The sequence below is a fragment of the Hevea brasiliensis genome, chromosome 12 (assembly GCF_030052815.1).
Source record: "Hevea brasiliensis isolate MT/VB/25A 57/8 chromosome 12, ASM3005281v1, whole genome shotgun sequence".
Lineage (NCBI taxonomy): Eukaryota > Viridiplantae > Streptophyta > Magnoliopsida > Malpighiales > Euphorbiaceae > Hevea > Hevea brasiliensis.
Genome location: NC_079504.1, coordinates 26,878,140 through 26,950,228, shown reverse-complemented (window position 1 = coordinate 26,950,228; position 72,089 = coordinate 26,878,140). Strand labels below are relative to the sequence as shown.

At 31.6% G+C, this 72,089-nt stretch overlaps 4 protein-coding genes, 3 non-coding genes and 1 pseudogene across 8 annotated transcripts in view; 5 read left to right on the top strand and 3 right to left on the bottom strand.

Annotated features, from left to right (window-relative positions):
• Nucleotides 1–4,549: 4,549 nt before the first annotated feature.
• On the top strand, nt 4,550–4,657 carry LOC131171595 (small nucleolar RNA R71). The gene has a single exon (XR_009142255.1). It is a non-coding gene; the product is annotated as a small nucleolar RNA R71 (small nucleolar RNA).
• Nucleotides 4,658–18,579: 13,922 nt separating this feature from the next.
• On the top strand, nt 18,580–18,686 carry LOC131171645 (small nucleolar RNA R71). Its single transcript, XR_009142303.1, has one exon. It is a non-coding gene; the product is annotated as a small nucleolar RNA R71 (small nucleolar RNA).
• Nucleotides 18,687–30,305: 11,619 nt separating this feature from the next.
• Nucleotides 30,306–30,830, top strand: LOC110644375 (uncharacterized). The gene has a single exon (XM_021797097.2). It carries the CDS (start codon nt 30,306–30,308, stop codon nt 30,828–30,830), a length of 525 nt encoding a protein of 174 aa, XP_021652789.2.
• Nucleotides 30,831–33,300: 2,470 nt separating this feature from the next.
• On the bottom strand, nt 33,301–47,134 carry LOC110644376 (phosphatidylinositol-3-phosphatase SAC1-like; annotated as a pseudogene).
• Nucleotides 47,135–59,151: 12,017 nt separating this feature from the next.
• Nucleotides 59,152–61,627, top strand: LOC110644370 (uncharacterized). 2 transcript variants are annotated; one of them, XM_021797091.2, is made up of 4 exons: nt 59,152–59,433; nt 60,897–60,956; nt 61,327–61,373; nt 61,447–61,627. In XM_021797091.2, the coding sequence occupies exons 1-4, from the start codon at nt 59,275–59,277 to the stop codon at nt 61,625–61,627; spliced, it is 447 nt and encodes a 148-aa protein (XP_021652783.2). In that variant the 5' UTR covers nt 59,152–59,274. The 2 variants fall into 2 exon arrangements, with proteins under 2 accessions (XP_021652783.2, XP_021652784.2); XM_021797092.2 differs by having other exon boundaries at nt 59,154–59,433; nt 61,455–61,607.
• TRNAR-CCU (transfer RNA arginine (anticodon CCU)) lies at nt 59,815–59,887 on the top strand. The gene has a single exon. It is a non-coding gene; the product is annotated as a tRNA-Arg (tRNA).
• A 10-nt stretch (nt 61,628–61,637) lies between the features above and the next one.
• On the bottom strand, nt 61,638–62,412 carry LOC110644371 (uncharacterized). The gene is made up of 2 exons (XM_021797094.2): nt 62,282–62,412; nt 61,638–62,006 (listed from the first exon to the last, which is right to left on the bottom strand). The coding sequence occupies exons 1-2, from the start codon at nt 62,409–62,411 to the stop codon at nt 61,813–61,815; spliced, it is 324 nt and encodes a 107-aa protein (XP_021652786.1). The 5' UTR covers nt 62,412; the 3' UTR covers nt 61,638–61,812.
• A 3,694-nt stretch (nt 62,413–66,106) lies between these two features.
• LOC110644374 (ran-binding protein M homolog) overlaps nt 66,107–72,089 on the bottom strand; it is a 13,322-nt gene continuing 7,339 nt past the window's right edge. Inside the window, exons 6-10 of the mRNA XM_021797096.2 lie at nt 71,034–71,196; nt 68,317–68,385; nt 68,136–68,195; nt 67,596–67,682; nt 66,107–66,745 (exon numbers count right to left, since the gene is read on the bottom strand). Of these exons, the coding sequence (XP_021652788.1) occupies nt 66,464–66,745; nt 67,596–67,682; nt 68,136–68,195; nt 68,317–68,385; nt 71,034–71,196 (661 nt within the window). The 3' untranslated portion in view covers nt 66,107–66,463. The remainder of the gene's footprint in view (nt 66,746–67,595; nt 67,683–68,135; nt 68,196–68,316; nt 68,386–71,033; nt 71,197–72,089) is intronic.

Genomic DNA, 72,089 nt, shown 5'->3' with positions numbered 1-72,089 from the left:
TTCAATCTTGAGTTGAACAACAAAACTAAATCACCTTCTTTGAATTCCTTTTTCCTAAGATGCTTATCAAGCCAAACTTTAGTTCTTTCTTTGTAAATATGGGCACTTTCATAAGCATCCATCCTCAGTTCTTCAAGCTCATTAAGTTGCAATAGTCTCTTTTCACCAGCTTGCTTAAGATCAAAATTCAAGGTCTGAATGGCCCAATATGCTCTATGTTCTAGCTCCACAGGTAAATGACAAGACTTACCATACACCAACCTAAAGGGAGTAGTTCCTATAGGGGTTTTGTAGGTAGTCCTATATGCCCATAAAGCATCATCTAGTTTGATAGACCAATCTTTCCGAGAATTATTCACTGTTTTCTCCAAAATATGCTTGAGCTCTCTATTAGAAATTTCAACTTGTCCTGAAGTTTGAGGGTGGTATGGGGTAGCTATCTTGTGCACTACACCATACTTCCTCATTAAGCTCTCAAATTGCTTATTACAAAAATGTGAACCCCCATCACTAATTACAGCCCTAGGAGCTCCAAATCTACTCAAGACAAATTTCTTCAAGAATTTCACTACCACTCTAGCATCATTAGTTGGAGTTGCAATAGCTTCCACCCACTTTGACACATAGTCAACTCCAACTAGAATGTATTTATTACCAAATGAAGGAGGAAATGGCCCCATAAAATCTATTCCCCAGACATCAAATAATTCTACTTCAAGAATACCATTTAGGGGCATTTGATCTCTTTTTGCCAAGTTTCCACTCCTTTGACATTTATCACATTCTAACACAAATTTCCTCACATCCTTAAAAAGATTTGGCCAAAAGAAACCAGCTTGCAAAATTTTACTAGCTGTTTTAGAGATTCCAAAATGTCCTCCATAATCAGAAGCATGGCAATGATGCATAATACTCTGTATCTCCTCTTCAGGAATACATCTTCTAATTAGACCATCACAGCATCTCCTAAAGAGTAAAGGATCATCCCGTCTATAAAACTTCACCTCATGTAAAAACTTTTTCTTTTGTTGCCATGTCATACCTAGAGGTAAAACTCCACAAGATAGATAATTCACAATGTCTGCATACCAAGGTAGTTTAGCAACAAGAGAGAAAAGTTGTTCATCCAAGAAAAACTCATCAATAGGGATTTCGTCCAATTCTTCATCATCCAATTTCAGCCTACTAAGATTATCAGCAACTACATTTTCAGCTCCCCTCTTATCTCTAATCTCCAAATCAAACTCTTGTAGCATCAGAATCCACCTAATGAGCCTAGGTTTAGCCTCCTTTTTATGGAGCAAATACCTGATGGCTGCATGATCTGAAAATATAACCACCTTTGAGTCAATAATGTAAGGTCTGAATTTTTCCAATGCAAAGACAATTGCTAAAAATTCCTTTTCAGTTGTTGCATAATTTGTTTGAGCCTCATCCAGTGTTCTACTAGCATAATAAATAGCATAAGCCTTTTTGTCCTTTCTTTGACCAAGAACAGCCCCAATTGCATAGTTGCTAGCATCACACATAATTTCAAAAGGTAGGCTCCAATCAGGTGGTTGCATGATTGGTGCAGTGATAAGGGCTTGCTTCAACCTGCAAAAGGCATCCAAACACTCTTGGTCAAATACAAATGGTGTGTCATTACTTAACAAATTAGACAAAGGTTTGGCTATTTTAGAAAAATCCTTGATAAAGCGTCTGTAGAACTCGACATGTCCTAGAAAACTTCGAATTCCTTTGACATTGGTAGGAGAAGCCATCTTCTCTATCACTTCAACCTTGGCTTTATTAACCTCTATTCCTCTGTTAGATACCAAATGTCCAAGCACTATCCCTTCCTGAACCATGAAATGACACTTTTCCCAGTTTAACACAAGGTCAGTATCTGCACATCGCTGCAAAATTTTAGAAAGGTTAGCCAAGCATATGTCTAATGAAGATCCATAAACAGAAAAATCGTCCATAAAAACCTCCATTATGTCTTCAATGAAATCTGAGAAGATTGCCATCATGCACCTTTGAAAAGTGGCTGGTGCATTACACAACCCAAATGGCATCCTCCTATAAGCAAAGGTTCCATATGGACAAGTAAAAGTGGTTTTCTCTTGATCATTTGGATGGATAGGGATTTGAAAAAAAACCTGAATATCCATCTAAATAGCAAAAGTAAGAATGCCTAGCCAGTCTTTCTAACATCTGATCAATAAAGGAAAGTGGAAAATGATCTTTTCTAGTGGCAACATTTAATTTTCTGTAATCTATGCACATTCGCCAACTAGTCACTGTTCTGGTGGGAATTAATTCATTATTTTCATTTTTGACAACTGTCATTCCACCCTTTTTTGGGACAACATGTACTGGGCTCACCCAAGTACTGTCTGAGATAGGGTATATGATCCCTGCATCAAGCAACTTCAAAATTTCCTTTTTAACAACTTCTTTCATATTTGGGTTCAACCTCCTCTGATGTTCAATAGATGGCTTACAATTTTCTTCCAAAATGATTCTATGCATGCAAAAGTGTGGGCTTATTCCCTTAATGTCATCTATGGTGTATCCTAAGACTTTCCTAAATTGTCTCAACACTCTTAACAACTTATCAGCCTCTAAGGTACTCAAGTTTGCATTTACAATTACTGGATAAGTGTTATTAGTGCCAAGAAATTCATACCTGAGCTGAGAAGGAAGTTGTTTAAGTTCTACCTTAGGTGCATCTTCTTCCCTGAATGATGGTTGCTTAAATTTGACTTTTTCCTTTTGTGTGAGTTGAAAAACTGGAGCAAAAATGAATGGTGGACTTCCCTCTAAGTGTTGAGCATATGCAGCCACATGAGGGTTGTCATAGTCTATGCATCCTCCATGAACCAAGCAATTTTCAAGTGGATCTTCTGGATATTTCTTTCTGAAATGTTCTTCAACCAGCTCATCAATAATATCAACTCTCAAGCAAGTATCAGCTTCAGAACGATGCTTCTTCATAGTGTTATTAATATTGAAAACCAATTGCTCTTCACCAACCCTAAGAGTCAATTTTTCTCCTTTCACGTTAATCAAAGCACCAACTGTAGCCAGGAAAGGCCTTCCCAAGATAATTGGAATATTAAAATCTTCCTCCATGTCCAAGATGACAAAGTCAACAGGTATATAGAACTTTCCAACCTTCAGAGGCACATTCTCCAAAATCTCTTCAAGATACTTGATTGATCTGTCAGCTAACTGAAGAGAAATATGGGTTGGCTTTAGATCTCCCATATTGAGCTTCTCATAAATTGAGAGGGGCATGAGGCTAACACTAGCCCCTAAATCACATAAGGCTTTTGTAGAACATGATTCCCCAATGTGGCATGGAATTGAAAAACTCCCTGGATCCTTGAGCTTTGGAGGAAGTTTTCTTTGGAGGATAGCACTGCATTCCTCAGTTAAGGCTACAGTCTCATGGTCTTCAAGCTTCCTCTTGTTTGAGAGAATTTCTTTCAAGAATTTTGCATAAGAGGGCATTTGTGAAAGAGCATCAACAAACGGCACATTTATGTAAAGCTTCTTCAAAACCTCTAAGAACGTCCCAAATTGCTTATCAAGCTTGGCTTTTTGAAATCTTTGTGGAAAGGGAAGTTGTGGCTTGTAGGGCTCAGGAGGTATATACTTCTCTTCCTTCTCTTCAATTTTCTCTTTACATTTTTCTGCACTCTCTTGTTTTTCACTCTCATCAGTTTCTTTCTCATTTTCTCTCTTCTCACTGTTTTCACTCTTCTCATCATTTATAACTTTCCCACTTCTTAAAGTAATAGCTTGACACTGCTCTCTTGGGTTTTCTGGTTGACTTGGAAGCTTTCCAAAAGACTTGGCACTTGAGGAAGATGCTTGTTGTACAATCTGATTTTCCAGCATTCTGTTATGTGTTTGCATTTGTTCTAGCCTTGCTTTCATCTCTCTCATCTCCTCATCATGCTTATTTTGGTTAGCAAGAATCTGTTGTAATAAAGCTTCTGTGGTGGAACTCTGTTCTTGCTGTTTTGGAGGAGGATTCATATTTTTCTGCTGAAAATTAGGCAATGGTTGCCTATTTTGCTGATATGGAACTCCTTGCTGCTGTTGTGGTTGAAAATTCTGATTTGGAACTTGACTTTGCTGATTTCCCCATGAAAAATTTGGATGATTCCTCCAAGCATATGAAGGATAATCTACTCCATAGCTCATTGTTCCTTCTGCATAAGTAACTTGTTGAGAATTCCCAGAGCATGATGATGAACTGACTAGCATACTTAAATCCTCCATTTTCTTAGCAAGGACATTAGTGAGTGCATCAAATTTGGCATTGATCATGTTGAATGGATCAAGCTCATACATTCCAGCAGCTTGCCTCTTTTGAGTTGGAGCTGGTCCTCTTGGACTACTCCAAAGATGAGTATTCTTTGCTATTTTCTCTAACAACTCATAAGCTTCATCTTCATGCTTAATGATGAATTCCTCCGCTTGAGCATCAATGATTCCTCTGATAGCAGGAGTGACATTTGTGTAAAAATTCTGGTTTATCATCCATTTAGGAATGGCATGATGTGGACATTGTCTCTCCAACTCCTTCCATCTCATCCATGACTCATAAAGAGTCTCATCTTCTCTTGGTCTAAAAGCAATCATTTGATTCCTCAACTCTTGAGTTTTTCCAGGTGGAAAGTATTGGGCAAGAAATGCATCAGTGAGCTGCTCCCAATTTGTAATTGAGTTGTGAGGTAAAGAATCAAGCCAATCCAATGCTCTATCTTTCAAAGAGAATGGAAACAATTTTAGCCTTGCTACATCATCAGACACTCCTGGTTGCTTTTGCATGTCACAGATCATAACAAACTTCTTAAGATGAGTATGAGGATTTTCTGAAGGATGACCTCCAAATTGAGAATTCTGAATCATTTGTAGTACTCCAAAATCCATCTTATAACTATTTGCATCAATTCTTGGTCTTGCTATACTCTCTCTTAAGTCATCAAAATGAGGAAATGCATGATCCATCATACTTCCCTTAGGAACATTAGCATTTACAACTTCTTCACCATGAGCTGCATTTTCATTGTTTCGATTATTTCCAGCATTACCACCACCAATTCCAACTCTTTCTTCAGCCATTTCTTGTTCAGTTTCAGCTGCTCTCAATGCTTCTTTTCTTCTTCTAGTTTCTTTCTTGTTGGCTCTACAAAACTTCTCAATTTCAGTATTAAATAATATGGATGTATCACTTGTGCTTCTAGCTCTTCTCATAAAAGATTAAGAGTACCTAAAAAAAAAACAAACAAACACAAAATGAAAAGATAACAAAGATAAAACTATAAACAACTAAAATAATCAAGAATTCAATCTTAAACAAACAACTCCCCGGCAACGGCGCCAAAAACTTGATATGGCCCAACCGCAAGTGCACGGGTCATACAAGTAATACAGTAAAGATATCGTTCCCACGAGGAGTTGAGTTAATGATTGAATTTTTGATATAAAAATTGATGAAATCGAAGTATTTTTGAAATTAAAGTAATGAATTGATGGGTAATGGAGTATGAAATCTAAATGTGCAAATTAATATTCTATTCAACAATGTATTAATTAAACTAAAATTGCATTAAATTGAAATAAGCAAGTTCAAATATGGCAATATTCAAAATGGTAAGTAATTAAATTCGATTAGAAATTAACAATGGTAAAAAGGCGATTCCGGAGTTCGGGATTTCATATTCGAGCTATTTTGGGATTTTAAATTGGTTATCCAATCTTATGAAACTTATGGGTTTTAAGGAGATTAATTCTTAAATCCTTTGAATTCCCTTTCGAGTGAGACAAAGAGTGCCTTAATCAATCTAATCCTACTTTCGTGGACTTAGAGTTAATTAAGACCCATTAAGTTCTTTAATTAATCTGTGAATCCTCTTAATCCTTAGCCTATTTCTAGGTCTAAGTTAATTAAGTCCAATTTCTTGATTATCTATCACAGGGCCTTCTCCTTTCGGTGCTTCAACCATGGATTAAAAACATCACTTAATGGGATCCTACACTAAGCATGTCATTAAGCACACAAGAAATGAATAAAACTCATTAAGACCACAAAATTTGGATTACCCAATCAAAATCCACAAAATATCTCAAATATTGCAACCCTTACTCCAAAATCAAAATAAAACTGCTCACTATCCATAATGCTTACAAGATATATTGAGTTTAAATGGAAATAAAGCTTTAATCTAAGCTAAGGAATAAGAAATTAAACACTAGAAATGTAGAAAAATGTAAGGAAAGAAAGAAATCTGCAAATCTTGGTTGAAAATGGTGTGGAAGGTCAAAGTGACTCTTCAAATTCTGCCTCTCCTCTCCTTTCCTTTTCTGCTCCTTTTTTTCCCTCCTCTAAAATGGGAAAATGAGACTATTTATAGCATTTTTCTGACATGGAGCCCTAAAATGGTATGTTCTAAGAGGAATTATCTGAGGGAATCTTCTGCCAGCTCATTAATGAACTCTTTATGGGACTGCATAAGTGGACTGCATAAGTTATGCAGTCCCTTATGCAGTTTTCGGCTGATTCTGGTTCACTTATGCGAAACTGCATGACTTGGTGCATAGGCTATGCACAATTTCGTGAAGGTGCATAAGGGAGGCGAGAATGTGCATAAGCTATGCAGTCTCCTTATGCACATTTCGGTTGGTTCTGGAACAGTGATTTTTCTCCTTATGCAGATCTGCATAGCTTATGCGGCAAGTTATGCACAATTTGATCAATGCATGTTTCAGCTTGAAAACTTCTTTTTGACATCTTTGGCTGTAGAAGTCACTCCTCAATGGCAAAATTTCTCTTCAGTCCTTCAAAAACACCATTTTTCCTACAAAACAAAGTAAAAGATACAAATTATTCCAAAATCGACAATTATGGAAAACTAACTAATTAACTAATGAAATTAGCTAAAAGTGACTAATAATCAAATAAAATGGCTATGAAATTAAACCTAAATGATTATGCAAAATGTATGCATCAGCTGGTTGCTGCTGGTTGCTATCGAAATGATGGTGCTGGAGGAGGTGATGGAGGTGGAGGAGGCATTCCCAGAAAAACCATCAGTTGCTTCATCATCTCCTTTAATTCTTTCTGCTTGTCTCTGGTTTCCATGACAAAGTCAAATAGTTGATCATGACGATCCTTGAGGGTATCAAGACCAGTGTCAAGCTTCCTATCCACAAAGTATATATCATCACTAAGCCTTTCAAGATAGGTGAATAAGGCTTTAGTGTTGAATGCAGGAGGGGCTGTGGATGAAGAAGGTTCAGCTGCAGGAGGTGTGGGCTGTGCAGAAGCTGCTGGGGTGTCCTGTGCAGGTTGAGTGGGTGGTGTAGGTTCAGAATCTTTGTGGGACCGTGTGACAGTTGGGCTTCGTTGTGCAAAGGGGGTCGGGCCACGCTGGTTGTGCATTGTCAAAATGTGGCAAACTGAATCCAGTTTTGGAGAGATCTGTGGCATCAAAGTATAAGGTGTCTACAAGTGCTGGTATTGGATGCTCTTCAGGATTAAAACCAAAATGCTTGGCTATGACAGTTATGAGCCCACCCAAGACAATGTCACCTATGGATTTGGTGGCAATATGCAACACATGCTCACAAAAGAAGTAACCAGGAGAAACCTTGACCTTGTGAAAGGCACACCATAACATGAATAATTCAGATTTCCCAACAGCACCAGAACTAGTCCCTTTGCCCAAGATAGTGCTAGCAATGAGCCTATGAATAAACCTAAGTGCAGGGTCTAGTATTTGAGAGGTTTTGGATCTGCCAGCAGAAAAAGTCTGAGGTTGGTTTGTGATAATTCTCCAAAACTGAGCAGCATTCCAGGTACCTTTGTTTGCTACCTCTACCCCTGTTTATGGTACCCTGAATAGCCCATCAATTGCAAAACCAAAAATGCTATGAAATTGGTCCAATGATAACTCTCTATTTTGCCCCAAACATCTAAATTTCATAGTTGGCTTAAAATCTACATCATGCAATTTCAGGGTGGCAGAGAATGAGGAAATAAATTCCAAAACTAAAGCTGGATAAACAATTTCTTGCTTGTGCACAAATTCCATCCAACCCATACCATCAAAATAGGCAACCACATTGTCAAATAAACCAAGTGATTGGAGAGAGTCTGCAGAAATATACCTAGTGGGTTATGCCCTCCTTTCCTTACGTCTCTTAAAGGTTGCCTTGTGATTTGCATCATGAAGGGGCCAAGGTAATTTTGATACCTGGGATGCTACTGATGTTTGCTTTTTGCTGGAAGAGGGTGATTTGGCTTGTGTGGAGGCTGAAGTTTTTGGATTTTTGGGTGGAGGTTCTGACATTGGGGTGGTGGGTGGTTCTTTACGCTTTGAGAGAGGAGGTATAGAAGCTATGGGTCGGGTGGATTTCGACCTAATTTTTCGCTTGTAAGTGGTTGTGGGAGATGGTGGAGGTGTTTCTTGTGGAGGGGAATCGGGGTTGGGAGGTCGCATGGACAATGGCGAAACTTGGAGAGGGGAGGTTGGAGGGGAATGGGGAGGCGGACTCCATTGGGTTGCCGATGGTGAGGATGAAGGAGGTGAGGGAGAAAATGAAAGATGCAGGGGTAGTTGGGGCTAGGGCGGCGGAAATAAGCGTGGAGAAGAAGGGAAAGAGATAATGCCGGAATAAATGGAAGTGAACGGACGGTCGTGAACAGAAAAGACGGGAGGTGGAGGTGGGAAAAAGGGGTGCCGAAGAAAATTTTGGATGTGATTGTGTAAAACTGCATAAGGGGAAAAATGGGTGTGCATAACTTATGCACTCTCTTATGCAGGTTTCGGTGAGCTTTAATTTTTGTAGAGTGTGGTCATGCGGAAGTGCATAAGTCATGCACCCTGCTTATGCACCTCTCAGCAGATTTTGGAATTTAGAGTTGGTGGTTATGCGGGAGTGCATAAGTCATGCACTCTCCTTATGCAGGTCTCGGCAAGTTTTGGATTTCAGAGAGTTCGGTCATGCGGAAGTGCATAAGTTATGCACCCTGCTTATGCACCTCTCGGCAGGTTTTGATTTTTGGAGAGTTCGTTCATGCGGAAATGCATAAGTTATGCACTCCCCTTATACAGATTTCGGTGGAAAGAGAAATGCAGGATTTGAAATCATGCAAATGTGCATAAGTCATGCACACACTTATGCAAGTCTCGGTAGGTATGAAATTTGACAAAAATATGGCTATGCAGAGTTGCATAAGCTATACACTACCTTATGCAGTTTGCAACAGAGGTGAAAAATGGCAAGAATTTTGGTTATGCAGGATTGCATAAGCTATGCAGTTACTTATGCACAATTCAACAAGATGGAGAGAACAATTGAAAATAATTTGCAAGTGTGAAAAATACCCTAAAATAAAGAAATATAATTCTATGAAGCATAAATCATAAGAAATTGTCACCAAAAACACATCAATATATACAAAATCCATCAAAATTACATCACACATGCTTGTAAAAGTGAATCCTGCATAAAAGGCATTTGTGACCCATGCCATTTTGACTCAAATTCTGCAAATCAACATTTAGCACATTAAAACTCAATAAAATCTGCATAAAGTTGCATTTATCCATAAATGAGAATGGACTCCCCAAGTCATGCCAAGAAAATGCAGCATGTCCACCTTGAATCTCACAACCCAAATAAGCTCAAAACTACAAAGATGACCCACTTACCACCATATTAACATGATAAGCACAAATACTTAAAAGTTACACATCCAACCTCACCAAGAACATAAGTCATCTGCTGCAGACCCTTTTTTTTTTTTTTTTGCTGCAAAATGTCATTTTTTCTCTCTGCATAAACCAGATAGCAAACCTTCCTCCATTGAAATACATCTACAAGGGACAATATTCATCAATGTCAAAAATTGAATTTGGGGAGCTTTAAGATAAAAACAAAAGCAATGTAAATAAAAGTAAATCAATAAAAAGGAAAATAAAAGAACTTGGGATGCCTCCCAAGAGGGCTAATTTATAGTCCTTAGCTGGACTTTTCATGTACTTCACTGAAAAGAGGTGAGGGATTGGAGAGCTTGTAATAGCTTGCTCCTTTTATTGGGTCTCCCGTTATGTAATGTTTCAATCTATGCCCATTGACCTTAAAATTCCTAGATTTTTCACTCCAAATTTCAATTGCTCCATAAGGGAAAACCTTAGAAACTCTATATGGACCAGTCCACCTTGATTTAAGTTTCCCAGGGAACAATTTCAATCTTGAGTTGAACAACAAAACTGAATCACCCTCTTTGAATTCCTTTTTCCTAAGATGCTTATCATGCCAAACTTTAGTTCTTTCTTTGTAAATACGGCACTTTCATAAGCATCCATCCTTAATTCTTCAAGCTCATTAAGTTGCAATAACCTTTTCTCACCAGCTTGCTTGAGATCAAAATTCAAGGTCTGAATGGCCCAATATGCTTTATGTTCTAGCTCCACAGGCAAATGACAAGACTTACCATACACCAACCTAAAGGGAGTAGTTCCTATAGGGGTTTTGTAAGCAGTCCTATATGCCCATAAAGCATCATCTAGTTTGATAGATCAATCTTTCCGAGAATTGCTCACTGTTTTCTCCAAGATATGTTTGAGTTCTCTGTTAGAAATTTCAACTTGTCCTGAAGTTTGAGGATGGTATGGGGTAGCTATCTTGTGCACTACACCATACTTCCTCATTAAGCTCTCAAATTTCTTATTACAAAAATGTGAACCACCATCACTAATTACAGCCCTAGGAGCTCCGAATCTACTCAAGACAAATTTCTTCAAGAATTTCACTACCACTCTAGCATCATTAGTTGGAGTTGCAATAGCTTCCACCCACTTTGACACATAGTCAACCCCAACTAGGATGTATCTATTACCATATGAAGGAGGGAATGGCCCCATAAAATCTATTCCCCAAACATCAAATAATTCTACTTCAAGAATATCATTTAGGGGCATTTGATCTCTTTTTGACAAATTTCCACTCATTTGACATTTATCACATTCCAACACAAATTTCCTCACATCCTTAAAAAGATTTGGCCAAAAGAAACCAGCTTGAAAAATTTTACTAGCTGTTTTAAAGATTCCAAAATATCCTCCATAATCAGAAGCATGGCAATGATGCATAATACTCTATGTCTCTTCATCAGGAATACATCTTCTTATCAAACCATCACAGCATCTCCTAAAGAGTAAAGGATCATCCCATCTATAAAATTTTACGTCATGCAAAAACTTTTTCTTTTGTTGCCATGTCATTCCTAAAGGCAAAACTCCATAAGATAGATAATTCACAAAGTCTGCATACCAAGGTAATTTAGCAACAAGAGAGAAAAGTTGTTCATCCGAGAAAAACTCATCAATAGGGATGTCATCCATTTCTTCATCATCAAATTTCAGCCTACTAAGATTATCTGCAACTACATTTTCAGCTCCCTTCTTATCTCTAATCTCTAAATTAAACTCTTGTAGCATCAGAATCCACCTAATGAGCCTAGGTTTAGCCTCCTTTTTACGGAGTAAATACCTGATGGCTGCATGATATGAAAATATAACCACCTTTGAGTCAATAATGTAAGGTCTGAACTTTTCCAATGCAAAGATCATTGCTAAGAATTCCTTTTCAGTTGTTGCATAATTTGTTTGAGCCTCATCCAGTGTTCTACTAGCATAATAAATAGCATAAGCCTTTTTGTCCTTTCTGTCACACCTTACCCCTCTGTAAGGCATAACATGATCCCGTAGAATACTTAATGAACTACCGAACTTCACCTACCGATAACTCATTAAGTACCCTACAAGGGATTTTAAAACATTTTTCTTCTTTTTGATAAGTGGTGAGCATTTCTAATAAATTTTTAAAACATGTAATTAAGTTGAAAGCTAGTTGGAAATTTTGGCCCATTTTATTTTTCCGCAAATTTTATAAAAATTTTGACAGAGTTTCCTCTGTATTTTGAGAAAACAGTTCTTCAAATACCTGTAAAAAGCACTTCTAAAAGTTTTTCTCAACCACTACTTTGGTTTCACAATCAAACTCAATCATTTCAATAAATTTCTCAAGTTCAAAATTCAATAGTCCTCAAGGTACAGTCAATCAATTTCATACATTCATATTTCTTTAAAGATAAACAATTTATGTATACATCATACAAAAATTTACATTAAGAAAATCCAAACTAAAGTTTATTACAAATTTTATACAGATTTTGTACAAGCTGCTCAAGACCCATTTTTACATGTCCATACATTTATGTGCAATATATACATCAAAAGAAATATTTACAATTAGGGTATAAATTATACCCGATGACTTTAGGCTGATAGCTCTTCACACTTCAAGAGATCTGCTGCTCCTCTAGTCTCTCAGATCTGCATGACAAAGAATAAGCCATCACGAGTACTAAGACTCTGTGGTGCACAACATACTAAAATAATCTTTATGCAAAAATAAAATCACATTTATTCAAAAATTTGACTAAACATGAGCATTAAATACAAAACATGAATTATGAGATTTTAATACAAACCACGTTCATTTCGAAGTATCAAAACACATTTCATAAAACCCACAGTTAGATCATGCCATTCGAAACAAATAGAATCTCAATAGCAAGAGGCTAAAGAGAAATCACATCACAAGGCTAGCTAGCTCAATATATATGGATATCCATTCACATCCTCTTCTACTGGCACACCTCAACACTTCTCCAGAGAAGGAATCAAAATTCGAAACTAATTACCCCCACTAGTCGTACTAGTGAGGTGTTCAAATATATGGTCATGACACTGTGGTTTCAAAACTTATCTTAACAATTTGCTAAACATTGTCATTTCAAATATACACAATAACTTTCACAGTTTAAATCAAAACATCATAAATAATGTCACAATTAAACTTTCAACAATTTCAAAGCACAAGTAGAATACATATTTCGTTCACTTTATCAATGAATTTTTAAAGCATGGAGATGTTGTGCACAAATCTCAAATGAGTCGCCTTTAGCCTCAACTCGGTTCCTCGGGTTCCTTCCCGATATTCTTTTCAACTGAAACACACAATTTTACAATGTTTCAGTACTAGAACTTAACATAAATCCAAAATAAATTTAGCTTCACTTATACCTAGCTCTAACGTGTTAAATTCGACATTCTCGAAATTTTTGTGTTTTGGGTTACTATTCACTACACTATTCATGTCAAATTGTTGACTTTCTAAGGCTTAATAGGTATGGGAATTCCAAATTCACCCACATACCACATTTTGGTCACTAAACTTGTTGGTTTTGGTCATTTTCTCAAAACTTAGGTCTTTTAGGCAAAATTGTAAATTTTCGGTTTTGGAGTCCTAAGTTGCACTGTTTCATTGGCCCTTTTACTGTTGGAATTTGGCAAAAGTTCCTCCATAGAAAAATGTTCCTTATTGTCTTAAGTGTATTCTTATTTTTGGATCACCCCAATTGGAGTTTTGTAGCTCAACTTATAGCCAAAATAAGATTACTGTTCACGTGCACTGTTCATACTGAGATTTTGGTTCTGGCAGATTTTTGGTCCAACTTTTTTCAGTAATTTGATCAAGTTAAGTTCATAATTTGGCCTAACTTTCTTCACATGAAATGTTCTACTATGTCTTAGGTTTCCATCGATTCAAGAATCGCCTAAATCCGAGTTTCCTAGAGAGAGTTATAGCCCTTCAAACATTACTGCTCAAATGGAATTCTGCAGAATCGCAGGTATAGTAACTCAACTTTGCTCAACAATTTGAATGGGTTAATGGCATAATTTGGGTTGGTGTTCTTCATGAAAGTTTTAGATTTATATCTTATCTAATTTCTGGTAAAATTTCAGGTCAATTTGACCTTCCTAGCTCGAGTTATGACCAAATGAACAGTTACTGTTCATTTGGTCAGTTTGGTGCAGTGGCAGCCTGCTCTCATTTCACTTTGGTCAATTGGTTCACTAAGTTTTAGTCATTTTTTGGCCATGGTTCCTTAATGAAAATTGTGCTATTTTATGTCTATTTTCATCTCCAATTGGTGGCATATCAGTTGGGCTTGTAAAATTCCCGTTTTGGTCCTTCAAAGTAGGTTTGGTCATGCTGCCAGCAGCATGACCATTGGACCAACGAATTTGGTTTTCATTTTCACAATTTCCACACATCTCTTTTAGTCATTATTGACCATTTTTCATCTCACAATAGACCAAAATCATCATTTAAACATTTCTCCAAAATTTGGTTCACAACCCTAGCATTCAAACCCTAACTCATACATTTCATGCAATTAACTACATCTAATGGTTTTAATGCTAATCATTCAACTAAGTATGGTTCCTAAACTCATTCAAACCCATTAAATTTATGCAATTCATACTCCCTTAGGCTGGCTGAAAATTCACTAATAGTCCTTCCCCCATATTTTCACTTCATTTAATGAATTCTAAGCTCATTTTAAGTAATAAGCATGAACTTAAAATAAAAATTGAAGGTTAGAATACTAACCTTAGGTGAAGCCTTTGATCTTCACTTTTTGTTCCAACTTCACACTTTTTCTTTCCTCTATTCTTCCTTTCTATACTCTTCAAGATGCAAGAATGAAGTTTTTAGGTGGGAGTTATGTTGATTGGGTAAAGAAAATTAAGCTTAATGTAAGCTTAAGGAAAGATTTTTTCATGGGAGCTTATGGAGGAGATGGGGCGGCAAACAAGGGAGAAGAAGAAGACTTTTCTTTTTTTTTTTTTTTCTTTAATCTTATCCTCTTTTGAAGACCAAAAATCCCAATTTAATAAAATAAGTTAATTAATCTTTTATGACATCATTCATGATGTCATCACCTTTGACTTTTCTAACTTCTTTCTTTTTTTTTCTATTTATTTTTTTCTATTAGTTCTTTAATTTAATTCTCGATTCTGAAATTTTCTTTTCTCCATTTTTATTTGACAGTTAGGTCAGGAGTCAGCTCTCGGGGTCAATTGACCAAATTGCCCCTCGCCGGTTCATTCCGGTTTGTAAATAATCCAATATTTCTTCCGGCTCCCTGACCTAATTATTTGACTGGCTTAACAGTTCTTTTTTGTGATTTTCTCTTTTCCACTGTGTTCATAAGGGTCTTAAGGACCGCAGCGTCACTTTTTACGGTTCGAAATTTGAGTTTAAAATGACTTCGCAGTCGTTCCCGAGGAGGTCACTCATCGCTGTGACTCTCGGCTCGTTTAACTTCTTATGTTCTGTTTTTCTTATTTATAGTTAACTAATTAAACATTACTAATTATTTGTGTTTATGGCTTCTCAAGTTGTCTTAAGTGTGGCTCTAATCTCTTTAATTGTCCAGACCGACACCGGTCACCGGAACAGTGAAATCTACCAGGCTATGCAAACGGGGGTGTTACACTTTCTTTGACTAAGAACAGCTCCAATTGCATAGTTGCTAGCATCACACATGATTTCAAAAGGTAGGCTCCAATCGGGTGGTTGCATGATTGGTGCAGTGATAAGAGCTTGCTTCAACCTGCAAAAGGCATCCAAACACTCTTGGTCAAATACAAATGGTATGTCATGACTTAACAAATTAGACAAAGGTTTAGCTATTTTAGAAAAATCCTTGATAAAGCGTCTGTAGAACCCGGCATGTCCTAGAAAACTTCGAATTCCTTTGACATTGGTAAGAGGAGCCATCTTCTCTATAACTTCAACTTTGGCTTTATCAACCTCTATTCCTCTGTTAGACACCAAATGTCCAAGCACTATCCCTTCCTGAACCATGAAATGACACTTTTCCCAGTTTAACATAAGGTCAGTATCTGCACATCGCTGCAAAACTTTAGAAAGGTTAGCCAAGCATATGTCAAATGAAGATCCATAAACAGAAAAATCATCCATAAAAACCTCCATTATGTCTTCAATGAAATCTGAGAAGATTGCCATCATGCACCTTTGAAAAGTGGCTGGTGCATTACACAACCCAAATGGCATCCTCCTATAAGCAAAGGTTCCATATGGACAAGTGAAAGTGGTTTTCTCTTGATCATTTGGATGGATAGGGATTTGAAAAAAACCTGAGTATCCATCTAGATAGCAAAAATAAGAATGCCTAGCCAGTCTTTCTAACATTTGATCAATGAAGGGAAGTGGAAAATGATCTTTTCTAGTGGCAACATTTAGTTTTCTGTAATCTATGCACATTCGCCAACTAGTCACTGTTCTGGTGGGAATTAATTCATTATTTTCATTTTTGACCACTGTCATTCCACCCTTTTTTCGGACAACATGTACTGGGCTCACCCAAGTACTGTCTGAGATAGGGTATATGATCCCTGCATCAAGCAACTTCAAAATTTCCTTTTTAACAACTTCTTTCATATTTGGGTTCAACCTCCTCTGATGTTCAATAGATGGCTTACAATTTTCTTCCAAAATAATTCTATGCATGCAAAAGTGTGGGCTTATTCCCTTAATGTCATCTATGGTGTATCCTAAAACTTTCCTAAATTGCCTCAACACTCTTAACAACTTATCAGCCTCTAAGGTACTCAAGTTTGCATTTACAATTACTGGATAAGTGTTATTAGTGCCAAGAAATTCATACCTGAGCTGAGAAGGAAGTTGCTTAAGTTCTACCTTAGGTGAATCTTCTTCCTTGAATGATGGTTGCTTAGATTCAACTATTTCCTTTTGTGTAAGTTGAAAAACTGGAGCAGAAATGAATGGTGGACTTCCCTCTAGATGTTGAGCATATGTAGCCTCATGAGGGTTGTCACAGTCTATGCCTCCTCCATGAACCAAACAATTTTCAAGTGGATCTTCTGGATATCTCTTTCTGAAGTGTTCTTCAACTAGCTCATCAATGATATCAACTCTCAAGCAAGTATCAGCTTCAGAATGATGCTTCTTCATAGTGTTATTAATATTGAAAACCAATTGATCTTCACCAACTCTAAGAGTCAATTTTTCTCCCTTAACATCAATCAATGCTCCTGCTGTAGCTAGAAAGGGTCTTCCCAAGATAATTGGAATATTAGAATCCTCTTCCATGTCCAAGATGACAAAGTCAACAGGTATATAGAACTTCCCAACCTTCATAGGCACATTTTCCAAAATCCCTTCAGGATACTTAATTGATCTGTCAGCTAGCTGAAGAGAAATGTGGGTTGGCTTAAGATCCCCCATATTGAGCTTCTCATAAATAGAAAGGGGCATAAGGCTAACACTAGCCCCTAAATCACATAAAGCTTTTGTAGAACATGATTCCCCAATGTGGCATGGAATTGAAAAACTCCCTGAATCCTTGAGCTTTGGAGGAAGTTTCCTTTGGAGGATAGCACTGCATTCTTCTGTCAAAGCTACAGTTTCATGGTCTTCAAGTTTCCTCTTGTTTGAGAGAATTTCTTTTAAGAATTTTGCATAATAAGGCATTTGTGAAAGAGCATCAATAAAAGGCACATTTATGTATAGCTTCTTCAAAACCTCTAAGAACTTCCCAAATTGCTTATCAAGCTTGGCTTTTTGAAATCTTTGTGGAAAGGGAAGTTATGGCTTGTAAGGTTCTAGAGGTATGTATTTCTCTTCCTTTTCTTCGATTTTCTCTTTACATTTTTCTGCACTCTCTTGTTTTTCACTCTCATCAATTTCTTTCTCATTTTCTCTCTTCTCACTATTTTCACTATTCTCATTTTTTTCACTCTTCTCATTATTTACAACTTTCCCACTTCTTAAAGTAATAGCTTGACACTGCTCTCTTGGGTTTTCTGGTTGACTTGGAAGTTTTCCAAAAGACTTGGTACTTGAGGAAGATGCTTGTTGTGTAATCTGATTTTCTAGCATTCTGTTATGTGTTTGCATCTGTTCTAGCCTTGCTTTCATCTCTCTCATCTCCTCATCATGCTTATTTTGGTTAGCAAGAATCTGTTTCAATAAGGCTTCTGTGGTGGGATTTTGTTCTTGCTGTTTTGGTGGAGGATTCATATTTTTCTGCTGAAAATTAGGCAATGGTTGCCTATTTTGCTGATATGGAATTCCTTGTTGCTGTTGTGGTTGAAAATTCTGATTTTGAACTTGACTTTGTTGATTTCCCCATGAAAAGTTAGGATGATTCCTCCAAGTTGGATTATAAGTTTGAGAGTAAAGATTCCCCATTTGCTTGTTTCCATAATTACCAACATATACTGCTTGCTCTCCATAGTCTACTCCACAGCTGGTAGTTCCTTCTGCATAAGCAATTTGTTGTGAACTTCCAGATGATGATGATGAACTAACCAACATACTTAAATCTTCCATCTTATTAGCCAAAACATTTGTAAGTGCATCAAACTTTTCATTAATCATGTTGAACGGATCAAGGTCATACATTCCAGCAGCTTGCCTCTTTTGAGTTGGAGCTGGTCCTCTTGGACTACTCCAAAGATGAGTATTCTTTGCAATTTTCTCCAATAACTCATAAGCTTCATCGTCATGCTTTATAATAAACTCTCCTCCTGTTTGAGTATCAATAATCCCTCTAATTGCAGGAGTGACATTGGTGTAAAAATTCTGATTTATCATCCATTTTGGAATCGCATGATGTGAGCATTGTCTCTCTAATTCCTTCCATCTCATCCATGACTCATAAAGAGTTTCATCTTCTCTTGGTCTAAAAGCTGTCATTTGATTCCTCAATTCTTGAGTTTTTCCAGGTGGAAAATATTGTGCAAGAAATGCATCAGTGAGTTGCTCCCAATTTGTAATGGAGTTGTGAGGTAAAGAATCAAGCCAATCCAATGCTCTATCTTTCAAAGAGAATGGGAATAGCTTCAATCTTGCTGCATCAATTGACACTCCAGGTTGTTTTCGCATATCACAAATCATAGCAAACTTCTTCAGATGTGTGTGTGGATTTTCAGAAGGATGTCCTCCAAATTGAGAATTCTGAATCGTTTGAAGAACTCCAAAATCCATCTTGTAGCTATTTGCATCAATTCTTGGTCTTACTATACTTTCTCTTAAATCATCAAAACGAGGAAAAGCATGATCCATCATACTTCCCCTAGGCACATTAGCATTTACAATCTCTTCACCTTGGGCTACATTTTCATTGTTTCGATCATTTCTAGCATTACCGCCACCAATTCTGATTCTTTCATCAGCCATGTCTGCTTCTAATTCAGTTTCTCTCAATGCTTCTTTTCTTTTTCTGGTTTCTTTCTTGTTAGCTTTACAAAATTTCTCAATTTCAGGATTGAACAATAAGGATGTATCACTTGTGCTTCTAGCTCTTCTCATAAAAAATTAAAAGTACCTGAAAAAGAACAAACAAACACAAAATGAAAAGATAACAAAGATAAAACTATAAACAACTAAAATAATCAAGAATTCAATCTTAAACAAACAACTCCCCAGCAACGGCGCCAAAAACTTGATGTGGCCCTACCGCAAGTGCACGGGTTATATAAGTAATATAGAAAAGATATCGTTCCCACGAGGAGTTGTGTTAATGATTGAATTTTTGATATAAAAAGTTGACTAAATTGAACTATTTTTGAAATTAAAGCAATAAATTGATGGGTATTGGAGTATGAAATCTATATATGCAAAATTAATAATCTATTCAACTATGTAATGGTTTAACTAAATTTGCATCAAATTAAAACAAGGAAATTCAAATGTGGCAATTTTTAAAATGGCAAGCAATTAAATTCGATTAAAAATTAACAATGATAAAAAGGCGATTCCGGAGTTCGGATTTCATATTCGAGCTATTTTGGGATTTTTAAATTGGTTATCTAATTTTGTGGAACTTACAGGTTTTAAGGAGATTAATTCTTAAATCCTTTGAATACCCTTTCGAGTGAGTCCTACTTTCGTAGAGTTAGAGTTAATTAAGACCCATTAGGTTCTTTAATTAATCTGTGAGTCTTCTTAATCCTTAGTCTATTTCTAGATCTAAGTTAATTAAGTCCAGTTTCTTGATTATCTATCACAAGGCCTTTTCCTTTCGGTGCCTCAACCATGAATTAAGAACATTACTTAATGGGATCCTACACTAAGCATGTCATTAAGCACACATGAAATGAATAAAACTCATTAAGACCACAAAATATGGATTACCCAATCAAAATCCACAAAATATCTCAAATATTACAACCCTTACTCCAGAATCAAAGTAAAACTACTCACTACCCATAATGCTTACAAGATATTCTAAGTTTAAATGGAAATAAAGCTTTAATCAAAGCTAAGAAACAAGAAGTTCAACACTAGAAATGTAGGAAAAATGTAAGAAAAGAAAGAAATCTCCAAATCTGGTTGGAAATGGTGTGGAAATTGATTGTGTCTCTTCAGCTGCTGCCTTTCCTCTCCCTTTTCTTCCTTTCCTTTTTGTCTTTCTTCTTTCTAAAATGGGAAATGGGGCTATTTATAGCATTTTCTGACATGGAGCCCTAAAATGGTGTGTTTTAGGAGGGATTTTCTGAGGGAATCTTCTGCCAACTCTTTAATGAAATCTTTGTGGGACTGCATAAGTGGACTACATAAGTCATGCAGTCCCTTATGCAGTTTTCGCCTGTTTCTGGTTCACTTATGCGAAACTGCATGACTTGGCGCATAGGTTATGCACAATTCCGTCAGATTGCATAAGGGAGGTGTGAATCTGCATAAGCTATGCACTCTCCTTATGCACAATTCGGCAGGTGTTGGAATAGTGTTTCTTCTCCTTATGCAGATCTGCATAGCTTATGCGGCAAGTTATGCGCAATTTGGTCAATGCATATTTCAACTTGAAAACTTGTTTTTGACATCTTTGGCTGTAGAAGTCACTCCTCAATGGCAAAATTTCTTTTTAGACCTTCAAAAACACCATTTTTCCTACAAAACAAAGTAAAAACTACAAGTTAATCCAAAATTGATAATTATGAAAAACTAACTAAATAACTAACGAAATTAGCTAAAAGTGACTAATAATCAAATAAAATGGCTATGAAATTAAACCTAAATGATTATGCAAAATGTATGCATCACTATGCTCTTATGTCCCTTTGAATTGTAGTGTTTTTCCTTTTGTTTTGCTGCTCCTATGTTCTTTTGTTGGCTTTGTCTGCATTTTATCAGCTTTTTGTGTTGTTCCTTGTGTTATGATGCTAGTTGGCGTTCCTCTTGCTGCTCCTATTTGGGGTCTTGTTGTAGCTTCGTTGGTGTCCTTAGTTGGGCGTTAGCTGCTTACAGTTGGGTTTGTTTAATTGCTCATATCCTAGGTTTTGTTTAATTGCTTGGTTTCCTGTTACTTTGTGTAAACAATTGACATGACAAGACACTATTCTGCTTGTCTATCTACTCATATAGTGATTTTATAATTTAAATTTTAGAAGGTATAACACTTGTTTCAATATATTGAATGGATTAATAACATTTGAATTAGTTTACTAGAACAGATGTATATCTAATATTAACTTTTCTATTAGAATAATTTTACATTTAAGTTTAATCAACTCCATTAAATTCATCTATAGCCGAACATTCCTTGACAGGAACTATCCAAATCCTTATCTCTTTTGTTTTGTGATTTGGGTTCAACTGCCAGTAGGTTCCTTGGTTTAAGTATTTCTTGAGGTTGCATTGGCTACTTCTTGACTTTGTTGTGTCATTAATCATTGAATTTTATTGTCAAGGCTATGAGGCATTGCTTTCATACTATTGCTGCTAAATTCTTGTAATTTTGTTGAATTTCTAGTTGTTCAGCCTGTTCTAAGGTAATTTTCACCTGCAGATTGTATTGGCCAACTCTCTTTAGGATCTAGCTCTTCGTTCTCATCTATTTGCAAGCTTCACTCTTTATTTGTCTCCATATTATATATATATATATATATATATATATATATATATATATATATATATATATTCCTTCAGATATTGTATTCTTGCAATTTTGGATCTGTTTGGACTTGCACTGATTTTTGGTGCTTTACTTCTTGGTTTTGTTGTTTCTAGTTTTGTATTGATGTTGGTGTTCTACTCTTGGTTTAGTTGCAGCTTGCATTTCAAAGTTTTTGGTCCCCCCTTAGTATATCTGATCGCATTAACAACTTCACTTAAATATTGTTTTGGATACAAATCTTACAATAAACTCTCCTTATATATCCTTGTGACTGCATCTTCATATCATATATAATGAGTTTCATTTATAATTACAAGTTGCAAACGTACTAAAGTCATGGGTTAGCTTTTGGAGAATGATTTGTATTGCAGGTCCATCTCACTATAAATATAACATATATAGTTGTATATTGAATTTTTTTTTTTTTCTTTCCTCTTATTACTCAAGAACTAATGGGTCAATAACAATACTTTGAGATTTATTAATCACTATTCATTCTATATTTCTATCAGCTTTTCTAGAGATTAAAAATCCTGCACTTCTTTGCAATGAAATTCTGCAATTTTTTTAATTGAATTTCTACACTTACCAATTTTTATTTTAAATTTTCTGCAAAAGTTTTGTAATGAAATTTTGGAATTTTTTTAATTAAATTTTTGCACTTTTAAAATTAAATACTGCACTTTTGTATTAAATTTCTGCAATTTTTTTTATAGAAGTTCTACACTTAAACGTTGAAATATGAACTCAAATTATTTTTCTTACCATTTTATTTTTCTGTTACTATTATTCTAATTGTTTTAAATTATTTAACTATTTAATTATTAAATTTATGTTAATTATTATTTTTTGAATAAATTGATTTTAAAATAATTTTATTTTGTTTTTTCAGCGAATATCTTATACAAGATAAGTTTTACTTTATGCACCAACATAAAGATCTAACTCTCATTTTATTATAAAAGAAAGTATAATTACTTCAAATTCTTAATCTATTTTAGTAATATAAACCTAAAGATTTTTTTTTAAATCAATTTTTGAAGGATAGTCTTTAATTGTCATACATACATATACACATATATATATATATATATATATATATATATATATATATATATATATATGAACTAATAGAAAATAAGAAGCGCATGCATGTGCTTGTGTTGGTAAAAAAATTTTAATTTGGAAATAAAATATTTAAATAAAAATCCTGTAATACTGTAGTATTTATGTATTAATTATTTGGCTTTCTATTTTTTTTAAGAAAATAAAATATTATTGGCAAACAGGTCTGATGTGTATTATTCAATTATAATTGAATGGATTAAATCTAATCATTTCAATAAAGAACAATTCAATTTTTGGTTTAATTAGTAATATATAAATTATAATTTTATTACTAATAATTAACCTACAGTTATTCTTTCATTATATCATATTTACTATTTTTTATAAATAAAATATTATAAATATATATTTTTATAAATAATTTATCAATTTACAATATACATTTTATATCTACATCTATATAATATATAAATATGTGAAGGGCGAAACATTCGGTTTGCCTAAATTACCCTTCATTGTTTATAGCATTTACAATTATATTTTTTTATTATTTAATTTAATTTTAGATTTTATATAAATTTAAAATTCTCAAGACTTAAAATTTAATTGTCTACATAATTTTAGATTTATATAAATTTAAAATTCTTAATCTTACTTGTATTTAAATATTATAAATAAATTTATTATTGATTTGTAAAAAAATATTTAATTCATATATATATATATATATATATAATTTTTAAATAATATATAATTACGTAAAAAGCCTATAAAATAAATTATATATAGGAGAAAAAACATATAAGTAGATAAATATATATTATTTAAAAATTAATATTTAACATAATATTTCAGATTTGAGTTTAATTGTAAAATTAATATAATTAATAGGATGATTATAATTTTATAGTATTTATTTATTTTTATTTTAAAATGGTTAATGGTTGTTACACATAATATATATATATATATATATAATGATTTTAATGATTTTTTTTAATTTTTTAATACAATAATCTTATTCTAACTCAGCAAATAGTGAATATGTATAAAAAGAATTAGAAATCATATTTTAAATATAGAATTATTATTTCAATTTAGTAAAATTTATATTTAAATACAAACACTTTATTGAAATTTAATGTTTACTTCTAGAAAAATAATTATAAAAAAATTAATTTAAAAATATGTTATAAGTTAGTTAGACAAAATGTTTTATTATAAATCGAATAATTATCTATACATTTTTTACTATAATTATTTTAATTTAAAATAATAATATACTAAAGTCAATGTTTTTTATTCTATTAGCATCGATTTTTTATTTTTATATAAAAAAATTATTTATTAATGTTAGGATGGCAAGGATATCTTTTTCTTCTGTTTAAGTAAATTCAAATTGATTGTGTGTAGACCTGTTTTATGTTTTCCTATTTTGTCTGTATTACTTGTATAAGCCCTCATTGTATACATATTCATTAATAGACAGTTATCAAACAATTCTTTCTATTGTGAACCTTAACATGGTAACAGGGCCTATTTTCATCTGTGCTTCTCCAGCCACTCAATCCACCCTCACCTCACCCATTCTTCATCTCCAACCTTAGCTTATCATGCCTTCTCCATTAAAATCACCAATAAAAACTACCTTGCTTGGAAAACACAGTTTACTCCATTATTAAACTATCAAAAACTTTGTGGATTTATAGATGGTTTGTTTGTCTGTTGTCCCACCCAAAACCATTACCAGCTCTACTACTTTTGAACCTATTTCCAATCTTGATTATGATTCTCGGTTTCAAAAAGATCAAATGTTGCTTTCATGGCTTCTCTGTTCTCTAAGTGAAGATGTCTTTCCTTATGTTATTGGCTTTTCGTTTTCCTTTGAAGTCTGGCAAACTTTGGTAACTTTTGTATCTGTTTCTCAAAATAGACAATTCCAAATTCACATTGAGCTTCAAGAGTTGAAAAAGAATGACCTTTCTATCTTTGAATATCTTCATCGGGATAAATCTTTGGCGGAAGAATTATAGAGTGCCACACGATCTCTCTCTTCTGCTGAATTTAATGCTATCATCTACAAGAATATTTATCATGAATATCACCCAATTATTACAGCACTCAATCTGCGACCTGAACCTGTATCTTTCTATAAACTCTATGGCCAATTTGTAGCACATTATTTATAAATAATTTATTAGTGTTAATGTATTTGTCAATCTTATTTTTAAAATTTTTCTCCATATCATAATAAAATACGGAACTATGTAAAATACTATATATCAAATAAAAATCAATAATATTGATACTTATTGATATGGTTGTGCACCATTAATTTTATCAAACAAAATTAAAAAAAAAAATTTAATTGAAAATAACTAGAAATAAAAAAATTCTCAACATTATATACAGTTATACCAAATTGAATTTATTTTACTATAATATGTATAAACTCTTAAATAATGTTGCAAAAAATTTAAAATTTTCACACTAATTATATATGTTTTATAATAATTCTATAATGCAAAAAGTTAATTAATTAGTCTTAATAAACTCAACACTTCATTGTTAAAGAAATCTAACTCGAAAATATATCAACCAATAAAACTTACAATTACAAAATGATATTATAATAATAAATTTTTTATAATAAATTTCACATTTACAATTTCTTATTTTCATTTATATACTTTCATTTTCATTAACTTAGTTAATCTAAAAATGGTAAATGCACACACAACATATATGTCATGAAAAATGAAAAATTATTATATTACCATAATAATAATAATTAATATATTATAATAACAGTAGTATATCATTTAAAAAATAATAAAAAATTATAATAAAATATTAAATTACAGGTACATACAACAAGTAAAAAAAACATATAGCGCACATTTAAAAAAAAATAGTAATATATAAATATGCAAAGGTAGAGGGAACATTTGCTTTACCTAAAATACCCGTCATTATAACATTTATTTAATTTAATTTTAAAATTTATATATATTTAAAATTCATAGGACTTCTAAATTCATTGGATTGCCAAAATTATCTATGATTGAATTTGATAATGGCAAATTAACCTCTATTTTGATTGGCTAAAAAATAATACAATAATTATTATAATTTTAAAAAATTAAATTTAATTGGTTAGATTGGTTTTCTATTTAAATTTAAATTTTATTTTTTAAAAAAACTAAAATTTAATTGTCTATATAATTTAGACTTTATGTAAATCTAAATTTCTTAATTCTACTTATATTTAAATTCTACTTGATTAAATTTTTATTGTAATATAATTTAAAATAAAATTTTATAAAACAATAATTATAATTGCAAAATCAAGTTTTTTTTCCCAAAATCATTACTTCACGTTCTTTTCTTAAAAAAAAAAAGAAAAAAGGAAAAAAACCGGTTGCTTTTTTTAATAATTAACTAAATAAACTGAAATTCACTACTTTTTTGTAACATTTATATTTTATAAAAACTTTTGAATTTCCAACTGAAATTCAAAGTGTTTAACTTTATTTTTTATGGCATTTTTCCTTTAAGGCCATTCTTTAAATTAATTAATTAATTAAAGAATTTGTAATTTAATTTTTAAGATAAATTATATATATATATATATATATATATATATATATATAAAAGGATGGGAGAATAAAGGGATTGACCAAAAAGGATATGGTTGTGATAATGACAATTTGATTTATTTTGATTGATTAAAAATTAAGATAAAAATTTATTATTATTTAAAAAATTCTTTAATTTAATTATTAGAATAATTTCTTATTTAAATTTAAATGTTTGACTTTCTATTTCATTTTTATTAAAAACTAAATAAATTAATTTATATTATAAATATTTTCTTAGTATAGTTACGAGATTAATAGTTACATTTTTTTTATTTAAAGTACTAAGTTATTCCTCGCCATTCCTTCTTATTTAATTCATCCGACTCAATCAAAAATTAATGGTAACATACAAATTTTAATTTTATTATATTAATTATACATTAAAAAGGAAAAAATAATTTTTAATAATACATTAAATTAAATATTTGAGCGTCAAGTTTTTATAAATTTTAAGATTTGTACACTTTTTTATAAAGAAAAAGGTTGACTAATTTGAATAGAGAAAATATTATTCATATTAATCACTTCCTAATAAAATACTTAAACTAACTAAATGTAAATTATTTGAAAATTTTACTATTAATTATTGTGATTTCAAAAAATTTTTAAGAAAAATTATTAAATTTGTAAAAAAAAATCAATAATTATTTGACTAATTTGAATAGAGAAAATGTTATTCAAATTAATCACTTTCTAATAAAATAATTAACGCAATCATTTGAAAATTTTACTATTAATATGAATTTCAGCTTTCATTTTTTAAAGGGGCTATATCCTAGATTTTGATATATGTTTGTGTAGATTGTAATTAATAATCCAAATATATATATATATATATATATATATATAATTTAGACATTTATATAAATATATGGGATTAAAAATTATATACAACATATAGTATATATAAAAGCAGGGAGGGGGGGGGGGGGGAGGGGGGGGAGGGGGTGGTTGGGGGAAGGAGAATAATGGTGTTGACAACAAAAATATCCATGATTAAATCTGATAATGATAAATTGCAATCTATTTTAATTGGCTAAAAAGTAGAATAAGAATTTTTTATTATTGTAAAATATTTAATTTGATTAGTTAGATTAATTTTCTATTTAAATTAAAAAAAAAGTAAAAGTAAATCAATTTTCATTAAGAGTAAAATACAATTATAATAATTTATTGTAACAGTGAATGATTAAATTTAATTAGCTATTAAAATCAATATATTATAACAATATTATATTATATACAAAAAAGTAAGAAAATTATATATAAAAAAATTAAATTATGAAGACGTATAACGAGAGTAAACAATGTGAAATGCACATTGAAAAAAAGATTAATAATAATAAATGCTCCAAAATTTTTTTGATTTGGAAAATTATTTACTGAGGCGACTTAAATATATTTTCTTTCTCACCATTTCAGACATTTTTTTGGCTTTAAAAAATAAATTAAAAAATCTTCACATATAATAATCCTTAATAAAAAAAATGGATCGACATATAAGAGAAAAATGAATATTTTTTTATTTTATTTTAAAATTAAAATTTAAAATATTACAATTTTGAAAATAACCTAACAAGTATTATATTTAAACAGATTTAAATAAAAAAATATACTTCTAATTGAAAATATTTAATGTATAAAATTAAATGCTTCAATATAAAAAGGGATACATTAGTAAAGAAAAGAGTAAAAAAGAAAAATGAGAGTCCTAAGATAAAGTGTTGGATATCGATGTATATTTAGTGCCTAATAGTGTTTAATAGTAATTCTGTTTGTAATTTGAACTAAAAATCATTGAAGATGATTTTGATCTAAGTTTACCTGATAATGGAAGAAGTTAGAAAATATCAAAATATTTTCTTTCTCTTTAAAAGTTTTGGATTTTTCACTAACTGTAATTGTTATTGTTAAGAAAGTGAATAATTATGTATTGTGGAAACATTTGCAGACAATAGCAAGTGGATCAGGGACAAAAGAGGACTACTTGAAGAGAAAAAGGATTTTAGAGGAACAAGAAAATGAGATGTGCCTCTCATTTCCTAATGCAAAAATGAAAGAAGAAGTTGAGAAATTTTTAAAAGAATTTTATGAAAACCTAGACGGTGCCTTTACCATTAGGTCACATGAACCATATGGAAGAAGTTGAGTAGTTTTTTAATGTTTAATTTGATTAAATTGTACTTAAACAATTACTTTTAAGATGCTCAAGTGTACGTCTCGCTCAATTCATTTGTTACGATTATTCTTCACTTACAATAATAATAATAATAATAATAATAATAATACCATTTAGAATATATCAAGTATTTATTTTTTATTGTATGAGGCTAACGATTTTAATTTGTTAATCGCCTTAAGTTTTAAACTTTTTATAATAATAATAATAATAATAATAATAAGACATATAGCATATTTTGCATTTGTTAAAAAAAAGACATTATTATGTATTTAGTATGAAATCCAACAGGACGATATTGTTGCCATAAATTTAAATGAAAATGGCATTAAATGCAACAAATTTTTTTATTAGGAAAATTAATTAGCAAATCAAATATATTTTCTTTAACACCATTTAGACAGTTTTAAGATTTTAGAAATGAATTACAAAATCTTCCCATATAACACTTTAATTTGTGTTTTTTTTTTAGTGAAAATGGTTAAACATATTAGCAAAAAAAATATTAAAAGGAATCCATCCAGATATGATAATAAATTAGCTAAATAGTGTTTGGCTGGTTAATATTTCATATAGGCCTATTTACTAAATAAATTCAAACCTTTATATTAATAGCTAATTATATCCAAAATTTTTAATTTTGAATAATTTAATCATAAATTTTAAAATTGAAAAAATTTATTTGAAACTCATAATCTAATTTGGGATTTTAACTTTTGCCACGTAATATGTTAAGTGGCTTGACAAATCACAGTTTTTAATTTTTTTTTTTGTTTTATTCATCTCCCCCTCCCCCCTCTCCCCCTCCTCATATTCTCTTTCTCTCTCTCTATTATGAGCAATCAAGCTCACAATGTGTTTATCCCTTACTCTTTATTCTAAGCAATCAAACTCACAATGTGTTTATTGTTCTACAATTATAATGAGCAAAGCAACCAACGTAAATTTTTTGATTTATTGGACCAATAAACCTTATAATTAAGTACCCTAAAAAGGCTAAAACCACTCTACACAGTAATAATATACTTAGAGAATCTAAAGATTTAAATTTTATTAATTGCCTTAAGTTTTAAATTTACGTATCTTTCTTGCAGATTTCATAATAAATACATAATGTCTCTTTCTTATTTTTTTTAATAAATGCAAAATATGCCATTATGTATTTATTATGAAATCTGCAAGAAAGATACGTACCATCAAGATTAAATATAGAAAAAGGATATGTTTTGTTATTTTTCCTTTTTTTTAAGCTTGTTGCCATAAATTTAAATAAAAAAGGAAAATCAAATATATTTTCTTTCATACCATTTTTGACAATTTTCGGATTTTAACAATACATTACAAAATCTTCACAAATGACCCTTTAATTTTTTTTTTTTAAATGAAAATGGTTAAACAACCCAGAAAAATTAATAAAAAGAATCCATCCAGATAAGGGATGCTAAATTAGCTAATTGCTATTCGTTTTGTTGCCATTCCATACATTATAAATTAAGCACAGAGTTCTATGAAATAGTGAAGCTGCTAAAAGTTGAAGAAAAGAATGGGGTTTTCGAAAACACATTTGCTTGTAGCCTTTGTTTTTCTGTTCTTCTCCATTGTAACCAGTGCAAGAGTTTCTCGTTCTGGCCCAAGTCCTGGACTATCTCCAGACCCTCCTGTGCATAAAACCATAGAAAATTTCATTGCTGATAATCTGAAACCTCCTTCAGGCCCAAGTCATGGAAAATCCCCTGGTGAGCCTCCGTTAAAAACTGGCACAAGAAAATACCACATTAATAACAAACCTCCTTCGGGTCCAAATCCTAGAGGATCTCCTGGTGAACCTCCGTTAAAAACTGGCACAAGAAAATACCACATTAATAACAAACCTCCTTCGGGTCCAAATCCTAGAGGATCTCCTGGTGAACCTCCTCATCCTATGGTTAGGACTTCTCCAAGTTTTCCTTTTGAAAATGTAAAATCTGCCCTTTCATCTGTTCATCGCTTTTTGTGGGAGCCAAATAGGCTTGTTCCAAGTGGTCCAAATGAAGAACAATCCCCAGATGCACCTCCTCATATAGGGTAAGATCCTACCTTGTTAGTATACAAATATGAAAATGGATGAGCACACCTATACATAGCTGTCCCTTTTATCCAGTTAGGAAATAAAGAGAAATTTCAAGCTTTATTTGCCCTGTAAGTTTGGTGTTCCTACTCATCTCTATTTCAAGATATATCAAATAAATGGATCTTATGTTCTTCATGCCTTTTTTTCTTCCCTTGAAGGTTATTTATAATAATAAAAAAAATATAATAATAAAAGGTTAAAGCAATGTTACAAAGGGAGCTGATTAAACAGTTGCATTTTGAGCAGTGTGGACACAACCTGATAAACAAAAATGAAATGTTACAATTGATGATTTGTATAAGCGTTTGATCCAATAAATTTATATAATCACTTGCTTAGCATGTTAATAAAATTCATGGGTATTTTTAGAATTAAAACATTAGTAATCCTTCATTCATTAAAATAACAAATTTTACAAAATCCCACAAAATATTATTACTAAACAGATTTAATTAGGAATGCATAATATTCGATTATAATTTGATCCATGAAACCTGATTATTTTGATATATAGGATAATTTAATTTTTAATTCAATTTGATTAATTTTTTATTAATTAATATATAAAATATAATTTTATTACTAATAACTAATTTATAGTTATTCTTTTATGAAAAAATATGCCATATTTATTATTTTTATAATAAAGAAAAATAAGGTGAATCCACGTGTAACAGAAAAATAAATATTTTTCATTCATTTGATTCTAAAATCAAAAATATAAAACTTTACAATTTTGAAAATAGATATAATAAGCATTATATCTTTTAATTGGAAATATGATCTTGAGTTACATCACTGAATCTCTTAATTATTTTATTATATGTAAATTAATTTCAAAAAAACTCCGTCCTGATATGATAATAAATTAATTAGCTAGTTGGTATTTGGCAAATTAACTAATAAAGTTATCATATAAATTATATAATTGGCTCCGTTTGTTTCGTTGAGAAATTTTTTAAAAAATATTTTTCATAAAAATACTTTTTATTATTTGATTGAGATATTAAATTAATATTATATATTTATACATCATGTATAAATATTTTCATATTTTAATAAAATTATTAAAATTTAAAAAATAAAAAATAAAAAAAAGTTATTTTCTTCAAAAATAATTTAATATTAAAAAAATATTTTCTATTAACTTTTTTTAAGTGTTTCAAACGCTAGAAATTATAGAAGAAAAATATTTAGTGTGACACAAATTGAGTTAAACCTTAATTTATTAAAAATGAAATTAATAGAAAATGAGAAATGCATGCATGTGCTTGTGTTGCCAAAAAATTTAGAGTTGGAAATAAATATTTAAATAAACAAACAATAATAAAGAAATATTTATGCATTTACTTGGCTTTCCAATTTTTTTATAAGAAATAATATTATTAGTGAAAAGGATTTAATTAACATGTGCTAATAATCGAATTGATGAAATTAAGTATTTATTTCAGTCAAGATTAATTCGGGTTTTATTCAATTTGACTAATATTTAAAAAAAAAAAATTCAATTACTAATATAGTTGTTCCTAATTTAATAATTGAATTAATCAAATTTTTATCAATTAGTATATAATTATAATTTTAGTAATAACATATCATTTGTAAATAAAAAATACTATAAATAATTTTTTATTGATATTCTATTAATTAATAATATAAATTATATATTATAATTATATTTTTAATTCAGTGACTATATATATATATATATACACCTCAATGCCAGATACGTCCCATTAAATTTAAATCTTAAAAAAAAAAAGATTTTTTTTTGCTGATATAGTTTCCATAAATTTAATTCCTACCATGGTAGTACACAAATATGATGATGAGTACATCCATAGTTGTCCTTTTCATCCAGTTAGGAAATGGGAAAAAAAATTAAATAAAGTTGTAAACCAAATAAACTTTTATATTTTTTTTAATAAAGTTAAATAAGCTCACAAAATATCTCTTTCTAATTTTAAATATTAAAAATTATTTATTAATTTTAATTAAATTAAAATTAAAATTTTTGTTTAATATTAAAATTATTATTTTTAATATTTTATTATTTAAAAAATTAGAAAAAAAATTATTATAAAAAAAACAATATTTTAATAATGCATTGCACTAGATTTACAATTCATGAAGTGTTTAATCCAATAAATTTTTGTATTAGAGATTTTCAAATTCTTCAGCTTGAGGGATTTGAGTAGACAGTAGACTGGAAAATAGATCCACATACACCAACTAGAGTAGGCAATATTAATACTTACAATAACACTCATCTTGATGACCTCATCCAACAACAAACAAAGATGATATTCACAATGCACAAGTTCATTGCAAGTATTAGCACTTTTCCTTAATGCCACAATATTTAAAAAAAAAAAAAAAAAAGAAAAAATTCCCCTACAAGACTATAAGAATTATCACAAAACCTTGATGAAAGGTGTAACTGAATCAGTAAGGTGTTTATGCCTTTTAATTTTATAATTCACAAACAATTTATAAAAATGTGAAAAATATGATGAGTATATGATACAATGGCATTTCATAAAATGCATGTCCAAGACAGGACATTTTACCTTCTCCATAGTGAATCAGTGATCCATCATTCCATCTATTCAAGCATATTGAATCTTCAGCAAAGTATTTGCAAGATATTGGTATTAATTCCAAGATCAGCACCAACTTGATTGTACTGCTCGAGAGCCGCTTCCATTTCTGCTTCAACAGTGGCATCATCCATCATGACATCTACTGTATTCAGGCGTAGAATGTTGGCATAATGCTCCTCCCTCTCCAGATCATGCTGGAAGGGTTCCATTGCTGGGTCCTGTTGATTTGGTTTCAGAATGTGCTATACTAGATATTTGAGTGTATCCTATGTTTTTCCCCTTTTTATGAATTAATTAAAATGAAATTGAAAAATGTATACATTAGTAAAACACAGCAATAGGCAAGAAGATCAGATGACAAAAATTAGTTCCACAAGAACCAACTTAAAGGAAAAGAGAGCCAATTACCACAAGATACTACCTCATATAATGCATGAAAACCACACGTTCTCTACAACTTTTGTTTCATAAAGGGCCCAAGTTAACGTACCTGACATAATTCTGCATAATGTTTGTAAATCTCGCTGTCTTCATTTTGATCTCCAAGTAATGTACCGCCATACCAACCACTGGCTTCATCAACAGAGGTCATTGCAAGGTACCTTGAAATAAAATAATAACAATATAATAAAAAGTAAGATTCAATTAACTACTACAAGCAAAATTGACAATTGTCTTTTCCATTCAGGCCATCCAAAACAAAATTGAAGCAAAAAAGACAGGGGAAATAGAAAAAGAAAAAAGCAACAAATATGACAATTTAAAACAATCACTATTCAGTGACCCCTTGTATGGAATGTAAAATTTTAGAAGAATTTAATTCAATTGATTTCTTTTTGGTTAATTCTCATGTTTGGAGAGAAGAATTCAATTGTTAACTTTAAAAAAAAAAATTCATTTTAAAAGAAATAAAAATCAAGCATGATTTTGTAAGAATTCAATTGAATTATTTTCTTGTAAATGATTTATTTCAAAGGAAGCCTAAATGTAATTCCAAAATCAATTTGCAATATTACTTAAAGAACAGTAGTCACTTTGCAAATAAATTGCAAATTATGTAAAACATGCACACATAACTGTATGCCAGCATGCATACGCAAAGTTCAGATAGTGGCAAACAAATTTTATCTGAAATCAACAACCAAAACCGAAATCCTAACCAAGCAAGAAAAATGTGGTGTATCATTCACGCTCTGGCCTGGATCACAAATCACAAACCATAAATAGAATTAACTGCTGGCTCATGGCAAGCCAACTTTTATGTAGCCCTGGGGACAACTTGGTAGATAGTATTGGGAAAAAAACCTTTGGAAGATATCCTCCTCATTCATATCACCAACAGAAGAAAGCCAATCCAAGTCATAGGACCCATCAACTCTGATATCTTTACTAGATCCTCCATTTTCAGTTTCTCGTTGAGCAGCCTTGGGGACAGAACCACTTACTGCGTTCTTTCTGTGGCCAAAAAGCCAATTTGGGCTTTTGAGCTGTATTTCACTGCACAATCCAATGGTTATTGTTGGAAGTTAGACCAGTTACCTTGTACTATTTCTTAAAAACATTACAGTAGTTGAGTAAATCTTTATGCACAGGCAGGACCAATGCTTGCATTAAAATTTATGACAATAAGAGAGCAAATTATGACCAGAAGCCAAATTACTGAAAAGAACAGGAAATTTAATTTGCAAGTCCTATTATTCTTAAATTTAAGTTTCCAGTACCATATATTTCAACAAGTAAAATACAAACAAGAAGCATTTAATGATTAAATCACCCCAATCCAAAATGTGGCTCCAAAAATAATCCAACACAAGCCTTCATGTCTTCAGGGATGAAAACACAAATGAGCAATTGATGGCATATTTCTTTCTCCAATCTAGGTCCAAAAGTCAAACATTATCAGGCTTCATTTAATACATATTTCAAAATTGTTGTTGCCCTTCAAGAAATCCAAATATTCCCTTTTCGTTACCCAATTTCAAATCAGTCAACTTCCTTCTTGTACCAAACCTATCAAAAGATAACATGGAAAACAAAGCAAACCAATAAACTTTTAAGGAGTTATGCTTGCTAGTTGCTAGTATCTTTATTATTTAAACCAAGTAAATAGAAAAACAGTCTATTTCCAAAAAAAAAGGCAGGAAGCAGCAGCAACAAAGACTCTGATTTCTAAGCTACCTTTGACTCACAAATATAAAATGTAAATCAGCTAACTATGAGGCGTATCAAGAACAACATATTAAAGGAAATGAAAAGTCTGCACACGGGAAGCACACATGTATACACAACAAATGCACATTGAAGAAAGAGAGAGAGAGAGAAAGATAGAATTGAGAAAATCAGGAAACAAAGCAAGGTTTGGAGGAAACAGTACGCTGCATCAGGGGCAACACCAGAATTTCCCACACCACCTCCTGGCCTTTGATCAGGCTCACAACAAAGTCTTACATTCTTTATTGCACCACAAGTCCTCTTAATCAATTTATCAAACGATGTCAACTTCACGCGTGAAAAGTCTTCCCTGCAGGCTGGAACAGGGGCAAGAATTATTCCAACTCCTTCAGGCTTAGCACTGGTTTTTGGAGTGCTGGGGAAACAACAACAATATCAACAAAATATCAAAATAATCAGCCAAATTAAAACGATCAGCAGACAGAATAGGAACTGCTGAACGTCTCTTTACTGAAATTGAGGCAAGCCTACAAAGCGCTGAGTAAAAATTTTACCTCATCTCAGGATCAAGGTCATCTTTAATCCCAAGATGAAGATAATAATCTGTATCCAACTCCCAAAGAGCAGGTTTCCCTTCCTGTGGTCGGAAGTAACCCAAAAATCTGGTAAAACAGCATATAGTTTATAGTCTGAGAACATACACATTTGAAAACATTCATCAAGGAGTTGTTGGCACTATTATTTGGAAATTATAAGCATCTTAACTTTTAAAAGAAACACCTATGATTGTGATGTGAAATTCAACTTACACACTATCCTTAAAAGTAAATCATGCGACAAGCACAAAATCAAGCAGAAAGCATGATACGGGAAGAACAATTACAAATTTATTGCATCTTGCTTTTCACCATCAGTATAGGCATTGCTGTAATAACGCTTGATTGACTTAAGAAATTCTCTAGATTGAGTTGTAGCTTTCCACTTTCCCTGCCTCTCTAGGAACACCTGAAACAACAGATCAAGCATTAGTGTGATTAAGGTAAAACCCTATGTAGAATTCAGTTAAGTAAAAACTGACATGACAAAGCTTACAGTATTATGAGCAGCAGAGCCACCATATTGTTGGGCAAGAGCATCCCCCATACTTTGGTACATATCCATAAGAGCTGCAGCAATGGTGCTGTCAGGATCCACTTTGGGTATGTCTGTAAGACCCATTGCATGAAGTTGATGCCCTAAAGCTGCTAGGCCATAAGCATATTGAGCAACATTTGTTCGATCTATGCAGTCAATACAGTTGGTACGTAGAACTCCACTTTGAAACTGTGGTGTTTCACCACCAACCTTATTTTGTTGATTCTGTTGACTAGAATCATTCTCTCTCTCTTGATTTAATGTAGAACTTGGAATCTCATCACCACTTCCAATCCTTGCATGATCCCCAAAGCCAGCTCTAAGATCTCTGGGAGAAGCATCCCTGTATAGAATGCATAACAAGACAGATGGTGAAATCCACTGTGAATCATCCTTATAAAGAATAACACTGCATAGTTTTCCTTTTCAAAAAAGAAATTTTCAATTTCCTGCCCTAATATTTACTTTGAACTTGAACATCGGGAAAATAAGGTAAAAAGCCTTTCTGAAAGGCATGACCAAGCTTCATGATTTCTACAAAGAAAAACTGCATCAGGCTAAATACAAGTAGAGGAACTGGACTCCATAAAGTTTTCAAAACATAACAATTCGGGAGAGAGATAAAGAAACTTCGCCATATATATATTCGAGTCAATAAATTGTTATCATGCTTAGCAGCTTTCTAACGAAGTAAGAACTAAATAAAATCATGTGAATACAAAATCCATGCTTAACAGTCATTATTTACAATCAATGCATCCAGTTAAATGTTCATCAAATCTGAAAGGATCATGAGAAAGATATAAGCTGTCCACAAATCTTCAAAAACTGTGCCTATTCTAGAATTTGAGAACCTTTACTTAACCAAATCTGCAATTGTCATTGTTTCATAAAAATAATAATGCGACATTTACCAACCACCTAAGTTAGAAATATAATTACTTGTCCCAGGAAGATGAGCCACTTCAACAACAAAAGCTAAACAAGTAAAATGCTTCAGCCTTGAGTTCAACTGAAGCACAATAAAAAAAGGGACTCCACATTGATATGATTGAGAATGATAAAGTAGTACAGACTCCGGAAAATAACTCCCTAACAAGTATGACAAAAATAGTAAAGACATTGCACATGGACAGTAACTTTCCTCATAAGGTGTATGCGATAGGTTACAATCACAATAGATATATTCACACTTTCTTATCACTGCTTTGTGATATTACATTTAAATAACTTCCTCTCCTGCAAGGCTACTTCTTAACAATAATCCATATATATCATGTTATGGTAATCATAAGGGGTTAATAAAGTTAATAGTTACTAAATACTGCTTTACATGTTGTCACCAACCAAAGAACCTGTTGAAATTTAGAATGATAAAATAGATGGGCGAAAATAACAAGAGAAGGATTTACGTGGTTAGGCCACTGAAAGCCAACATCCACGGACACAAAACCTCAAAGAGTTACTTTTTGTACACTTGTGTATCAGCATAATACATAAGAGTCTAATTTATAACAGAAGATACAAGATATACATGACATCCCATAAATCACTCCTTCAAACAAGCATTAATCAAGCCAATGATTTGCTAATCAATCATATGATTTTCTCATAATCATATCCATGAATTAAGGGAAAATCTCATAAATTCTAACAATCCTCCTTGATGAGATTTTTGCCGAAGATATGGATCCACCTTCAAGCTTCAAGCTTTTTTTTTTATCCTTTTCTTTTACACTGGATAACATGTAGAAGAAGAGGAATTTGAAAGAAAATAGCCTTGAGACTTAAACTCTAGGCTAAAGTGAAGAAGGAGAACATAGGAGAAATTTAGCTTTGGGATTCAAACCCTAAGCTAAAATGAAGAAGAAGGAGAATATGGGAGAAAAATAGCTTTAGGACTCAAAGCCTAAGCTTTGAACCAAGTTAAAACTTAGAATGACAAAAAAAAGATAGGAGAAAATAACAAAAGAATGATTTACGTAGTTCGACTACCAAGGGCCTACGTCTATTGGACACAAAACCTCCAAGAGTTACATTTTATTCATTTTTGTATTAACATAATACATAAGAGTCCATATTTATAATTGAAAATACAAGATATATATGGCACCTCATAATCACTCCTTAATATAAGCATTAATCAAGCCAATAATTTTGTTAATCAATCACATGATTTTCTCATAACTATATCTCATGAATTAAGGAAAAATCTCATCATTTCCAATAAAGTCCACAATTTAAATCTAAATGAGAGACTTGGATTGTCTTTTAACTTGTATTTTGTAAATCTAGTGCCACTTTTGAATCTGCATTCCAAGTCACTAGAGGTGTACATGCCTCATGAATTGAGAATCGAATTATCATGAGGCATAAACGTGGAGTCTTGACCATAGCATTTTTCATGAGATCCCATTGTCAGGGATGCTTTCGTGGGCCAGACCATGCAAGACGCGGGCAGCATCGGGGAAACGCCAATGATAGTGTCAACAAGGAAGATAATGATTGAATTGGCAATTAACAGATTTCAAGGGATAACAGGAGATCTGCAACATGTCTCTTAATTTAGTAGATTACTGTTTAGGAAGCTTTATTTAAGCAGTATTCTCATTCCAATAAAAGTCTTGATTTATGATTCCTATTTCAAAGGTTGTAATAGATTGATGTAATCTCTATTTAAGAAGCATTTGAATGCAACAAAAAATCAAGCAGCTTATTTCAAACTTTTATGAGATCTAAGACTCTCTTTAATGAGTCTGAGGTTGTGAGCTCCCTCCATTGAGTTCATCACTGTAGTCACAATAGGACGAGGCAGGAACTGCAGCAAGGCAAAGGCTTCGGCCTTGGAATTGGATTTCCCTGTTAACAGATCTGTAACGTGATCCTACGTGAAGGACCTTAACATCCATATAATTGTCCATGAGACAACCCCAGTTTGTTTCTAACCCAAAGACAAGCATCGAAATAGATCTTGGAAAAACCCTTAGAAACAATGTACATATCCTAAGCAATCTGAAGATTCCCTGAAAGAAATCTTAAACATATAATAGCACCACAAGTCATCTCTTTGATCTTGATTTATCAAATACTTGAAAGTCGCAGTTCATCAAACTGAAACTATGACACAATCATGATAAGACCACTACAAGGCACACAAGTTATAGAGAAAAGAGGACGTCAAGGAGCCAATGAGCCAATAAGCAAGGAATTTAACAGGCTGCTTTTTTTTACATCATACTTTTGATTCAACAGTCTTACACATAAAAAAAAAAAAAAAAAAACTTTGTTTTTGCATCATATTCCCTATTTACCTATAACATTGTTCTTTTCTGTTCATTGTTTGACTTGGGCATATCTCTATGTCATCTAACGATTATTTTAAGTCAACAAAGCACCAAAACCCATAGATTTCAAACTTTTCAACATCAACCAGAGGTTTCACTTTACATCACATCTCTCTGAACGACTTGATCTATTTTTCATTGAAATTATTAAAAGGATAGAGTGAAAATAGAAAAGATATGAAATATTAACATCCAGGATAACTGACAATATCAGATAACATGAGAAAATTAAAAAGAAAGGTGCAAGCCCATACTTTTCACAAAAAATTCTATTGCTACTCCGCTTGTTCCAGATTTAATAAATTTCTCAAAGGGGAAATAACAAAGAATCTATGACATATACCACATACTTACAGGAAAACATAAAGCAAGATCAAAAGTTACGTAAAGATTTGAAATCACAAGATCAAAGCAAATGTGTCAATGTGTGAATAACAATAAATTCAAAAAGAGAACTGCAGTACCTTCCAGTGCTTCTTCGACTAATTTGGTTGATTGTCCTCTTCACAATGCTAGGTTTACCACTATAGTAAAAACCTGTCAAATCAAGTGCTTCATTCGCCACAGCACCCAAAACAGCCAAAACATTGGCAGACTTGCTTTGGAAACAATAAGGAGAAAATAGCAGTGAGCTTAACATTATAATTAGTTAATAAGGGAAAAAAGAAAAGACGAAAAAAAAAATAAAAGGAGAGTGAATTCAGTCCATCTTTTACCTCTTTGCAAACTTGTGAAAGTCCCAGTGGATAAATTTTAGATGGTTTTCTTCTGAAAGAATTGTGTTTAGATACCCAACTGCATTAGCAAACTCACGCCTTAGCATCATTTCTCTAGGTCTTTTTTCGACAGTCTGCATGTTAGCATTTAAAAGAACTCCATGATAAAAAAAAAATAATAAAAAAAAATTGAATATAAGCATAACCCAAAAGATAAGAATGTTGATAAATGAAGAATTCAATAGGAAAATGAAAAGATAATTTCGACAATTTTATACATAAATATATCATTGTGAGTGTGAAGCTGAACATAATTCATAATTGCCTTTCAAAATCATACCAAGAATTGGTTATCAACACTGATACAAGCACACAAACAAATGCATGTGTCTGTTAGTACTGAGAGAGGGAAAGGGGTAACAAACTTATGGTTCATTTGGGACTTAAGGCTCTACTCATTTCATAGAAAGTGACTTTTTTTTTTCCTTTTTTTTTTCCATAAAAAGCATGTATTGCCAAAATGAATTCTTTTCTATTATTTGGTTGCAGTATTGAAAAATCAACAAGAAAATTTTGACATTTGGAGTATACTAAGAAAAAAAATAATTTACCCATGGGGACTTTATGCTGGAATGCATGATTATAATCTACTAGAATAAAAGTAGCCCAATCTCCAATGCCTATCCCTATTTGGTTATTTTTTGGGTTCCATCCTTGAGAGAGTTCATAGTGTTTGACAAATCAGTTAGTTTTCATTGTTTACAAAGAAAACATTTCTAGTTGAATAATTTCATATGTGCCTGAAACACTGAAAAATGCGGAAAACAACTTCCCCAAAACACTTAAAAAGATTAATAGCGTTAGGCATCAATGAGAAAAAATATAATAAGTCCTATAGTGTATAATATATCCACTTACACCAATATAACAAAGCTGGAAAAACTTAGTTAATGAGTTGACTATTCTAATCAAATTTGTAACAGAACAACTCATCATTTTTTTAAGGTTTTATCTCATTGAAAATAAGAACCAATTCAACAAAAGTTTCATTAATGCATGTAGAGTCTAATAAACATTCAGAGGAAGTTTGTGAGCAGAGCCACTTAATAATGTGAAGGTATGTCAGTTGCATCATTAGAAAGTTCTACAAAGAATAAAAGCAAATCTATCAAAACATGTAAATCAGGGACAGCAACAAAAAACAACTTTGATTTCATATTTGCTTGGATATTTCACATACAATTGAAAATGCAATACACAAAAAACTGCAGTAAATAAAGTCTAGTACAAGAACTACTCAATGGCAATATGTAAGATAATGCATTGATAATCCCATAACTTATTAACATTAATCTTCATATAGCTAAATGAACATGAGGAATGAATTTGGAAAGAACCTTAATTAAGCTAAGCACAATTATTGGATTGCCATATCTCTTCACCAAGTCCTCAAAATGCAATTTTGTCGCATGGTAGGTAGGATCATACCTTTGCACTGATGTAGAATAGGAAATAAGAATTAGAAGACATGTTTTTGTAAAGCCATACATACATCATGTGCACATATCACTAAAATATGAAACAACAAAATAGTCAAATTTATCAAATCCCAATTTCCTTACAGATTATATCAGGTTTAGGACTAAATCTTGAAGCCTCTTGCGACCAGAAAAGGGGAATTGATCCACGCATCTGCACAACAGAACTCATTCTGCCCTTGCACCATCCAGCTTCTTCATCAAGAACAATTTGTTCTGTCTCAACCTCATTTGCAACCCTTCCCCAGTCATTCACTCCCCTTTTCAAGTAACTGCAGCCCATTAACAAGCCACATTACAGAAGTTATTTGCCAATAAAAATAGCAGGAAGATCAACAAAATGCTATTCATAGATGAATAATCTCAAGTTTAAACCAAAACATACCGGGTCCCAGCAAAATGTCGAGAGCGTCTAGAAACCAGAGAAACACTGAAGTCCCTCCCAAAGACTGATAGCCTAATCTGCCATCATTTAGGATGATAGACATGGTTGAAATACTAAAATACAAATTTGCTTAACTATAGAGAATGTAAAGACTAATATCAAGCAATCATGCATTATTAGTTCATATCAACTTGATAACACCGTAATTGAAACTAATATATATATATATATGTTATTGTTCCCATTTCCTAAGATAAAAAATTTCCTAGTAGTACAAAATGAGAAAATATATAGCAGACAGAGCCACTCATCAGCAACATAAAATATGAGTCACAACCAGGCCCACATTATTTTTTTGTTGAAGTAACAAAGTTTTAACATTTATGCTACAATTTTTATAGAGCACATACCAAGCATCTTCAACGCTTCCAAAATATTCCCAAAATCATATGCAAATATCATAGAAGAACATTTATTATCAGTTTGTAAGCACATAGCATGAATTACACATATAGGAGCATTGCAACACTAATCAAATAAAATAGACAATGAATCCATGTGGTCAACTAAATTTAGGAATGCATTTCACTGATTGCAAACATTTTAAGCGAAAAATACTATGATCATTTACAAACTCATTAAAATAATAGAAATATAAACAAAACATAGGCTAACCTGCTTAAAATGCCCATGGACTAATGCTATTGTCCAAATAGTACTGCCACATCTTGAACGAATAGCTTTTGTTAGATACTCATTCCACACAAACATGTCATCATAAGGCATCGTATCTTTGTCCATCGACAGCACATTTTTTTGCAAGCTTTGCATTATAGGATATGTATAACTAAAGAAAAAATCTTTGGTCAAATCCACACTGGATAATAGCTTTTTATACCTGCATTTAAGACCATAGAAAAAGAACTACTTAAACAATTCATATTTGATAAGGGGGCATCATGTAACTATGTAAGTAAATAATGCAACAAACTAATAATATATAGAATGCTTCAATGAAGAAGAAAAAATGGGTAAAGAAACAATAAATTCTATCCAACATTGATAATTCATACTTTAATCCCTATGCAGTCCGATAGTCCATTAACCCATCACTGAAACAATTTACTCCAAATGGCCTCATTTTCTAATGTCACTAGAACAGATAATTGTTGTCCTTGGGCAAATCCGGATATAGAGATTCCAATATAGATGGCTAGGCAATTCTAACCCAAACAAAACAAGCTCTAAGGCCAATTCTGGGATATAATGATGTGAATACAAACTATCCTCAACCAACCAGAATATGGACAATGAGAGATCAAGAGCTTGAACAGCCTGCTTTCAAGCTGTCAAAATTTCCTGGCAAAACTCGACCAACTAAAATGAGGATTTTGTGTCCAGAATCTTTAAAGATACTTCCAAGGACTTCAACAGAATAAGTATCATAGTAAGCAAGCTATTATTAGCTGGAATATGATTCTTCTTTGGCAGACACAGAAGCAAAAAGTACCATCTTGATGGATGAAGATGTGCTGTGTCTTTGACAACAACAAAGATGCAGATGCTTTCAAATATATGCTATCTTTCCACTCAATCCAACTCTTGGACTCTTTGAAGTTTAATCAGAGCATGAAGAAAAAGAAACATTTTTTGAGTGACAAGAACACCAAATTCTGCAATGCATATGAGGAAAACATTAACATGCTACAAATTAACATTTTTGCATACAAAAGGGAAATGGTAATAACAAATTAATACCAGAAATTCTAGCAAAAGACAAAATAAAAAGAACATTAAGGCTTTTAAGCCAAGTCAAAGCATCCCTGTATAAGGAATAACAATGAGACACAAAATGATTAGGTAGAATTATGGCTGCAACCGTGGCAATACTGGCCATCTACAAAATTTCCACATAACATATCCAAAAGGGATAATATTTTCTGCAACCATTAATATGCCACAGTTGATTTTAGCATCAATTTGTAAGCTTCTTGTCCTTGTGCATTCCCTTCCTTTTTCAGCATTGCTTTTCCTCCTATATGCTAAAGTGTAAATCTGAAATAAAGATTCAACTTCTGTTCCATGCGTAAACTTGTATCTTTTCGTTGAACTAGACCAAACACAGTTGCAATTAAAGCGTCATATTATAAAGGCCCCAAGCATAGACGCAGACACACATGCTGAGAGGGCAGGTAGGGACTAGGAAGCATAAACATGATATTATATTTACAATGGCCTAAATCAAATCAAAGGCATTAATCAATAACAAGATTATCTCTTGCCCATTGCACTTTGACATCTCTATCAACAATGCAATCAATTTTTCCATCAATTCAAGAAAACCTCTCTCTATCTCTCTTGAGCGGGGGCGCGCGCACGCGCGCACACACACAGAGACTAATCAATAATAGGCCAGTTGAGGAAAGAAATACCTTAGCTCAGTTTTAGAATATGCCACATATGTTTGAATGGATGCATGCGGAATTGTAATCAATTGGCTTTCATCTATACTGTATATTGCATGACCACATATACATCCTATTTGCTGACGCTTTGTAACAAGAATCAAATAATATGACTCCATAAACTTAATGCAACCTGAAAAGACCCCCAAAAAAAAAGTAAATTGCCATCATAAAGAAAATTATATATCCAAAAAAATTAATAAAAAAACCACAAAGAATAATAATACAAACCAGCAATTCCATAAACCTTTGCCACGAAGTTTAGTCCTCCAGTGGCACGATTGCCTTCAGCAATTCGATAAAGCAAGCACTTAATTTCTTGTAATGAATAAACTACTGGATCTTCACTGATATTGAGATCAGAAGGCTCTGAACGATCAATCTTCAATACCCGAAAGAACCTCTTGTTCCGATCACTGCCAATTAGATAAAATCTCTGCTCAAGCAAAAAAAAAAAAATAGTATATTGTTATAATAAGAAAATAAAACTTACCTCATAGTAGCTAAAATCATTTTGCCCCAAAAAGACATTTTAAAAAATAAAAATAGATTAAAAAAGAAATGAAATTAAGATAACTTTATGTTGTGTCGACCTCAAGAAATTTTAATATTGGTCAAACTAAGTTGATATTTGATAATCTGTTTAAGTAATTAATTAAAATTTTAAACTCTTAATTTTGCAATGTGGTTAAAAACAATTATTTGCTTAGTGTTTAATTTTTAAGTACATTTGATTTCATTTTAGCACTTAATTTTAAAGAAAAAAAAAATCACCTAATATGCTCAGTAAAAAAATTCAACTTAATGCTTTAGGCTAAATACTTTCTTTTCTTCTTAGCAATCATAACAATAAGTATAATAATAATAATCACCATTGCCAAAACTGAAGCCAACAGCATTCACCACCACTCCTAGCAGCACTATCATCGTTATTACTATTACCATCATCATCATTATCATCATTATCATACCTTAACCGATTCAAATATTGTTTTTCAAATTCAATTATGATATTTAACAGACAATATAACTAAATCATAATTTATTCACCAGTTTTAAACTTTCAATACTTATTGACTCAGCTGCATTTCATCTTTTACACTATGATTACAAAAATAGCAGTCCTTAAAATTTTCAGTTCATTTTTATCACAAGTCATCTAAAATAATTGTATGCAACCCAACGAAAGCCAAGAAATTTGGATATAATATTTCCTTTAACGTTCAATTGTTCTTTTATGCACTTCTATTTTCCCACACTTTTCACAAACAAATAGCAATATTAACATCACTTCATAATATTTCTCGATCCTACTTTCAGTTCAAGCACTCCTTTCTCCACTCACCCTCTCAGCACTATCTCAGCAACAATACAAAAATAAAATAAAATAAAATTCCGAACAAATTAGTATCAGCTGAGAAGGGAAAGATTTTTTTTTTTAAGTTCATTTCATGCTTGTTTTAAATTTCTTCATTTTCTGATCAACCAAACATAGATTTGGGAAAATCCAGGGGCAAGTGAAATAAAACCAAATAATCCGATCGCCTCACCTGTCTGGTCTCATAGAGCCTAAACTTCTCCAGCGAGTAGGAATTAGGGTCGATTTCGGGATCGTTCGACGGGTGGACATTGGCAGAGGAATTGCCGTAAGGCGCGAGATTGGATTTCGGATTCTCGGATTTTGCCATGGATTTTGGATGACAGTTATTTCGGTATTTTGCTAATTGCTAAATCGCCATATTGGAAATGTTTCCGATGGGCGTTTGGGAAACTCTGGACTTTATATAGGCTTTGATTCGATGCTCGAGACCGAGTCAACTCTCTGAGTTACCGCATCTACTTCGAGTTCCTAGATTTCCTTTTTCCTCTTCTCTTCTATGCTTTTTTCTCTTTTTTTTCCAAATATAGTAAAATTCAATTTAATTTCTAAATATATTCAATTTTATTACATTTTAACCAATAAAAAAAAAGAAAAACGTCTCGTGAAAGCCTAATCTTTTTATCTTAGGAAATTATTATATATTACTAAAACTTCTAAGAACAGTAAAAGTACCACCTTGCCCCTTTTTATACTTTTCCAATTGCCTGTTTGAGGCTGTGTTAATAGTAAAAGTATCACCTTACCCCCTTATATGCTTTTTCAATTTCCTGTTTGAGGCTCTTAAAAAGGCTAGCCAACAGAGTGTATATATATATATATATATATATATATATATATATATATATATATATATATATATATTACTTTTAAATTATTATTCATTATTATTTTTATTAAAAAATAATTTTAAAATAAATTAATTCTGATAAAATATAATTCATTATTTTAACTGCAATATTATAATCAATTTATCCTATTATGATTCTTTATTTTTTTGTGTTTTTATTTTTTTATAATTTTTTAATTTATCACTGGAAATAAATATAATTTTTACATGATATAACTTTAAATCTTTTGATATATTATCTCACCATTTTTATTTTTTATTTAAGTATTTAATTTATAATTGAATTTTCAAATTTTATTTATTTATTTTAATTTTTAAATCACTTAAATGTTTGTATACAAATTCAAATTATTTGTAACACCCCTGATTTTTTATATATTATTATTGGGCTTCGTGTAGGTATCCTCAATTCGCGGAAATTCGACAGTTGTCCGGATCTGTGAATTTCAGGCGAACAGAACCACTGGAAAAAGTCTCCGAATTGGATCGAGGTTTTGGCTACCCCACCATTGTCAGGCATCCCGAGCGCGTTCCCGAAGTCGGAATCGGCAAAGGTAAACCCGAACCTTTCTTTTTCGTAATTTTCTAGTACTTAAATAGGATTGAAAATCCATAAAATATTCGTGGTAGCTTAGAAAATTACGATACTTTTTGCAATAGCTTAGTAATATTTCTAAGGACCGCGGGGCAGAGTTTTATAATTTTTAGAGCTTATTTGAGCAGTTTTTGCAAAAATGATCAATTATAAGGACTAAATTGAAATTTTACATATTGTGATGAATGATTGATTTGATGGGCGGGAGGGTCTGTGTGATGTGATTTATTTGTTGAGTTATGGATTGTGGATATTGAAGTGTGTTTTGAGCCATTTTTCATGTTGTGTATGTCCTAGGTATAGGTGAGACTCTGCCGAATTTTCTGCTCGACTTAGGACGTATTGGTATTTTACTTTGTGTGTATTGAGTCAAATTTATTAAATGATTGTAATAAAAATTGTCAGTGAGCGATGCCTTCTTTCTCCGCCGCCTCGGTGACCACCGTCAAGTCGTGAGTAGAATATTAATTTTAATTGTAATTTCGATATTATTATATGTTCAAGCATGCCCATGCATCACTTATATGCATATATTTATGTAGTTAAACTCTAGGCACGATTTATGTTGCATTCATAATCGTTGATGTGCCATGGATGTTGTTGTGGTAATTTGGAGGCGGTGTGCGTGCGTTGGCGTGCGTGTGATGTGGTGTGGACTATGGATAGGACGGGTAGTCACGGCTTGAGTAATTCATTGGGACCCGATCCTTCGAGGTAATCAAGGCTTGAGTAATTCTGGGACCCTCGATTTGGTTATTAAGTGGAAGTCCGAGCTTGAGTAATTCACGGCACCAGTTGGATTTAAGAGAGTGTATAGGATCAGCTCCCATATGTTATGATTGATACTACAGGGTGTGTGAGTGCTCCAAATTACCTTTTTGATGCTATGATGTGAAAATGTTGTTGATGTTGCATTTCACTCTACAGGGTGCATTAGTTTTAGATAGTTATAGGGATTATGGTTAAAATTGATATTTTACTCTCTGAGTCGAACGCTCACTCCTCTTCAAAAAATTTTACCGGCACCAGGAGGATATTTTTTGAGGTTAACCTGCTTTCTCCCTCGCAGGTCAATTATTACTGTTTGTATAAACTTGTTAAATCTTAGAATTTCCGCATGTGTTAGAAATGTTTATTTGATTTGGGTCTGTAAACTAAATTATTATTTTGGGACCTGTAAACTTAATATGCTATGCATGTTTGATGGATTGGATGAGGAGCTGAGCTCCCATTTATTTTTATGTTGATGAGTATGTGGAGGGTGAGCTGAGCTCCCCAAATGACTATATATTGTGTTTACAGGTCGGGTGAGTCAAAAACTCCCCGTTGGAAAGTCCATTTTTATGGCCGGACTCTGTCCGTTTGTTTTCTTGAAATTGGGCCCAAATGGGCCTTAGAGTTGGGTTAATGAACAGTTAGGCTTACTACGGGCCTCGGGGGCTTTAGGCTGGCCCAGGTCCTAGTGCCGGTCCGGCCCATAGGTTGGGTCGTGACAAATGTGGTATCAGAGCTTAGGCTCCAGATTCATAGGGAAAAATTATCTAAGTGTTGGGAAGAGTCTACTAGGAGTCACATGCGGAGTATAGGATTACATTCGTCTTTTCCTGTAATTCTTTGTTTCTAGATTCTACGTTATACCTCGGGAAATATAAGATTACCTCAGTTAGTGTCTTGATTTTCGTGGAGTACACAGAAATGTGAAATAGAGTTTGTAGACATGTGAGATCTATCATGAGGATACGTACTCCAAGAAATATTATATTTTTGTCAGTATGGGTTTAAATGGTGTGCCCATTTCGTGTAAGACACGAGTACATAAAAGTGAGTCTTAAAAGTACAGTTGCCCTAGATAAGGATGAGGATACCACTACTGGCAGTCATCAGTAGATGACCCAGTCAGAATAAGTTTGTGATAATAGAAGATTCAGGAGAGATAAGAAATTAGGAGACCTAGTGCATCGGGCGTATCGTAGTAACTATACAATATTCTCGATGTATGCGCTCTGTAAGTCTGCAGATTACGATCGACATGAGATTATTGTGTAGAGCTGCGTGCATCCCGTGGTGCTCCATAATGAGGGTGTTTGAGATGGCTTCGTTTTGGTACGATTATGCGTAAGCAGTTCTATATTTGCAGAGGAGTTGGGAACTCTGGCTAAGAGTTTAGAGTTAGAATATTGAAAGGTCACGGTTGGGTGATAACTAGAGTCGGTGACTCGATTGCACTGAGATGAGCTAGAGTTTCATCAAGAGTTGCCATCGGACCTGCAGGTTTGGACTAGTTGCAAAGTAAAGGTGACACTTATAGAGTGAGAATAGTATACCTTGTGTGTATCAGTATGGAATAAAGTACAACTCTACTACCTAGAGAAGGTCGAAACTATGAATTGATGATTTATAGAGCTATGATATGATAAAAGAGTCATTAACTTGACATGGTTCTGGCAAGGTGGTAGATGTAGTACCTTTGTTGCAGCAAGTTAGGATATAGTCCTATCTTTTCAGAATGGATCGAAGGTTATTACTGATAATGATGACTTATGGAATAGTGTCCCAGATGGGACTGTAGAGTGTGGTAGAGAGTAGTTGGCTCGGGTATCCTGGAGAGGATACAAGTTCCATTATAGGAATCATATATAATCAGATCACGATGGATGTAAATCCTTTGAATTGGATGACGGGTTTGGGTGCCCGAAATCTTAAGTTTTGGAATTGAGTAAACATGGAAAATAATAATAATAATAATAATAATAATAATAATAATAATAATAATAATAATAATAATAATAATAATAATAATAATAATAATAATAATAAATAAAATTACTGCAGAATCAGTTCTCGAGGTAGTAAGGGTATTATGTAAGCTAAAGGATAAGAATAGAGATCATACAATAAAAGTATGATCAGTAATTTCTTTGAGTTCCTTTCTAATTTCAAATTATTCAAAACAATAGTATAATCTAATTATAATAGTGTTAAGAGTAATAAATTAGCGAAGATAAATCACAGAAGGCCAATGGATAAGGAAAGTGCAGAATGAAAGTTTGGGCAATTGATTGCTTGCAATATAATCTAAATGCTAGTGGAAGTACTAGCTAGAGTGGTCAAAGGACCAAATCTGAGTAGCACAGACATATGATAACGCGATAGAGACTCGAAGATATAGTTAGCAAGTACAGCTATTATGTTAGGAAGAAGAATGGAACAAGGGATAGAATAGTCAAGTTCTATTTTGGGTAAGACAAAGGAAATAAATGAAAGGACAACCTAAAGAGCGCATAATAAACGGAACAAAGTTAAGATATAGGATAGGCTAAGTGTTATTCTTGGCAAGGAGAATGACAAGGATGGAAAACCCAAAATAGGACCACATTAGTAAGAAAAGTGATGGAGGTATGGAATACAATAATAATGAGTAAATGTTAGAAGGTGTGCGATGGTATTGCGGACTACCTAAATAGGTAGAGAAAGAGAAGTTAGTAAGCAGTAAGTTGAATAAAAGTCAGCCTAAGGGATCAAATTAATGACCCTAGCTCAGGGTGGAATTAGTGTTGGAAGAATTTATTAGTGAGAGAAATCTTTCAGGAATCAACAAAAGTTAAGGGCACAATAAAAACGATGATAGATATGAATCATAGGTCGAGTATAAGTAAAGTTAATAAATTATAAAATATTATGTCAAGAAGGAAAATGGTACGGTAAAGGGTTTATGCAGATGATAACTTATAGGTAGAGCATAATTGTGCTAGGAGATGATGAAATTTGGAGATAAAGACCAAGAAACTTAGGTGAAACGTTATAATATGACAATCGGGTGTAGTTGAATATAAGAGGATATTTTCTTTCTTTTCAAGTTTAGCTTGTGCTTTTGGTTCTAGAAGGTTATATAAGGAACAAAAACTGAGTCAATGAGACCTAGTTATTGAGAGTTTAGTAGGCACAAATTCATACATAATTTCCTGATATGAGAATGACAGTAAGTGCATACCTAATATTAAGTATGAAAGGACGAATGAGTAATGACAGGAGTTAAATTGAATTAGCTACTAAGGCTTGCAACTGTTTTAAACTATGAGTGGAGGAAGTACTATTTATGGTTGAGATTCAATAGATGAAATTGTTCTTTGATGGGTAATTTGAGGTTGAAGTTTAGAAAGCTATGGGCAGTATATTTGATTATATTAAGGATTATGTACACGTGAAGTATCTTTTTTGGAATTAAGTCATGTCACTTATTTCCTACAGTAGTGTTAGTTCGGATGGAACTTATAGTTTATGGGGCTCATATTCATCCAGATAAGCAATTTCCTACTAAGGGTGATAGGGAATGATAATGTTACGATAGTTAAGTTGGAAAAAAGGGGATACAAGAAAAAAAAAATTTTTCTATGGGTAATTATAAGTGTTACATAAGGTGAAGAATGTGCTGGTAGGAGTAAATCATAGGGTTAGAATTCTTGAAGTAATGAAACTAGTATTCAAGATAAGACTAAGAAATAAAAAGAAAGTTAAAGTTGATGATGGGATAGACATATTTGAAGGAAAAGGTGTAAGGATGAGATAGCACTAAAATTAAGGAATAAGAACACCCGGTTGAAATGATACCAACAATACCAAAAATAGGAAAAGGGAAGTGGATAAGATGCAAAGGACAGGAAGAGAGCTCGATAGAGTCAGTTATAATGATGAGGATAAGGAGTGTCTAACCACTGCCCCTGTGTTAACACTACCTATGAGCGGTGAAGGATACACCGTGTACTGTGATGCCTCTAGAGTTGGCCTAGGGTGTGTTTTGATGCGGAATGGAAAAGTAGTGGCTTATGCTTCAAGGCAGCTGAAGAGGCATGAGCAGAACTATCCCACCCATGATTTGGAAATGGCGGTTGTAGTCTTTGCACTAAAAATCTGGAGACACTACCTGTATGGTGAAGTGTGCGAGATATACACCGACCATAAGAGTTTGAAGTACATCTTCCAATAGAGGGATTTAAACTTGAGACAGAGGAGATGGATGAAGCTTCTGGAAGACTATGATTGCCCCATCCAGTACCACCCTGGGAAGGCCAATGTAGTAGCAGATGCTTTAAGCAGAAAATCTTCAGCGGTTTGGCGCACATTTCAGCAGAGAAGAGACTGTTGATTCAGGAGATACATGAGTTGATGGATCAAGGTTTAATCCTAGATCTTTCAGATGAGGGGGTATTGTTGGCTCACTTTTCAATGAGGCCAGACTTGAGGGACAGAGTTAGAGTTTCCCAGCACAGAGACCAACAATTGATGAAGATTATAGAAAGAGTACAGCAAGGTGAAGGTGGTGAGTTCGGATTTGCCAATGATGGCGCCCTAGTGCAAGGTTCTAGGATATGTGTGCCCGATGTGGACAACCTCAGGAATGAAATCATGCGAGAGGCACACTACACACTGTACAGTGTCCACCCAGGTTCCACCAAGATGTACCATGATGTGAAAGATAGCTATTGGTGGAATGGCATGAAGAGAGACATTGCAGACTTTGTGTCCAAGTGCTTGACTTGTCAGAAGGTGAAGTTTGAACACCAGAGACCGTCAGGGAAGCTGCAAGAGCTCCCTATCCCAGAATGGAAGTGGGAAATGATCACTATGGATTTTGTGGAGGTTGCCTCGTACCACGCGAGGATATGATTCGATATGGGTAATTGTAGACCGCTTGACCAAATCAGCTCACTTCTTACCTGTAAAGACTACATACTCTGTGGCACAGTATGCCCGGCTCTACATTCGAGAAATAGTCAGATTGCATGGAGTTCCGGCTTCCATAATATCTGACAGAGGGCCCCAGTTCACTTCTCGGTTTTGGAGAAAGTTGCAGGAGGCACTTGGCACACAGTTGAACTTTAGTACGGCTTTCCACCCTCAGACAGACGGACAGTCCGAAAGGACAATCCAAACACTGGAAGACATGCTTCGCATGAGTGTCTTGGATTTTGGAGGTCAATGGGATGAGCAGCTAGCTTTGGTGGAGTTTGCCTACAACAACAGTTATCACTCCAAAGATAGGGATGGCACCCTATGAGGCACTATATGGAAGAAAGTGTAGGTCTCCTGTGTTGGGCGAAATGGGGAAGCAAGGGTGCATGATGTACAACTATAGCAGTACACTTCAGAGGTAGTTCCTTTAATCGAGGAACGATCAAAACAATTTCGATGGCGTAAGAGTTATGCACCCAGACGGAGGGATGTTGAGTTTGCGATGGCGACTATGTATTCTGAAGGTTTCTCCAATGAAGGAGTCATGAGATTTGGAAAGAAGGGCAAGTTGGCACCTCGGTATATTGGACCTTTTGAGGTTCTTGATAGAGTTGGAGCGATTGCCTCGGTTGGAGCTACCACCCAACCTCTCTCACGTTCATCCGTGTTTCACATCTCCATGCTCAGAAATACATTCCGATCCTTCTCATGTCTCGCACCGGATGTGATAGAGCTAAAAGAGAACTTGACATTTGAGGAGCGACTGTAGCCATAGTGGACTACCAAGTGAGACAGTGAGATCAAAAGCAGATCCTATGGTTAAGGTTTTGTGGAGAGTCGATCAGTGGAAGAGTGCACCTGGGAGTCAGAACGGGACATGCGTAGCAAGTACCCTTACTTGTTCAATGTATAATCATGTGCTTTATTCTGCCTTGTGTAAAATTCGAGGACGAATTTTCTGTAAGGGGGGAAGAATGTAACACCCCTGATTTTTTATATATTATTATTGGGCTTCGTGTAGGTATCCTCAATTCGCGGAAATTCGACAGTTGTCCGGATCTGTGAATTTCCGGCCAGACAGACCAGCTACCGGAAAAGTCTCCGAATTGGATCGAGGTTTTGGCTACCCCACCATTGTCAGGCATCCCGAGCGCGTTCCCGAAGTCGGAATCGGCAAAGGTAAACCCGAACCTTTCTTTTTCGTAATTTTCTAGTGCTTAAATAGGATTGAAAATCCATAAAATATTCGTGGTAGCTTAGAAAATTACGATTCTTTTTGCAATAGCTTAGTAATATTTCTAAGGACCATGCAGCGAGTTTTATAATTTTTAGAGCTTATTTGAGCAGTTTTTGCAAAAATGATCAATTATAAGGACTAAATTGAAATTTTACATATTGTGATGAATGATTGATTTGATGGGCCCAGGAGGGGCTGTGTGATGTGATTGAGTTGTGGATATATGGATTGTGGATATAGAAGTGTGTTTTGAGCCCTTTTGCAGGTTGGGTAGGTCCTAGGTATAGGGGAGACTCTGCCGGATTTTCGGCACGACTTAGGACGTATTGGTCTTTTTCTTTGTTTGTATTGAGTCAAATTTATTAAATGATTGTAATAAAAATTGTCAGGTGAGCCGGGACAGCCTTCTTCCTCTGCCCAGCCGCCTCAGTGACCACCGTCAAGTCTGTGAGTAGAATATTAATTTTAATTGTAATTTCGATATTATTATATGTTCAAGCATGCCCATGCATCACTTATATGCATATATTTATGTAGTTAAACTCTAGGCACGATTTATGTTGCATTCATAACTGTTGATGTGCCATGGATGTTGTTGTGGTAATTTGGAGCAGTGTGCGTGCGTTGGCGTGCGTGTGATGTGGTGTGGACTATGGATAGGACGGGGTAGTCACGGCTTGAGTAATTCGCTGGGACCCGATCCTTCGAGGGGTAATCACGGCTTGAGTAATTCGCTGGGACCCTCGATTTGGTTATTAAGTGGAAGTCCGAGCTTGAGTAATTACCGCACCAGGTTGGATTTAAGAGAGCTGTATAGGGGATCAGCTCCCATATGTTATGATTGATACTACAGGGTGTGTGAGTGCTCCAAATTACCTTTTTGATGCTATGATGTGAAAATGTTGTTGATGTTGCATTTCACTCTACAGGGTGCATTAGTTTTAGATAGTTATAGGGATTATGGTTAAAATTGATATTTTACTCTCTGAGTCGACGCTCACTCTGTTCAAAAATTTTTACAGCCACAGGAGGATATTTTTGAGGTTAACTCGCTTTCTCCCTCGCAGTCAATTATTCGCTTGTATAAACTTGTTAAATCTTAGAATTTTCGCATGTGTTAAAAATGTTTATTTGATTTGGGTCCAGTAAACTAAATTATTATTTTGGGACTCAAACTTAATATGCTATGCATGTTTGATGGATTCTGATAAAATATAATTCATTATTTTAACCGCAATATTATAATCAATTTATCCTATTATGATTCTTTATTTTTTTGTGTTTTTATTTTTTTATAATTTTTTAATTTATCACTGAAAATAAATATAATTTTTACATGATAAAACTTTAAATCTTTTGATATATTATCTCACCTTTTTTATTTTTTATTTAAGTATTTAATTTATAATTGAATTTTCAAATTTTATTTATTTATTTTAATTTTTAAATCACTTAAATGTTTGTATACAAATTCAAATTATTTGTTTACTATTTTTTGTTATTATCGTTTTAATTTTTTTAACGATTTAATTATTTAATTATTAAATTTTTGTTAATTATTATTATTATCTTTATTAAATCAATTTTAAAGATAACTTCATTTTAAGTTAAATTAAATTTTACTTTGTACATCAATATTATATTATATTAATGAAATATCATATTTTTTTCTCATTATAAAAAAAGTATAATAATAATAAATTGTTGATCTATTTTAGTAGTATTTCTAATGCTTTTCTTTTTATTTTTACTATAAGCACTACTTTAAAATAGTAAGATTTTGAGTTACACTATTATTATTTTGTTATAATTTTATAATTATTATTATCTAAATAATATTAAAAAATAATATTTATAGACATTTTCATAATATCTATTTAAAATTATTTGTGTATGTGTAATTTTGATTTATAAGTAACAAATAATTTAAATTACTTTGCTCTTAAATTTTTATGGGATTTATAATATACTTAATTTATTTTAATAATTTAAAAATATTTTAACAATGTAAATATACATTATTTTTATATACTAGAACTATTGTGTTTAATGTGTTTAATCAATCTAAGAATCCTTCAAAGTTTTCCTTTTAAATTATGAGGAATTTGAAAATTTTAATTTATATATATAAGGTTGAATTTTTTTTCCTATTTTGATATTTTTATTATAATTATGTGACATTTTTAAATAATTTATATGTATAAAATTGAATATGTTTTTGTCAATTATCAATGGAGAAATCTTATTTTCATGCTATTTGATTAAAGAAAAAGTTACTTATATTAATCTTAATTTCATTAATTAAGGAAACATTGAGAAAATTAATATTTTACTTTGATTTTAATTTCAAAATTAAAAAATAAATATTTCAAATGAGATAAATCATAGAATATTGTCATCAGCAATACACATGATACTCATAAATGTTAAATTTTCTTTAAATATAGAAATGAGTCTAATGTAATTTTTAAAAATATATATTACTTTTAATAAATATTAAATAATAAAATATTATTATGAGTGATATTGAATTTCTTATTGCTCATTCTCAAGTATTTTAATGTAAAACACTATATAATTATATAAAAAAATATAAAAACAGTGATACACAATAATATTACAAAATAAGATTATGATAAATATAGAAAAATAAAAATATTAATAAACAATTTAAAATTAAACTTAGTATATAAAAAAATGATAGCATTATTTATTTTAATTATGTTCAAAAAATTAAGATCAAATTAAAATAATAGTTTAATTCAAAAATTCAAAGAAATAATTTTATTTAAATTAAAATATAATATTTAATTTTAAATAATTATAAATAAAATATAATTATTGATGTTATAACTATAGATATAATATATATGTGCGTTTCATATACACAATAAAGATTTGAGTTTCATGATATTATAATTATATATTTTTTCATTAACAAATTTCATAAATTATATAATAAAATTATACTTTTTTTAATTAACATAATTTACTATATAATTTATCAGATTTAGCTAAGTTTTTGAGATCTCTATATAATATTTACCAATAAGTTGAATACTTAACTAACTTTTAACCTTAATCAATAAGAAATAAAATGAATATAAATATAAGATTGATCACTTATAATAAAATAGAAATTGACATAAAATAAATTAATTATTTATATTTAAAAAATATTTATAATTATTATTTAATTTATTGACCATCTTTTAAATAATAAAAAGGGTATTATATCGAAATATATAACTATTTTTAATTTTTGTTAAGTATACAATGTTTACTTTATTAAAATAATATATTAAAAATAAATTTATTTACTAATAATATTTACACATAAAAAATTTTTTAGAAAAATATTATGAAATTTAAAATAATCATGTTAAAAAATTTAAATTTTTATATTCTTAATACTTATAAAATTAACACAAATTTATTAAATTTTTATATTCTTATAATTCAATACTTATAAAATTAACACAAATTTATGTTTAGTGTCATAAAAAGATGTTGTGTCAGTCCGTGGCTTGCCACGGATAATCGTGCTTGTATGTAGCTAATGAAAAATAAACAATATTTTATAAAAGAAACTACATTTTAAAATTTGAGAGTTTATACGTAACAATAATTTAATATTTTAATTTTCATTAAAATATTATTTTTTATTAAATTTTTTTTAAAAAAATTAAGAAAATATTTTAATTATAAACAATAAAATGATATATTATTTTATTTTTAATAATTATTTTAATAATTATTTTATCATTATTAAATAATTAATTATTAATAATTAATAGTAATAACTATTAAAATAGTTAATATTATGGAATAGGCTTTCAAATTCCTCCAAAAATTTTATTACATACCGGTCTATTACTATTTTATTTATGTTTATGTAAATTTTTTAAGTTTTTATTTGAGTAATATTGCTTTTTTCGTCATTATCTTTTTTAATATTAGTGATATATTTATACTTAAATAGTTTCACTAATAAATATATCTTAAATTTTAACCCACTAAAAATTATGATATTTCCAATGGGATGTATAGCCATTAATCTATGCACTCATTTTTGTTAAAATAAAAAATTATTATTAATTTTTAAGATTGTCAAAGTATATTATTTATGTGGATGACAACTAGGGGTGGACGGGTGGCGGTGTCCCCTCAAATCCTGTTATCCAAAATTCTCAACCTTAACATTTTAAAAGGAAAACAAAGCAAATTGCAGAATCCAAACCAAAACTTAAGCTAGATGATGATGGGCAGCTTGAAAGCAGCAGCAGCAGCAGCTTCACCACTATTACTTCATCCTCAATTGAGTGTCGCAGTAGGCAAAAGCAAGAGTGTCGACGCAACGCCAAGAATTGTTAGCGTCTCTGCTTCAAAATCTGCTGGATTTTCCATTAACTCGGTATGTTATTGCTATGATTCACATAAAATTTTTCGAGCTTATATTTATGTTTCTATGGTTTTCAACTGCACTATATTGCGAAAATTTTCAAGCTTATATTTATGTATCGAGCAGTGAAATTTCTGTAGGGCACAATATTATCTATTAATACGAAATAGTTTATTTTAAGAATTGGAATACCAAAACTAACGTAAATGCTAATGCAATCAACTAATTCAAATTGATCAATTTGGGAGTTGTATTTTCTGGGATCCATTTGAATCAAGAATATTAGAGTTATCTCGTTGAACGGTTTCAATTTTTGCTGATCTTTCTAGATTCGGTGTAGGCAGGGTTAAAAATCCTAATTTATTTAAATTAGGTTTTCAGAAGAGCTGAGCAGCGCCTGTAGCTCAGTGGATAGAGCGTCTGTTTCCTAAGCAGAAAGTCGTAGGTTCGACCCCTACCTGGCGCGTCTTCATTTTTTATTTGTAATTTTTTTAAATAATTGTATTTAATTAATAATAAAAAAATATATTATACATATAATGATTATACGCGTCTTCATTTTTTATTTGTAATTTTTTAAAATAATTGTATTTAATTAATAATAAAAAAATATATTATACATATAATGATTATAATCAATGCTAATGAATTTAAAATTAAAATTTAGTTTTTATTATGTATTAAATAAAAGCTATTGAATTAAAAAAAGCTATTGAATTAAAGTTAAATCCCTTTACACAGGACCAAGAAAGTGAAAAAACTGCATAATAAAATCAAAGTTGTAATATAATCGTGATTACTTTAAATATTTTACATAGTTAATTACGTTGTTTAATAATAAATATATATATATATAATAAAATAATAATTATATCATATAATCAATTATACATAAAAGTAACGCAATAATTATTATATATAAAAATAAATGCAATTGTGATTACTTATTTTGATTTTTTTTATTTATTATTAATACTATCATCACAACTACTATTCGACTATCACTATCATGCCCACCTTACTACTACCATCGTTACCATCACTTGACCACTACTATTACAATTTAGTCACTGTCATCACCTAGCTACAACTATCATAGCTACCTCACATTGTCACCATCATCTAACTATCACTAATACTAAACCAGCAATCACTTCAAGCATTACTACTTATATTATATTATATTATTTTTATTTTTATTTTGTAATCAAACATAATGATAATTACATTTTGTTACATTATAACTTTAATTTCATTAAATAATTGATTACACTACACTCTACCAAATGAAGCCAAATTTTATGATCCATTTGATATATGTTTTGGCCACTAACTTGAGATTGAAATATAGAATAGTATTTTTTTTTTAATTATATCAAACTTAAAATTGTAATTCAATGTTTAGATTGATTGTGATTGATTGTGAATAGCTAGATTATATGATTTTACATTGTATATTTTTCATGCCTTTGCAGATTCTTAATGGTTGTAAAACATGTGGAGGCAAAGGTGCAATAGAGTGTCCAGGGTGCAAGGTATTATTAATCAATTTTTTTTTCTTTATTATGATAATTTAATATCACAAGGTAGATTTTGTATATATATTAAATTAATTTTATAAAAGAGGAAAATATTTCTCTTATGATATATTATTAGAATTTAAAGTATTTATTAACAAGAATGGAAAATTAATATATTTACCAATTTGATTGATCTAAGAGGTTAATCAACATGTCATTTGCAACTAAAATCATTAAGAAATTAGTTTTCACTTGCAAATGATCCAAGCATTGAAATGAAGATTATGTTGATGCAAATAAATAATTAAATTAAAAATTTCTTTTTCTATATTATTATTATTATTATTATTATTAATGTTGTGAATTAAAAAAAATTTGTTTTCAGGGGACAGGAAAAAATAAGAAGAATGGAAATATATTTGAGCGTTGGAAGTAAGGAATTTTAAGCATTTAATTTTAGAAGAAAATGGTTATTTATCAATAATGATTTTATATACAATGAAAGTGTTTCAGATGTTTTGACTGTCAAGGGTTTGGACTCAAGAGTTGTCCAAATTGTGGGAAAGGAGGCCTCACACCTGAACAAAGAGGGGAAAGATGATCCTATTTGCACTAGCCCTCAACCCCACTATTTTCTTATTCATATATATGTATATATATATTTTTTCTTAACTAAAAAAACATAACAATTCATACTATTATTATTATTATTATTATTATTATTATTATTATTATTACAAAAGTAGATAAAAGGGCGAGTTGTACTTAGTCACTCAAGTTCAACAGAAAATTCATATCTAGATTTAATTCAATATGAATCTAAGACATAAATATGTAAGACTTATATCTTTAATACTAAGTACAAGTTTCATCAAGGCTTACAATAAAGTGAAGTACCATCAGAAAGGTGAAGGGTGCAGTTCTTGGGAGCCAAGCAGCAGTTGCACCTGGGGCTAAGCTTCTTATCCCCTGAAGACTGGCAAGTCATGTAGTCTACATCCAAGCAATAAAGAGGGCAAGCTATGGCTCTCCCACTCCCAGGAATGATCCCTAATGAAATAGTACCTGAAATTAATTGCAGAGGGAAGAAAAATTACAAACAAATCAGTCAATTAAAAAGAAATTTGAGATTCAACTCTTTTCCATTTATGTTCCTCGTGTCAACTGCACAACCAACAGTGTGCAGCTTAAGTTTAGGAAGCAACTTTTTGAAGAAGAGATTAGAGGATCTAAATCAGTACCAAATCGGATGAAATCGCAAAAAATAATCCATATAATCGAATTAATATGATATTTTACAATTTAAGTATACCATAGAGAGAAGAACTAAGAAAGCATACCATAGAGAAAGAGAAGAAGTATGACACCGGCTCTGAAACCACCCATTCTCTGCTTCCAGTTATGAATTATGGAAGGATTGATTGATGTTTTTATTTTAAGTGGGAAGGATTGGAAAATTGATATGCCCATTTGCAATATCAATAATCATTATCCATTGGTTAAGTCAACAGCACTAGCAGTGATTGCTGACTTTGATATATATATATATATATATATATATGAAGCACCAAAACACCAGCAAGAGGAGAGTGGCAGCTAGATTAAACCCATTGATTCGCCAACCTCCCTATAAATTCTATGTTAAAGTAGGCTAAGTGGGGTAATTAGTACACCAATGGATTAATAACCCATGTATGGTAGTGGAGAGAAGATTGAGATTAAAGTCTGCTTCACGCGTGATCTTTATGTCAACTACGCAACCAATAGTGACATAGTTGACTAAAGATTGAGCAGTAGCATAGTAATTAATTAACCTTTTTCAACTGAGTGAGATGGTTGAGTGGATTAAAGTATCGGATTCTAAATCCGTTGTACAATGACAGTTTCATCTATTACTTTATCATAAAAAATTAATTTAATTTAAAATTTATGAGTTAATTTTTTTTATTTTTTTATTTAAACACAAAAATTAAAAAATTAAATTTATTAATTTTTTTATTTTTAAAGTAAATTGAGTTTAAATTAAAATTTTTAAATTAAATTAAATAAAAAGTTAAAAATTACTATAGCAATGTAATTGAGCTTTAAGCCAATTTTTTTTTTAACATTTTTTCCCTTTTTTAACTCATTATAATATAAAAATTCACTATAAAAAGATTCAAAAGGTACTTGAAAACAAACCAAATTAAGCTTAATTACAATTATATTTGAAATTTTTTTTTGTCATTAGAATAGTTGCATGGATGAAATTAAATAAAAATATTAATATTATTTGGCACATTATTACCACCATGAGGTCCATGACCAACAATGTCATCTTTCTTTTAATTGTCATTGAATCCAATTAAATTCAAGTATTATTTGTTTGGGATCGACATCAATTAACAAAAATAATTAAAAGAAATTTGTTTTCGATATTAAATCTCACTAATTAATTTGGAAATGAACTATTAACAAGTTCGCAATTTTAAAATTAGAAGATCAAACATGAAGTAAAAGATGTTGGCTTTATGTAGATAAATTTATTTTTATTAATAAATCTTGAGTTCTTAATAAGAATTTATTTTGTTTTATCTTTATTTTTATGGAGTTATTCCCTGGGGTTGAGAATTTTGTTTTCTCTCCATCACATGGAGTGTTTGAATGTGTTATTTTGTTATCTGGACAAAAGTGAAATATGAGATGTAAATTCTTTTATTTGATGTCAAAATTTGAAGTTTATCATATTGAATTCATGGAAAGACTATAGAACATAACAATGACATAGATCGCCAACCAATAGGCCATGTTTCTTGTCGATTAACGAAGTTAGATGCTCTATCAATATTTAAATTAAAATAATTATAATCTTTTTTATATGAGTGATTTATATTTTATATATAAAACATAATAATACAATGATTTGTTCATCAAATTTATATTTTATTTCAATGAAGTATATTTCTCAAAAAATATGTTAATTATAGGCCAAACAAATGATGAATAATATTGAAATAGTGAAAATTCAAATTTAAATCTGCTAAATAAATTATATGCCTTAAATAATCGGACCAAACTAAAAGACAACACCATTAACTATTTTAATATTGTGGACTTGGAGATAATTTTGGTATTATCAAATTAAAATTTATTAATTTAATATAATTACATTGATAATGATACTGCATATAATATTATTTTATTAATTCCGTCCATGTCAATAATTCTGGTTTTTTTTTATAGTAATTCTAGTAATAGAAATCCTCTAAATGTACTTTATTATATATATTTTTCAATTTAATATATACAATTGAATGAAATTAAAGTTTAAAAAATAAAAATTCTTAAAAACTTAATGTGCTTTAGAGTTAATATCCCCCAATTTATAATATTTGAGGGTTTTTTTATTTTTATAATGGTATGGCTTCTTTATATAAAAGATAAAACTATTGCCAGCACAGCTGAAATTGAAAGATTATAGTACAAAAATCTCTATAAAGAAATTGATTTATATGACCCAAACTGTGACAATTTTAATCTGAATGCTAATCAGAATTCTTTCTTGACTCTATAATAGTATTGCTGAGGTGGTTCGAGCATAGAATTTCATTCTATGACTTTTTGTGTGACTCTTTATATCAGATCTATTATCACTTATCTATATTTATACTAAAATCTTAGTGTGTCATCTGATTGTCTATATTTAAAGGCATTAAATGCCTTATCACGTGATTATTTGTACTAAGCCTCCTTTATGAAAGGAAAGCCTTGTTACTTCTATCTTCAAAATGTAATAAGATATCATCTCTTATTAAGAAATTCTTATGACTTTCTCAATCCTCTGTAAGTCTGAATCTATATCTTATTCCTATATTTTTCTCTTAACGCATAAATATACTCTATGTTTACTTCTTTAAGAGGATCATATGTTTTAAAAAATGCTAGTTCATTAATATATAACAACACAAAAAGACACCGTCCTAAATTTTGTTATGGCCATGAAATTTGTTATGGCAATGGTGACTAGCATTCCCCCAAATCTCAAGTTGCGTTTGAAATTATGGCTGCAACAATAAAAAGATGCCTTTTAAAAAAAATCATTTTTAATTTAAAAAAAATAATTTAATTATTTTTAAAATTTCTCAAAGTCAATTAAACAATGCTATCTCCATTATGCTAACCAAAGAAAGAATCGTTATGAAAATAACCCAATTTTGTCAAAATTTTTTTAATGTATAGACCAATTTTGTCAAAGTTATAGTTGGTACATGCAGACCAACTGCAATAAGTTTCCCTGTCAGAGCCATTCAAATGGCAATGACTCCCGCACCAATATAAAATATTTTATTTCAACAAAGTTTTGAAAGACCCAAGATTATAACGGGCTGAATTTTTCAAACTTTTAAATAGTATATAATTAAATTTAAATTTAAAATTTAATATCTATAACCAATTTAAATTGAATTCAACTTTTATATATTAAACATTAATTATCGAACTTGTTTATATAAATATTTAATTAAATATAAAATATATATTTTTTATAATAATATTTATAAATTTTTTATATTTTAATTCATATAAATAAAATTAAAATATTTTATAAAATTATTAAATTTTTAAAATATAAATTATTAATAAAATAATTTTTTATATAAATTATTAATTAAAATATATAAAATTAAACAAGTTCATTTACTTGCATAGCAATAATAATTAAATTTGAGATAAATTTAAATAATTAAAAATAAATTTTAATCAAATTTAAAATAAATTTAAATTTTAAAAATATTAATTGATTTTAGAATCAATCCTTATACCCATAAGAAGAATATCTTTCCTCTCAAATATTTTCACAAACACGAGTTAAAAATATTTTTGCTATAATTAATTAATGATAAATTGATCAAATTTAGACAGAATGTCAAATTTATTAACAAAATGAATTTTAAAAGAGTCCAAATTATTTCAAATTGAAAACAAAAATAACTATAATTTACCCTTTCTTTTATAAGAAAAAAGAAAATAATCAAGCAGCCTAATAGAAGAATTCAAAATGTTGGCCCCATCCCGTAATGGCAAAAGGTCCAATAGGGTCATAGAGTTAACTGTTTCAAACATTCACAGAATTATTTTGCTTAACTACTCAAAAATACCGAGACGAAAGCTTGTACAAATCCATGCAATGCAACAACAGAACTTTCAACATGTTTTCTATAGAATGAAACGGAGCGTAAATGCTAAAATCTTGGACAATGTATACTCCTGTAAACCACATATATACAGGAACCTCCGAAATTAACTACTATAACCACATGTAAGAAGAATAGTCAGAGACCACAGTTCAAGATCATATTTTGCAAGGTTACAAGCTTTGGGGAAATTGAGAAATACCTTTTAACTCTCACCTCAAATCTTAGCCATACATGAAGGAGTCCACCGACGCACGACACTCGCTCTGCTTTATCTGATCGCTTGAATTGCAGTTCAGGAAAAGGTTTACCGCCAATATGAACAGTGAAAGACAAAGGAGATCATGTGAGTTAGCACTTGGCCTTCTTGCCACTGTTGAGTACTCTCTGCAAATGGAAAGCTTCACCTTGATCCCCATTCAAGGACCTTCTCTCCAAACAGCAAACAGTAAGCTGCCTCAGTAACCTCTCAAGATACGAGCGCAAGCAACCTTGCAAATCCTTCAGATTGGGATTTGTTGACAAGATCATAGCATTTACAGTGTCGGCCACTATCTCACGCTGTGACTCTTCAAGAAGATAGCCAACAGAGGAGTCTTGTGGCTGTTCATATGCCAGCAAAGCAACACAGTCCTGCAGGGAGCAAGAGAACCCAATGATGAATTAGCCTATTAACATGACAGATAAAGAATCTAATCGTGTTCAACCTACATAATTATTCAACCCATTCTTATTCAAATAGAAGATGCCAATAGGCATGACAACACCAACCAAATTTTAACTGCCACAATATTCATTGGTAACAGAATCAGTAAATTCCACATCAACCCCAACTAAAAAAAAGTTGGCTAAGCAATTGATTTATAACACCAGAAAGCCAAGGATCCATCAATGGTTCCGTTTATTTTTGACATGATATTCAAAAGTTCTGTTTTGTTGTAGAATTTCACTAGTGAAACAAAATAGCATTTCTGAATTCAAAATTTTTTTGACAGCTGGGAATCAGAGCCTCAACGAAGAAACACTTTTTCTTCTAATGGCAACCAACTCTCTCTCACCCATATGCAAGACTAAAATGAACATTAGCCTGTTTACTAAGAACAATGAATAAAACAATGAAAAGAGCAACATTCCATGCCATGGTCATTTTTTATTCCATGCATCACACCAAGCAGCAGTATTTTCTCAAATGTAAGTGGCTGAAGCAACATTGGAATTTGATTTAACAATTTCAATGCGTCTCAAACCTGCAAGAGGAAGAAAAGTGCTCTGGAATTTGACAATCATCAATTTGCATCCAAACATCTTAAGAGAACTGCTAAGATACAATTTCTTGTGGCTGAGAGCCTTAGACACAACCCAGTAACCAACTCTCCTTCAACGACGGAAGTCAAAAGTTCGAATCCACCCTCCCCCATTTACCAGAACTTACATTTCTTAGGCACAAAATATATTTCTATTTGATAAATGCACTTTCCAATACCTGAACTAGATCATCAAACCCAGGCAACTCAAAGAACTTTGCCAATTCAATCCTTCCATATTTCACCGCCTCCTCCAGAGATCCAACCTATACACATTGCATTTAATGCCGTGTCAGTAATTTTGTCAAAATATGCAATATAAACAAAACTAGAATCATTTGTGACATAGAGACAAAGATTAATATTTTGCATAGAGAATACATTCCATGGCATAAGAGAGCCATTAAATAATTGCATTAGGGAATAGCCATAAACACAAGTTACAATATCATAAAACTGAATACAAAAGTTTCCCGACATAAATTACATAATAAAATGCTGCAATATCTGATTTCAACATGTACTACAGCAAGCTTTCAGAATAATAAAATACATGTCAGTCTACAATCATTATCACCAGTAAAAGATTAAAAATCTTTTTCAGAATAATAAAATACACGTCAGTCTACAAACATTATCACCAGTAAAAGATTAAAAATCTTTCTTCCAAAAAATTATAGAACTATCCATAAGCAAACTAAATAAGCAAGAAAACATACCCGAACCAATTCAATAAATTTTTGACAGTGAAGCAGAAAGCAAGTGGCCGATCTTTCATCCTGCATAAAGCAAAGCAAAACTGAGTCATAACTAAGAATAAATAAATAAAGCAATGATTCTAGCAATGATGGAACATGGATAGTACAAGTGATGATACAAAATAAATTACATTATGTTTACCTGAACAATCTGTGGATACCAGTCACGAAGTTTACCAATTGCAGCATCAATATCACCATTCCTAATTAACTGCATTAGTATAGAAAAGGAACATATGTCAGCAAAATCAAATCTTACATTCAAACACTTGGAAAGAAGAAAAGCAGTAGTAGTTAAATAAATTATTAAGGGTGGCTTCTATGGTTACTTTATTTTAAACAAAGTAGGATTACTTTGATTCCAAAAAAAAAAAAACCTTCACATAATTTACACACGCACGCAAAATATTTTTAGTAAATTGATATAGTAAGACATTATATTAAATTGATAACAACGTATTGAATTATTTACTTTTAAAATAGAAGATACAATAATTATTAGTTCAAAATAATATTTAATTATATTATTTATAAGAAATACTATATACTTATATTTTTCTGAAGTGTCATTATTTTTCGTTAATCTAATAAACTTTTTAAAAACAACTACTTTGTGGAAAATGTCACTTTACGTAAATTATGAGATACATGCATAAACTTCATAAAAAAATTTTTGTGAAAACTTTGTTTTAAACAAAATAACTGTAGAAACTACCAATACTAAAAGCAACAACGTTGAGGTCAAAGATTGAGGAATATGTTCAATGATAGCATAAACGAATGACAATGAAATGAGAAATCAATTAATGAAAGAGACTACAATCAAACATAACTAACAGAAGCTTTTTATTCTCCGAGTAAAACTTATGCATATAATTTTTATAAATTGCATTCCAATTTTGTATTTGGGAGATCAAAATTGAAAGATTAATCCATAATTTAAAACACGATAGCAAATATCAAATTACACACTAATCTTTCCGTAAATTAAAAACCAAAAAAATTGATAAAAAGCTAATTAATTATTAGTACCTTGCCACACATCTTTTCTAAGAAAAGCATACTATTTGCGTAACATCTGCACAAATATATTCTTAACAAATAGTATAGTTAAATTAAGTTCCAAAACCCTTTACTCAATCTTAGCAATCATTTGTTCACTTACTAAAAACCAATTATTTTGGCAGAAAGCAAAAATCATTGCTTGGTTGAACAACAGAAAGTGAATTTTGGAAGGATAAATTACAGAAACCCACTCAAGTTTGTTATAACATACGCTTGATCTCTGCTATTTCAAAACAGCAATTTTTAATCCTACACTATCATTGATAAAAAGTGTAAGTTTTTACCGACAAAAGTGTTTTACAATATTAAAGTACAAAAACTAAAGGGCAATAAATTTTAAAATCTAAAGGACTAAAATTTTGACTCAATTTAAAATGTTAGGGACCAAAGGGTAGCGCCTTTAACAAACCATAGAGGCCAATATAACTAATTTCAAAACAAGGATGAAAGTGTATATTATATGCTGGACTGTAGGGGATTTCAGTAATTTACCCTTTTGAAATTCAAAAAAATAAATAAGTTTCTTTTCATGAAAAGAAAAAGGGCTTTGTGCTTTCTCATGTGAATCACTATTCAATTGTTTAGCACTAACACCTAGCAAAAAGGGAAATTATAAGTTCTAAACTTTTTAAATTACTTTTGCTTTATATAAAATATTTTTAAAATGTTAAAATGTACTAAAGTCATAAGCTAATTAGCTTACCTCTATATATAGAAGTTTAAACAACCCAAATACACCAGGTGTACAAAAGAGAAGCTCATAAAAGAGTTTAGAAGATGGATAAACAAGAAAACAAGAGATAGAGAACATCTATAAACTCTCCAAAGGAACCAGAGCAGAAAACACGCATGCACGCTGAGAAGGCATCATCTTTATTTTAATCTCAACACTTGAGTCTGTATGCCATTCTCACAAATACCTAACCTTTCCTACCAAACTTAATAGTCCAATAATCTAATGCCACAATGAAGCTGCTTCCCATACCTCCTTCCTGCGCCCTTCCCTATCACCTCCTTAACAGATTATGGCATGATTACACAAAGCAAAATAAAGAACATACTCTAAAGTGCCAAGGAAATTGAGTATTGTGCAAAAGATAGTTAAACATTTGCCATCATTTTTACAGATGACCAGCTAATACAATTTTTTCCCCTTCCCGGTTCCCATCAAATTTTGTGTCGTTAGCATACGCATAAAGATGCTTTTTAAGCAATAAGTTAAACATCAAAGGGAACATGGGCTTTCCAAATGTTCTCCATGGAAAAGAAAATCTAGTTCTTTCCACTCATCAAATAAAATCCTATAGTAGCTCTCTTATCCTGTGCTATAGCAAATCTAATGATAAATTTTACGGTTTTCTTTTTCTTTTAGAGGAGGGAAAGGGGTGAATGCTTCATGCAATGAGGAGATTGACACAAATACATTTGGAATGCCAATCGAAGGGAAAAGAAAAATTATCTTTTATATAAGCACAAATGCGAAATAGAATTCTATGCCAAAAAGAAACAAACTTTTATAAAAGCACAACTGCGGAACAGGAAAGAATCTATGCCAAAAAAAAAAAAAACTTTATTCAGGTTTTTCATGCCCCAAACAAAAAAAGAACAATCCTTAACAAAAAGATACCCAGAAAAATAAACTTATCCTTATGTTAAAGAACCATCAACACCGTATTCATATAATATTTCTTACTAGACTTATAATTAACTCATCCAAAGCCTACAAAAACTAAATATGAACCTATCTAAACTACTAATTTAAATAGAAACATCAATTGTGAAACCAATTCATACCTGTCGAAGAGTTTTTCTCTGGTTTAATGCATATGTGATGTCCTGCTCGTCAAACCCATTCTCTTGAGCTATATATATAGGAGGGACAGTACTTTTACTAGCCAAGTCAAAAGAATTGAGAGTCTCCTCATAGCCATAATGCAGTAAGTAGGCGCGAACAAGTCTGCTCATGAAATACAAATTAATCATGAACTGAGAAAATAATAAGATATATATAATAACAAAAACAATAATTGCAGCATCTCAATGATAATTGGCTACCAAGATAAAACATAATCATTTGCAGTCATATTAGGTTTGAAATATCGATGCGCAAAAGATGAATCAATAAGCAACTAAGCATGAGCTTCCAAACTGGAAATCCGGCTCAACTTCAAAATTCAAGCTATGATAATTATTATAATTAACCAACATTAACCTGCTCATAAAATGTTACATCTTATCATTCAAATGCACTGGGAAAAAAATTACAAATGAATAAGCTGTGCACAGAATAAGTTGCCAGACTCCTACTAGGATTCAGAATAAATACAGAAGACCAAAATTATCAACACTTAAATATAACATCATAAAAATGATAACCAAATAAAATAAACCATCATTGCCTATCATTTAAATTTTAAGCCACGCAAAGATTCCAGTGAAACTACAGCAGTATTGATTGGTTAAGAATCAGAAAATGGAATGATCCCTGGCATGCACAATTTTAGATATATAAAAAAAAAATCTCAACATTTGTATTGTTCCCATGAGAACAAATATGGGTGACAGCAGAAACCAAAATTTGGAGAAGAAAAAAAAGTTGATAACTACTTTATGTTTGACATGAATGCATCAACGATAATATGAGGCAGATACAACAAAAAACTTCAATATCAGGTAACCTGTAACCATTAGCAATACAAAGACTCCCAACATTCCAAACCTCAGAAACTCCTAAGGCGTGTTACTTTCCAACTCTAAGAAAGTAAGAACTAAGATTCAGCCTTGTTTCCACCCTCCTCCTAACTACTCTTTTTTTTTCTCTGTTTTGGGGGGGGGGGGGGGGGGGGGGGG

Bases quoted from the DNA above. Each gene is read 5' to 3' on its own strand.
- LOC110644371 (XM_021797094.2), bottom strand. From the start codon at position 62,411: ATGGGCATATCAATTTTCCAATCCTTCCCACTTAAAATAAAAACATCA. The intron at 62,007-62,281 runs GTATGCTTTCTT...AATTAATTTCAG, and splicing joins ACTTCTTCTCTTTCTCTATG to GTACTATTTCATTAGGGATC.
- LOC110644370 (XM_021797091.2), top strand. From the start codon at position 59,275: ATGATGATGGGCAGCTTGAAAGCAGCAGCAGCAGCAGCTTCACCACTA. The intron at 59,434-60,896 runs GTATGTTATTGC...ATGCCTTTGCAG, and splicing joins CTGGATTTTCCATTAACTCG to ATTCTTAATGGTTGTAAAAC. The intron at 61,374-61,446 runs GTAAGGAATTTT...ATACAATGAAAG, and splicing joins AATATATTTGAGCGTTGGAA to TGTTTCAGATGTTTTGACTG.
- LOC110644375 (XM_021797097.2), top strand. From the start codon at position 30,306: ATGGGGTTTTCGAAAACACATTTGCTTGTAGCCTTTGTTTTTCTGTTC.